The 72,089-nt window shown below is 42.4% G+C and overlaps 1 protein-coding gene across 1 annotated transcript; it reads left to right on the forward strand.

The window, feature by feature from the left end:
• The first annotated feature begins 29,405 nt into the window (after positions 1–29,405).
• GRPR (gastrin releasing peptide receptor) lies at positions 29,406–59,330 on the forward strand. The gene is made up of 3 exons (XM_055338378.1): positions 29,406–29,880; positions 56,483–56,834; positions 58,941–59,330. The coding sequence occupies exons 1-3, from the start codon at positions 29,468–29,470 to the stop codon at positions 59,328–59,330; spliced, it is 1,155 nt and encodes a 384-aa protein (XP_055194353.1). The 5' UTR covers positions 29,406–29,467.
• Positions 59,331–72,089: the final 12,759 nt, after the last annotated feature.

Below are 72,089 nucleotides of genomic sequence, written 5' to 3' on the forward strand. Positions count from 1 at the left end.
AGGCGGGGAGCCCGGGGGGTGGGGGTTGTTGGTCATACCAGCTGAGACTAGGTGCACACACACGGGGACACAATATGGTAGCTGGAGGGAGGTATTTTTAAAGATTTTATTTTTAAGTAATCTCTACACCCAACATAGGGCTTGAACTCGCAACCCCAAGGTCAAGAGTTGCACGCTCTTCCAACTGAGCCAGCCGGGCACCCCTGTTGGGTACTTTTAAATGTTCATATTTATAATGCATTGGTAATTCCAACCTTTACAAATATTTAATCCATGATGAAAAATTTGAGATGTCAACTTAAAAATGGGTGAGAAAGGTAGTTGAGTTTTTAAACTTCTTTTAAGTGACCGGCAGTTAAAATTTGAATACTATAACTTGTGAAAGATAGGGTCCTGACCACTTAGTCACTTTTTAATCCTTGCCCTTTCCACAGTGCCCAGAATATATGGAGTCAAAGTCCTCAGTCTGTGTCTGGCGAATGAAGAGGCAATGCCTTGTGAGAGGCTGTGCACAAAAGTCTCAGGGGCACAGATCATCAGTACCATGCACAGAACTTTCCAACCTTTCAGCCTTGTCTCCTCTGCTCAGAAAATAGCATTCTGCAAGAGTTACCTGATGCCAACAAAGTGAAATATTTTTAATGACGATAATTGCGATCATGGTATTTTACAGCTGAGAAACCCCTGTAGAGACATCAGCTCATTATAATCCTGGATGAGGAGTGTGGCATTTCCTTACTTTTCTTTTTTTTTTAAATTGAGGTATAATTGGCATATAACATTATATTAGTTTCAGATGTATAATATAATGATTCTATATTTGTATATATTGTGAAAGGATCACCATAAGTTTAGTTATTATCCATCACCACACAGTTGCAGTTCCTTTTCTTGTGATGAGAATCTTTTTTTTTTTTTTTTATGATAGTCACACACACACAGAGAGAGAGAGAGGCAGAGACACAGGCAGAGGGAGAAACAGGCTCTATGCACCGGGAGCCCGACGTGGGATTCGATCCTGGATCTCCAGGATCGCGCCCTGGGCCAAAGGCAGGCGCTAAACCGCTGTGCCACCCAGGGATCCCTTGTGATGAGAATCTTAAGATCTATTCTTTTAGCAACTTTCAAATACACAGTAAAATACTGTTAACTATAGTTAATATGACATCGTGGACTTATTGATATTATAACTGCACATTTGTACCTTTTGACTGCCTGTATCCATTTTGCCCACCCAGTATCCCACCCGACTCTGGCAACCATTGATCTGTTCTCTGTATCTATGAGCTTGAGTTTTTTTTTTTTTTGATTCCACATGTTAGTGATATCATATGGTATTTTTCTTTTTCTCTCTTATTTCGCTTAGCGTAAAACCCTCTAGGTCCATCCATGTTGTCGCAAATGGCAAGATTTCATTGTTTTTAATGGCTGGATAATATTCTGCTGTATATACCACATCTTCTTCATCCATTTACCCATCAATGGACAGTGTTAAAAAGAAAACCACGAGCCTAAGATGGCATCACTTAGGCTGAGTCCCCAAACTAGGGTTTAAAACCTAATCAAATTGTGGTTTCAACCTCCCCCCCACAAATGTAATCATAACTGGTCAGTTAGGAATTTTCTGATCAGCGCCCAAGTGTCTGCCCCATGGGCCCTCTCTATCCCCCGAAGGAAGATGAGATCATCTGCATGATAAGACCCCCTTCTCTTGCCCCTAAGGGAAAGCCACCTTGCCTAGAACAATCCTTCTCTTTTACTGACAACTTTCTTAGTAGTGTGCCCTGCCCTCTTTTTAATAAAAACCTTCCATTTTTGTGCAGTTCATCAGAGCTCTCTTCTACTTTGCTAGATGGGATGCTGTCCTATTTATGAATCATCTAATAAAGCTACTTAGACCTTAAAATTTACTCCACTGCATTTTGTTTTTTTGTCAAACACTTAGGTTGTTTCCACGTCTTAGCTGTGGTAAATAATGCTGCAATGAACTTGGAGGTGCAGATCTCTTTTTGAGTTCATGTTTTTGTTTTCTTCGGATAAATATCCGCGAGTGGAATAGCCGGATCATGGTAGTTCTATTTACGTTTCCTTTCTTTGGTTCCTATTGGGCCAAAAGTCCTATAGACTTTTATCAAGTTGATTTCTCTGTCTCCAACAAGCCTCATACTGCTGGAGTGCTCCAATGTCTTGTGTAGAACAGTTGGTGAAGGAAGTCAGGACAGGGGAGGGAAGGAGAGAAAGAGACTTTCCAGTTCAAGTATTCTTTAGTGCCAAGACTGTTATGGGGTATAGCATGGGGTCATCCATTTCTGTCCATACTGGGGACAAGTGGAATTTCTCTGTGGCTCATCCATCCATCCATCCATCCATCCATCCATTTAATAAATATGTATTAATCATCCACTTTGGGCAAGATCTTGGGATAGAGAGGTAAATAATACTCACTAACACTCTGAGAGAAACAGGTCAAAAAACAAATGCAGATCAGAGGGAGGAGCCTGGTTTTGCTGTACAACCTCCCAGCCCTGAGATAAATGCTCTGCCATTTTCATCAGAAGGAGGGAGAATACAGGGTCAGAGCCTTCCCTTTCCTCACCTGCCCAAATGGATCATGAAGGGCCCCAGCATTCTCCAAAGGATATGCTGTCTGAACACATAGGCTAAGGAATGAGATAAAGCTTGGTTGGATTAATGTGAGCGAGACTCCTGGACTTTTTCCATTTGCTTTAAAAGGTCAGCTAGGCTAATGTGGAATACATGTGGGGAAAGATGAGCTTTGGGTTTTGCAAGAGTGAAGGGAAGAGTCAGATAATATCCAAGGTGAATAAAAGGAACTAGGTGTGTCTTATCTTCAAAGAGGCATTATAATTGGGGTCAGCAATCATAAGGGGTGGGTATAGTATGTCTGCCAGCCACACACATCTGTTTGGTGAATGATCTGAAATCTAGTGACATTCAAACTGGGTAGGGCAATTGTACTTCCCAGGTCACGCCTATCATCCTGGTGTAGTTATTAATAGCATTCCCTTTTGCTTTCAAAAGTGTGCTAGGTTAGAAGATAAATTATATGGCCATGGTAGTAACTCAAGAAGAGAAAGTCAAGCCCCATCTGCATTCCCCATGGAAAAGTATGACCAAAATATGACTGTTATTAAAATCTTTCATGTTATCATTTTGCTGGTGTGGGAAGTTGTAAATCTGCTGGAAAGAATACGATTCAACAAACATTGTTTCTGCAGGGCTTGTGTTAAGAGAATAAAAGAGACAGAAAAATGAATAGGACAGAGGCCTCTTTTGGAAGAGTTTATGACCTGATAGAGGTGAAACATAAAAAACAACATGTTTGAGACACTAAAGACTTACATCCCTGAAACGAGAATGCTAGAGCATGAAAGGACCTGGGGCTAATTTTATCACCTTATTTTACAGATGAGGATGTTGTTTGCCCAGGTTCACATAACCCGTGGGTGCTGACACTAGGGGCTTTGCCTGGGACTATCCCTGTTTATGTGTATTGTCCTGGCATACCTACTAATAGCATACCCTCTTGATCTCAAGTTCCCCTACTATAGGGAGCAGGGCCTCCCAACTCAGACCAGTAGTTCTACATTGTGGCACTATGGACATCTGGTGCTGGGTAACTCTTCATCTAGGGGGACGGGGAGCTGAGTCCAGTGCATTGAAGGATGTTTAGTAGCATCCAACTAGAGGCGAATAGCAGCCCTACTCGCAGTTGTGACAGCCAAACTGCTTCTAGACATTGCCAAATGTCCCTTGGGAAGGATAATCACTTTGGTTGAGAATCTCTGCCCTAGACAATGACCCTGAAAATAATTGGCCAGACTGTACCAGGCTGCTACATAACTCCAAAATATAACCAACCAAGAATACTTTCATTTGCTTCCCCCTTTTTTTGAATTCTTAATATGACAATCTCCAGAACACTGTTTAAGGGAAAGATTTCAATGGGAAAATATTTATTTCAAAAAGTTGTCAGGAAGAATTATTGTTTTCCATGTGAATTAATATTTTCTGCGAAGAGAATACCCCCTACAGAAAGGGTATTAAATCTGAAATGTTGTCCACAACTTCATGACAGGTTACAAATTGTATGGATTGCTATTTGACCTGTTGCCCAAGTGGAAAACAGAAAGGAGAGTGGATATTAAAATTATTTCTGCAATGCTTGGAACCTACTTTTTTTTAAGTTCTTATTCAAATTCCAGTTAATTAAGGGGGGAGGGGAGGGAAAAATAAATTCCAGTTAGTTAATAGTGTAAGGTTAGCTTCAGGTGTACAATATAGCGATTCAGCACTTCCACACATCAGCCTGTGCTCATCATGGACAAGTGCCCTCCTTCAACCCCATCACGTACTTCAGCCATCCCCCACCCACCTCCCTTCTGATAACCATTGGGACCTACTTTTAAAGTAATATTTTTGAGTATGTTTTGTTGGTTTTTTTTTTTTTAAACAAAACAGAACAAAACAGGAAGAGACCATGCTGGCCCAAACTGTGAAATTGGTGTTCCTCTCACACACCCCATTTTCAACACTTCCTTCTTTATTCTTTCCAACTTGGCATTACTATATTAAACTGTGCTGTCATGAAAAAGACTTACCTATTCCCAAACAATAATAATTTGTTGATTCAAGCAATATATACTAAGTGGCTCCATGTCAGCCTGCTCCAGTACTGGTGATGCATTGGTGATCCCTGGTCTTTGCTCTTGAGATGCCCGTGATCTAATGGAAACTCATTCACACCCAGGTAGACACCACTGATAACATTTAGTGCACAGTGGATCTCAAACCTGAGTGTACATCAGCATCCCCTACAGGGGTTGTTTCTGATTCAGCACGTCTGGTGTAGGGCCCAGATAAATTCTTCCGTGATGCTGATAATGCTGGTCTGGAGATGACACTTTGAGAACCATTGGTTTCATCTTGAGGATATTTCTGCATCAGGATTGAGGAACATTCAGACAGAGTGGTAACATGGCTTCATTGACTTCATCTCCCTGCAGCTGCCCTATCTTTGCCCCTTTCCTTCCTCTTCTCATTACGCATTTCACTTCATGAACCCAACATCCTCATGCCCCTCTGATGCTCCTCTATCAGACATTGCTCTTAAGAAAGATTTTTATATCAAACATTAGCATGGCATTAAGGTGATATCTTACCTTTTCCAGTGTAATTGGTATTTGGACATATCCCTGCTTGTGGAATAGGACACAACGTCTCTGTCACTTTTTAGGACTGATTTAGGCAAATCTCCTCTATATAAGCATTCTTATTGCACCAGACCTGTCGGTGTAGGTGTTGCACACATATTGATTCTGCCATATGGTGTAACCTATATACAAACATCAAACAAACAAACAACCATCTGTATAATGAAGGTATAAATGTTAAGGAACCTTTAAGCCCTGATCTCTTATGATGATTTAAATAAATCCAGGGTCTAGGTAAACCTTACTGAAGTGTCAAAATTGTCCTTTCTCTTGTTGAGGGGCTAATGTCACCTAGAAGACACCACCACCACTGCTTTCTTCTCGGTTGGCCAAAAAACACAACAGGTATCCACACTCCTATTTACTGGAATTATGAAAATTAATCTAAACATCAAAGTATGTGCAGGATGAAAAATTTTAAATGACACCTTTAACTTGAGGGTTGTTATTAAAGTTAAACCCTCTCACATTCAAAGTGACCACTAGGTATTAAACAACAGGGAGAAATACTTCCTTTTAACAATATTGATGGTTGCTTTCCCTTTACCCCCACATTACTGGGGTTAATCTTTGATGAATAAAGGGAGAGGACCTATGATTACTTCTAGTGTGTGAAGTTGAGAGAAATTTAATATGAACACTCATCCTACCAATGAGTTTGTAACAGGCCATGTGTTTATTCATCTGGGTTAATGTCATGTGCAATTAATGACAGAATAGTCTAATTGATAATTGATCTAGTTAACTTTTTAGCTGAGTGGTTGGACCTGAATTCCAATTAGAGCAGTGAGTGGAAAATAACATATATGTAAGTGTTATAACCACTGAATTTGAGGAATAAGAAGGAAAGATAAGAGCAAATGCTTTTCTCTCTAGGAAAAAAGAGTGTAGGCAGAAACGGTCTTGCTCTTTCCCAATGCCCTTCCTCCATCCTAGGGAGGAGGTGAGCCTTAATGATGAGGAGACAGGAAGGGAAAGAGAAAAACAGTTTCTTTGAGGCCTACAGGTTGTATCTCAGGCCAGATATTTTTATATCACTCTCCATTTCCCTTCATATTTTAAAGAGTCCCGCCCACTCATCCTCTTACCATCTGACCATTTTAGAAGCCTGGTACATAATGATGGCGAAGATTTAGCAGCCTGATGAAAGTAATACTGGGTACAGGTTCCAGACCTACTATTGGTAGCCTTTTCATGCTTTGAAACTGAAAAGTTACCAGATATTTAAATGAGGATGAATTGTCCAATCAGAATGAGTTGAAGTATCCCAGAACAAATAATGGTAATGGTATCAGCTGCTAATTGTAAGACTTCACAGTGTATTCCCTTTTTGGCAAGTACATTTTACCCCTTTAGTTCATCAGAGTATTACATCAAAACACTGTGATAGATGGTGATGCTGAAAGCATAGTGAGTATACCAATTAGGAATGTGTTGGCTGTAACAAAACTCAACTTCTAAATGCCAGGCAAAGTGTGAAGTTCTTTTCTTATTTTATTTATTTGTTCAAGAGAGAGAGCACAAAGGGAGGCGAAGGGCAGAGGGAGAAGCAGACTCCCCACTGAGCAGGGAGTCTGATGCGAGGCTCATCCCAGGACCTTGGGATAACGACCTGAGCGGAAGGCAGATGCTTAACTGACTGAGCCACCCTTTTTTCAAACATAATTATCTTGCAACCCTGAAAAATAGTTATTTAAAAAAAAACCAGAGTAGTTAAGTAACTTGTGTAAGGACACAATATTAAAATAATAGCTTTTCCTAGAATTTTTCAAATCAGTAAAAGATATAGCATTGCTTGAGAATATAAAAACTTCTAAATAAATCCAGAAAACTCAGGATCAATTTCTCTGTGGTCTGATGAAAAGCTCAGATGGGCAAGATCCTAAGTGGAACAGAGGCCCAGGGGCTAGGTTATTGTTTAGTCAGGGGGTAACCATGAGATCTACATTTTGTACTTGTTACAAGTGGATACATGAAGCTAAGGATTGTTTAGAGGTAGGTAGGGGTGGTTGGGTATGGGGATCATGTGTGTCCTTTTGTGGCATATACTATAGATTATCTCAACACCCCCTTCCTATAGCTTCCACATTTGCCTTCTTTGTTTTAAAGGCTATAAAGCTTGAAACCTTTTTTTCTAATGAGAGGGAAGTGAGCATCTACTGAGGTGGTCCTGGGAAAGTTTTACTTCCTGAATATAAGGGGAGACTGCCAGCTGCCATGGTCCTCTGTCCTTTCTCTCTGCTTGGAATGTAGACTTGACATGTAGAGTTGCACCAAACATCTTACAACCATGAAGGCAAAAGCCAATGTAACTTATTTCATCCATGGAGCAGAAAGAACTGGATGTCTGATGATATCATTCACCCAAGATTATCTGCCTTTGAACAGTTTGTCACGAGAAAATAAACTCTTATTTACTTCAGCAACTATAAGTTGAATTTCAGTTATTTACAGTTGAATGGATTCCCAAGTGACACCCCCTCCTTGGTATAAGCCTCACCACCCCCCATAATGTTTTAATATGATAGCCTGATGGACCAAAGGGAAAAAATATTGTACCTGTCAGCAAAGTGATAGAAAGTGAAGCCTTGTAATACATGTAATCAACTGTGTAAATTGTAAAGCATAAGTCATGCTTGCAAATTGTGATGCATAAGTTTGTATTTGTCTACAGTGGTATAAGAAGGATAAATGTATACAAACAGACAAAAAGAAAACCAAAAAACAGCCTGTAGATTAGACTATTGTTCTGCCTATATTCATTCCTTTTGCCCCATTTCCCCAAGGCTTTGGAGGAGTATATTTCCCTTCCCCACTAATGTTGGGCTTGGCCATGAGACTAGCTTTGGCCAATGGGGTATGGGCAGAAGTGACAGCCATAGTCTAGGTCTTAAGAAATATCCTGTGTTACTCTCTTATACTTCTGCCTTAGGCATACAAAGAGCATGCCTTGGGTTAGCTGCTGGTCTAAGGAGGATGAGAGACATGTGAAGCAGAGATGAACTGAACCCATAGCCTGGAGCCATGCCCAGCCAAGATCAGCCAAACTGTAGCTGACCCCGGATGCCTAAGTAAGAAATAAATATTTGTTAATGTACATCACTGGGTTTTTGAGGTGGTTTGTTATGCAGCATTCATATGACAATAGCTAACTGATATTAACTGACAACCTTGAAAGCTTAATCTTACAAAATAAACTATGGTTATTTTCATTTTTTCAAAAAACAAAGATTAGGACTGTAGTGACCAATAACGACATTCTAAGTGGAACCCAACTTATTAAGAAATAAGATAAGATTTACAAAGACATATTTTTATCCATTAAATTAAGCATATATTTGCTTACTCCCATTATTTCAGGAATTAGGCATCTTCCTAAACATGTGTAACCTAGGGATCCCTGGGTGGCGCAGTGGTTTAGCACCTGCCTTTGGCCCAGGGCGTGATCCTGGAGACCCGGGATCGAATCCCATGTCGGGCTCCCAGTGAATGGAGCCTGCTTCTCCCTCTGCCTATGTCTCTGCGCCTCTCTCTCTCTCTCTATGACTATCATAAATAAATTAAAAAATATATATATGTAAAAAAAAAACATGTGTATCCTAAACATAGCCAGTTAAAGTAGGCTTTCTATTCCTTCCTAACAAAACCTTTAGCTTTATTGTTCTGATCTGCTTCTATCCTTCCTCTGTTAGTTATGCTATGATCAATAGTACTCTACTCTTTAAAATTTTGTTTAGACCAAAGAAAGCCACTCTGATTAAAAAACACAAAGATAAACTAGAGAAAGTTTATCTTTGCTTGAAACTAATATGTGTTCTAAATTCTATTAGTTATCTATTGCTAACAAATTACCCCAAAACTTAGAGGCTTAAAATGATAACATACAGTAACAAACAATAAGCAATTTCAGTACATTAGGAATTCAGCGGTGGCTTGCTGAGTGCTTCTGGCTCAGCACATCATGAGGTTACAGTCAAGATGTTGTCCAGGGATGAAGTCATCTGATGGCTTGACGGGGGTTGGAGGATCCACTTCCAAGGTGGCTTTCTCATGGGTCTCCTGCCATGTAAACCTCCCCATAAGGCTGCTGAGTGTCCTCATGGCATGGCATCTAGATTCCCTAGAGCAAGTAATCAATCTAAGAAGGCAAGGTTTCTTATGACCTAGTTAAAAAGATCACACTCTGTCAGTTTAACAATATCCAGTTAGTTACACGGGTCAGTTCTATTTGGTGTGAGACAGGAAACCTAAAGGTATGCATACTAGGAAGCAGGATCATTGTATTTTCAACACAATCTCTCTGTTCCAAGTATCTTCTCAAAATGGATTTATAATTTAAACTAGTGGTTCTTAATCCCACTCCCTGGGGACATTTGACAATGTCTAGAGACATTTTTGGTTGTCCCAAATGGGAGAGGGGAGTGCTACTGGTATCTAGTGAGTAGAAGCCAGGGTTGCTGCTACACATTCTATGATGCACAGGACATTCTCCCCACAACAAAGAATTATTCAGCCCCAAATGTCAACAGTGAGAAGGCAAAGAAACTCTGCATCTAAACTATTATAGTCTACTAAAATTTTAAAGTTTCCCCTTACAGATCCTTCAATATATCATATAAACAGTGCTTTTCATTTTCAGTCAAGTATAGTCAGATTAAGTAAAATTGAGTTATTATAGGGCATGATCAGATTGCAGGTGTACAACCAAAAAAAGGTGCGCAGGAGAAATGAATTTGGCCAAGAAAACACACACATGCCTCCCCAGAAGAGGAGGTGTGTGCCCTTTTGTGTGATACACTTGCTTAATTTGCAAAAGCAGCACCAAATAATTGCTATTTCATTGAGAACGCCCTGCTTACAACTAGAAACAGCCCTCGCTGGTTGACACTGTGAATTGTGAAAAAAAAAATCAATTGGGGATTTTAAAGACAAACAGAAAAAGAATGAGAAAGTGACTTCAATAGAGTTTTATTGACAACTTATAGCTTATAGAGCTTTCTCTGTAACCCCTGACAAGTCTTCTTTGCATCCAAGGTCTATTTGAGTGCTTAAAGGAGGCTAAGATAATAAATCCATAACACAGTAGCTGGTTCTGTCAGAGACTGCTCTTTCTCAGAAGTGCTTAGAAGCCAAGGAGGAGTGATTATCAAGCAGACTGCTAGATCTGGGGACAGCCTCAGGACTCTCTGTGCCTTCTAACAATTAGGGAGATAAAGAAGATCAGCCTGAACTCTAATCTTCCTTGCACAAACCAGAAAGAACTGAATTGGCTTCTGGGCAGTGTTCAGAGCCATTGGGACAAAGAGAAAAGTAAGATTACACTGCATTTCCTGAGTGTCTCTAGGCTAGGACATGAGTAATGGTTCTCCAAAAAAGGAGAAGTATCAATATATCTTTGCATTTGAAAGTTCCACGTGTTGGGGCACCTGGATGGCTCAGTAGTTGAGCATCTGCCTTCGGCCCAGGGCTTGATCCTGGAGACCTGGGGTTGAGTCCCACGTCAGGCTCCCTGCGTGGAGCCTGCTTCTCCCTCTGCCTGTGTCTCTGCCTCTCTCTCCATGTTTCTCATGAATATATAAATAAAATCTTTAAAAAAATAAAGTTCCACTTGTTAATGAAATACGTGCCTATATTCTTAAACTTGTTTTAGAAAATATGACATTAAATATCTATAAAATATAGATTATAGACTATATGTATTTTTTTCTGTTTAATATATATTATATAAATATATAAAATTATTTTTTTTCTTTCACATGGGAAGCCATGGGAGGAATAAAACCATTTCTAGAGAATGGGGAACCTATCATGAGGAGAAGCCATTATCTCATTCCCCAATTTATTTTTTTTTAAAGATTTTGTTTATTTATTCATGATAGAGAGAGAGAGAGAGAGAGAGAGAGAGAGAGAAAGAGGCAGAGACACAGGCAGAGGGAGATGCAGGCTCCATGCAGGGAGCCCGACGTGGGACTCGATCCCAGGACTCCAGAATTGCGCCCTGGGCCAATGGCAGGCGCTAAACCGCTGAGCCACCCAGGGATCCCCTCATTCCCCAATTTAGCATCTGCTTGGACAGCAGGAGGTTGGTGGGGAGGGGGTGGAGAGAGACAGAGATGTTACTTTATATGGAAGCAGGATCTTTGCAGATATGATTGAGCTAAAGATCTTGACAGTATCACTGGAATGAAACCAAGGTGTAGGCTCCCTCAAGAGGCTCTAGGGATGGTCCATTCCTGCTCTTCCAGCTTCTATGGCTGCTGGCTTCCATAGTTTGTGGCTGTATCACTCCAATCTCTGCCTCTATGGCTACATTGCCTTCTTGTCTTTTGTCTGCCAAATTTCCCTCTACCTCCCTCTTATAAGGATACATATGATTGCATTTAATGCCCACCCTGATAATCCTGGATAATCTCTCCATCTCAAGATTCTTAACCACATCTGCAAAAGATCTTATTTCTGTATAAGGTACATTTATAGGTTTCAGAGATTAGGACCTGATATATTTGGGGGGAACATTTTCAGCCTACCATACCCAATATCTTGTTCCACCCTTAGTTCTTCCAGGGTTCAGCTCAGCTCTACACCCTATTTATCTATTTATTGCATACACACACACACACACACACACACACACACACACACACCTCTTTCTCTCTTTTTTTCCTTAATAGAGCTTGATAAACCAAATCTTCAGCAACTTAAAACTTATTATATAAATGATAGAGGGCCCTGGAGGGCTCTGTTTGCATTCTACCTGTAGTAGCAGTGTTGGTGGTTGAGTAGGTTTTTATAGATTCTTCTAATGCAGCAAAGAAAAGGAAGAAAAACAAAGAGAAAAGAGCTTTCTATATAGAAAGAGGTTGAATACTGTTATTTTGCCCTGTGAAGAAATCATATGGTATAGTCAAGAATTTGTTATAAAAAATGAGTACAGGGACACGTGGGTGGCTCAGCAGTTGGGCACCTGCCTTCGGCTCAGGTCTGTAATCTGGGATCCGGGATCAAGTCCCATATCAGGCTCCCTGCACAGAGCCTGCTTCTCCCTCTGCATGTGTCTCTGCCGTTCTCTCTCTGTCTCTCTCTCTCTCTCTCTCTCATGAATAAATAAATAAAATCTTAAAAAAATAAAATATCTCTCTGGAGGGGCATCTGGGTTGCTCAGTCAGTTAAGCATCTGCCTTTGGCTCAGGTCATGGTCCCAGGGTTTTGGGATTGAGCCCCTGCATCAGTTGCCCTGCTCAGTGGGGAGTCTGCTTCTCCCTCTCCCTCTGTCCCTCCACTCTGCTCATGCTCTCTCTCGAATAAATAAATACAATCTTTTTTTAAAAAATTAAAAAAGAAAATATCTCTCTGGAAATGTAAATTATCAAGATGATACAACACTGCACAACTGTATCAAGATGATACAACACTGCACAACAGTTATTTTATATAGATTTTTCTGTTTTCTGTTCACATACATTCATTCATACATTCTCATAATTATTATCTGCAAAGGCATATGACATTGGATGCATGGTACTCTTTTCATTCGATGTCAACCCAAGTTTCTCCAGTCTATGGGTACTAAAGTGGTCATGAGTTCAGATTTCACTGGTTTTGCAAAATCCTTTCTGGTGGCTCAGAAGCCTTCTCTTCTTCCCCTTGAACCCCTCAAGAACATCTGCTACTTAGTGCTATTCATCATTACAGCCAGCCTCTCTGGGACACCCAGGTGCCCCAGAACTGTGAACCTTTGAGCTGCCCAAGTGACACTGTGTTCCCTGCAGCCTTCTTTCACATCCTTAGCAGAACTATAGTACAATGCATCCTGGACTGGCATATTCAGAATTTCTCATGAAAATTGGTTCCTAAGTTTTTCCTGTTATCCCATTTCCCCAGATAGTTCAGACATGAGTATACAGGGCCAGGCCAGGAACTTATATTCAAAAGACCAATTTTGACTCTTCCCTTAGGTACAACTTCCTCTTCCTTCTGCCAAGGGTGTTTATGTGAATCAGTTTATAGATATAAATTCATCAGATGTATCTGAACCACAGTTAAGGCCTAAACTAAGATTGTTTTCATATATTTTGTTTGAAGAATGAACGTACAGATTAGCATAAAAAAATTGTTGCCCATAATGGAATTCAGCAAAGATGTGAGTCAGTCATTTCCATTAGGAAAGGGAAATTAATGATAAATAGCTGATTTTAGTGACTTGCTTTGTAGTTCTCTTATTTTTTTCCCCTTAGAGATTATTACGTGACATTTTTAAATGGCTTCGAAAATGCAATTTATAGAACATTTCTCAGTTTCATGGGGCATAGTTAAGTTGAATTGGAACATGGCAAACCCATTTAATTTTGCTGAGAATGCATTTAGAAACTAGTCTTTTTGCTAAATGCATGTGCATATTCCCAAAGGTCATGTTTTCTCTGTTGAGATAAATTCTCAACATGGCCCTAAAGATGTAGATAAAATGGGGATTTAAATCTCAACTTTCTGTTTCAGTTGAGACATCTGTACCTTGTTTCCCTTTGGCTAGAAAAACAAAATGGAAAGCCCACATTAGCAAATGCTTTCCTCCGTAGGTACCACTTTGCCATGAGAGATCTGGCTTAGCCCTTCTCAAACATTTTAAACCAGAAGACATTTCTGAGACTCATCTGTCTCAATGCTGTACTTTTATGCTGAACTCTCTTGAAAATTAACATCTTCTGTATATATTCACCAACCAAAGAGATAAAGGCAAAAAAATTTTTTTTAATTTTCTAAATATAAAATCATCTTCTATCAAGTATGGTTTTACAAACTGTACATGCCTTCCAGGAATTCTGATTCACCCATGTGGAAAAGCACTACCCTCCCTCAGTCATTTTTTAAGTCCAGCCCCAGACTACTACTTACAAATCTTGGTGTCTTTGCATGCTTACAAGAAAACACCAAATGTCTCAGACCATTATTGTAGACCTTCCATGTTCCCCACCCACCCACCCAATGTACCTTTTAGGTTTAATCTTCTATCACTATCATCTAGCTAGCCCAAAATATTCACCATTCCCAGAGTTATGACTTGCCCTCTCTACCACCTTCTTTATTCAAAATGCACTCTTTTCTGTTTATGGTATCCTACTAGTTCTTCAGGAATCTTGAAAATCAAAAATAAATTCTATCTCTTCCACTGAAGAAATGTGTCTTTCTCTTCTGTCAGATGTGATTCCTCATGCTTGGAATATCTGTAGACTTATTATACAACTCTTGGGAACATTTATCTCCTATTTCCTCTTCCTTTCTTTTCTCCTTATTAAATGGAAAGTTCCCATATGATAAGGACCATTTTTTACATGTGTTTCTATGGATCGCAATGCTACTACCTTGAGTGGATCATTGGAATGGATTGGTGAATGACAGGATGGATTCATGGGTAGATGAATGGCTGGATAATAAACTGATGGATAGGTAAAAGCATCAGTGCATGGATGGAGGATGGGGTGACTAACAGATGTATATATGAACACGTACATGAATGAGTGAGTGGATGTGTGAATAAATGTTACAGCAGTTTGAAAACCCATTTTTCCTCATATTTTAGTCCCTCATAGGCATAAATTACTGAGAGCCTACATCCAATTAACAACCCTTTTACCATTCCATGCCTTATTAGAACTCTAACATCCCTTCTCATCATATCATGAATTAGAACAAAATCTCCTACTCATCAATAGGATCTACTTCTCCCAATTTTTTAAAAAAGATTTATTTATTTATTTATTTATTTATTTATTTATTTATTTATTCATGAGAGATGCAGAGAGAGAGAGGCAGAGACACAGGCAGAGGAAGAAGCAGGCTCCATGCAGGGAGCCCAATATGGGACTCGATCCCAGGTCTCCAGGATCACGCTCTTGGCCACAGGCAGGCACCAAACTGCTGAGCCACCCAGGCGTCCCAACTTCTCCCAATTTTACACTTCAGTTTCCTTATCAAATCATTTGATTTGTCTGTCCAAAAAATTAGTATATTGATTACAACATATAATTTTTATTATATATTTTTTGTATTCTAGTCACATAAAGGCAGCGTGCTTATAGAGGAAAATCAGGTCTTCCCATAAAATGTGGGAATTAGCTAATTTTATACAATTATGTTTGTAATTGTATACACTATAATGGAGTGGATTATGAAGATCAAACACAAAATTTGACGGTGATCTTGGGAAAGGGAACTACTGTTCATTGAATATCATTATGTGCCATTTAATTTTCACAACTACCTTGTGAATTAGAGATTATTATTTCAATTTTCTAAATGATGAAATAGAAATATATAGAAGTTGTGAATCTAGCCCAAGGTTGCACATTTCATATATGGGGAAACAGTATTGAGAGCTGCACAGTTGTTATCCATTTAACACGGCTCAGACCCATGCTTTTGGCTCCTCGCCATGTCGGGGTGCATACATGGACACCCAGCAGTGAGAACTAGGAAGAAAGCTTTAAACAGAGAAAAACTGGCTTAGGTTTGTCCTCCACTCCCCAACCTGCAGACCTTACGAATAACATCAAAGACTGGAATCCAGGAGCCATAACAATTATAGTTGTCTACTTCACATTTCAGAGAGTCAAGGAGTAGAAAGGAAAAGAAACTTAGGAGAGAGGAAAATAAAGGGACTGGAAGACAATAGGGCCCTGGGAAAGCTGCAGAATTAACTTTATCAATGGCAGAAGCAAAGAATCTTTCCCTGTCTCTCTTTCCCCCACTAGGCCTGTTGAGTATATTGATCAGACTTCATTCCATGGCCTCAGCTCAAAAGTTAACGTGGATCTTGAAGGAACTGAACACCTGGAGGTTCTCAGCTAACCATACTCCTTGTAGTGGAACAACACATTTTGTCTGGAAGGAAGATCTGAGAAATGCTTCTCCTTGGATTCCAGGTTCTTCCAATGAAATGCCTCCTAGGAGAATACTATGGATGGGAGATGGAAGAAGAGAAAGAGGTAAGCTCACAGGAGACCTGATTTCTGATTGACCACCACTCAACATTAGTTTACAGTAGCCAGCTCTTAACTTCTCTGGGCCTCAGTTTCCTCAGATAGTAAAGGGGGCGGGGGGAGGGTTCTTTTTGAAATCTAAAAAATATTTGATTCCAGATAGCATGAATTCTTATCTAGAAATCTGATGGAACTAACATGGTATTAGGAGAGTGGACGCTTGCAGATTGCCTGAGTTAGAAATCTGGCTTTAGCGCTAATCTTGGGTAAATTATAAAAATTGCTCTGGATTTTGGTTTCCTGCTCTTTAAAATGGGACTAATAATAGTACATACTTACCTAATGGGGTGAAAATCAAAAGTGAAGGAAGCATTTAGAATAGCACCTGGCACATAGTGAATACTTAGCAAATGCTAGTTGTAACTCCCATCCCCTAACTGCACATGTTCCCATAAACAAATACTCTTGAAAAGACCCAAAGTTTAGAGTGGGAATTTAAGGGGCAAATGCGTCCAGGTTAGGCTCAGCAGCAGCTGCATGTAAAGAAGAACTTTAGCCCTGCTTTTTTAATATCCTCGTTTCTGAAAAAGGGCAGAAAGCATTTTTATTCCAGAGTACAGTTTGTGTTGCTCGGATTGCCTCTGCTCATTCGTCTTCTGATCTGAGTGTTGTCACCTCAATGATTTTTTAATTGAAGGTTTTTAAAAATTGTTAATTGAGTGCTGCTCCTCTGACCATTTGAAGTCACCAAGTCTCAAACAAAATGCTTCAGAAGCCCATAAACATCATCTGTTACAACCTGCTCAGAGTTATTAACTTTCTATTCTTTTATTTTTTGGATGCTTGACAACCAGGCTTTCTTTGCTATAGCCATAATGATGCATCACTTGTGATTCAGCCTCACAGCCTGGGGCAGGGCAGGAGGGGGTCTGGCCAATCTCCTATTAAAAGCAAGGTTCCTCAAGGGGTAGTGGAAAGGGAGGTGGGCGGGGGATGGGGTGACTGGGTGATGGGCACTGAGGAGGGCACTTGATAGGATGAGCACTGGGTGTTATGCTATATGTTGGCAAATTAAACTACAATATAAAAATATACAAAAAATATACAAGAAAAAAAAGAAACGTCAAAAATTGGGAAAAAAAAGCAAGTTTCCTATATTTTCAGGCCTTTGATTAGGGAAAGAGAATGTGCTTCAGAAATTGCTTCCAATGATACAGACCCTGAAGATTGAGACTATTGTCAATCATACCCATCAAACGTGGAGTTCACAAGTGAATGAAAAGGAGTGGATTTTTAGATGATTGGAGTGAGGTCTTTCTAATCCCAGTAGAACAGCTGAGCTGTTTGTTTTGAAAGGTGGTATCCTCACTGTTGGAAAAGGGATGCAGAGGTGGAATTAGGACAGGGAGGAGGATGTGTGAGGGGTAAATAGAAAACAACACATCAGGTCTTGCTCTGATCCTACAAGTAGCCTCTCTGTCATGTGATCAGAAATGGGGAATGTTCATTGTTGTTAAGAGTCAACCAGGGGGTGCCTGGCTGGCTCAGTCAGTAGTAGAGCATGTGACTCTTGATCTCAGGATTGTAAGTTTGAGCCACACGTTGAGTGTAGAGATCACTTAAAAATAAAATCTTAAAAAAAAAAAAAGTTACCCGGAAGTACAGCAGTACCTTCAGAAAAATGGTGCATAATTTGCTTTATGGAAACATAAAGATGTTTCATCTTATCAAAAGAGGGAGAAGACTTGAGGTCCTGTCACCACTGGGAACCAGTGAGCTTCTCTCCACTCTACATCTTAATTACTTTGCTATTAAAGAAATGTAACTGTAGACATGAGACAGGAACTAAGCATCCTGTTTATTTCCCTAGAGGAAAAAAAGAAAAAAAAAAACCCACCCAAAAACAGAAAAACAAAAAATACAGGATGCCATTGCTGAGGAAGAAATAGAAACAACAGATGCTGGACTCTGTGTTTTTTCCCATTTGTTTTTCACCTCCCCAATTATTTATCCCTAGTTTCTACTTACTTGTGTTTCAGCACACTTTTTTCCTCCTTCCTATCTGTCCATTTCACCTCCCAGGAGAACCCCGAAGTCTCTTCTATGCTTTGTCCCCTGAGAGGCACGGAGTCTGATGCTTAAGTACCCAGTTATCAGAACACACTTCCTAGCCATGTAAGTTCAGGCAAATTGCTTCCCCTCCTCATACCTTGTGTCCTCATCTGTAAAAAGGATGTAAATAGTACTATGTCATAGCGTGGGTGTAAGGACTCCATGGGGGCACCCATATAAAGCATCTAAATCACTGTTAGCTCCTCTATTTTTTCTTTAAGACTTTACTTATTTATTCGAGAGAAAGAGAGAGAGAAAGAACAGAGGGAGAATGAGGAGGAGAACCAGACTCCCCACTGAGCAGAGAGCCCAATGCAGGGCTCCCATCCTAGGACCCTGAAATCATGACCTGAGCTGAAGGCAGATGCTTAACTGACTGAGCCATCCAGGCGCCCCAGCTGTGAATGATAAACACCCTGTGCACTGTCCTCACTCCTTCCCTTAAACCGGTATCACTCATTCACTAGCAATTTAGAGGAAAAGGAAGGGAAAACTGGCTAAAAGAAACAGAAAGGTGAATGCTGGTATAGTAGCTTCCAAGTAGGGGGAGATGGGAAATGGAGTGTTAGCTGTCATTGAAGTATGAGAAAGCACTCTAGAATTATTGCATAAGGGTCTAGAATAATCATTTGAGCCCATATAACTCATATAGAAAAACAGGGATATATGCAAAGCCATATCTAGTTTCTCTGACCCCATGATAGAGAGTCCCATTTTAGCATGCCTACTTAGAAAAGAATTTGAACTAAAAATTGATCTCACTCTTTTGGGTTCTGTAGAGACACAAGCAGAACTTAAAATACATTACTATAGGGCAGCCCGGGTGGCTCAGTGGTTTAGCGTTGCCTTCAGCCCAGGGCATGATCCTGGAGACCCGGGATCAAATCCCACATCAGGCTTCCTGCATGGAGCCTGTTTCTCCCTCTGCCTGTGTCTCTGCCTCTTTCTCTCTCTGTGTCTCTCATGAATAAATAAATAAAATCTTTAAAAAAATACATTAATACAGCTATGGGGAAGAATGGGAAAGGATGAGAGAGAGAGAGAGAGTAGTAAAAAAAGCAAATCAGTCCATTTCCCCACTGCATCGAAGAGGCATTTTCCTAGGCTGACCATCTGCTGGCCAATCTGAAGTCAGTGCTATCCCAAATCATATGTGCTCCGTGGCATCTCAGTCTTGGGCCTCCAGATTGATGTAGACCAGAAGAAAGGCATATTCTGAATGGCCAGAATGATCCTGCGACCCTTATGGGAAGCTCCAATGTATGCCACAAGCCAAGGCCTCAAAGATATGTGCGTAGTTACTTGGTTGACATTATTAATCGCGTTAATACTAGATTCTCTTTTAGATATTGTACAAGCTTTTATCAGTGGAGGATTTAAAGCCTATATATATATATATATTTTTTTTTTAAACCTATACAAGGGGATCCCTGGGTGGCTCAGTGGTTTAGCGCCTGCCTTTGGCCCAGGGCCCGATCCTGAAGTCCCGGGATCGAGTTCCACATCGGGTTTCCGGCATGGAGCCTGCTTCTCCCTCCTCCTGTGTCTCTGCCTCTCTTTCTCTCTCTCTCTCTCTCTATGTCTATCATAAATAAATAAATAAATAAATCTTTAAAAAAAAACCTATACAAAACAGACACGTATAACATGAGCTGCCCTATACCCTTCATCTGTCATTATTTTTTTTAAATTTTTTTTGTTTTATTTATTTATGATAGGCACACAGTGAGAGAGAGAGAGAGGCAGAGACACAGGCAGAGGGAGAAGCAGGCTCCATACACCGGGAGCCCGACGTGGGACTCGATCCCGGGTCTCCAGGATCGCGCCCTGGGCCAAAGGCAGGCGCCAAACCGCTGCGCCACCCAGGGATCCCCCATCTGTCATTATTATCTCAGGACTGGTCCTGTTTCATTTTTACCCCAACCCACTTCTCCACTTAATAATTTTGAAGCAAATCCTGGCTATCATATCATTTCATCCTTAAGTATTTTGAGTAAATTTCTCTGAAACAGAGCTTGGCAAACTCTGGCCCATGGATCAACCTCCTATTTTATCATTAAGGTTTAGTGGAATGCAGCCATGCTCATTCATTATTGTCCATTGCCTGCTTTTCCAGAGACCCTATGGGCTGTAAAGCCTAAAATATTTACTATTTGGCCCTTTAGGAAAAAGTTTGATAACCCACCCACACCTCTGCTCTAAAAGATAAGGACTTTAAAAAACATAACTAGAATAGTATTATCACACCTCAAAAATTATCAATAATTTACTACACAGTAACTTGAAATTATTTAGGACTTTATACTTTTTTAAGTGCCTTCATATTTGTTACCTCATTTGAATCTGCAGCAACTCTGAGATGAAGCTGGAAATTTTTAATGTCATTTAAATCCCTTTTATATATGAAGAAAGATGTAAGCATAGAGAATTTAGAAGTGATTTCATCAAAGCTGGGCAGCTAATAAGCAGTTTGGATAAGACTCTGCCTCTGACATATTGTGGTAGGGCCAGGGAAAGTTTGAATTCTGCAGCACGTGAATGATAAGCACCCTGTGCACTTCTCTATTCCATTTCATGAGTATGTGACTTGAAGAACCTGGGGTGGAATATATATTTCAGACACAATTGGAGTTAATTTAAGGTGAGCCTCCTTGAAGGAGTAAAAATAACAGAGTTTTTATGCCGAGTGTGAGTTCCCATGGAACCACTCTGGGTTTGAAGTACTACAGTGGCATCTGGAGAAAAACCTATGGGTAATCCTGTTTCCTAGCATCTTCCTTAGAGAAGAGCATGGTGTAGATTTTACAGACCAAAGAAAAAGGGTGAAATGTGAGGTGTGGAAATTCACTTTGGTTACACGAGCACCCAGAGTCCAGTGGTATATCCCAGCCTTTTCTTTCCCATAAAGCTGGCTGGAAACATAATAAAAAAACAGACTTTCTCATGAGAAACCCGATGGCATTTTTATTGGTTTGCCTGTGAGGTAATATTCCACCTTTGGGAAGAAAATCCAAGAGAGCTTATAATAGTGGGAAATAGTCACAGAAAGTCCAATTGTACTTCAGAAACCATAAGAAATTTCGTTTCCATTTTTACATGACCTGAAACTCTCTATATAATCAAAGGTCATCACCCAGGTAGTGTCTAATTATTTAAAATGAAAGCTTGTTTATGTTTATAAACTAGCTTTCTTGAAGAAATTGAAAATGTTGTCCTAGTTAGGCAATTAGCTCTCCAAGAGTAGGGACCATTGTGGGGCCTAGAACTGGGTCTGGCAAGGTATGACACTTATTATTATTTTATTTATTTATTTATTTTATGACACTTATTATAAGTGGTGTTGAGTGGCTACACAGTGTCAACATCATTACTTTAGGATGAGCACAGTCATACTAATGATCATTAAAAGGAACCTATCCCCCCAAATAATAACTCTACAATGGAGAACCCTGATAGATACCACCTTAACCAAGTGATCAAGGTTATCACCACCACTGATGAATCACATAGCCTCTGGTAGGCCAAGTAATGGCCCCAAATGATATCCAGGTCCTGATCCCTGGATCCTGTGTCTATGTTATATGGCACATCTTATGTGACAAAAGGAACTCTGCAGTTGCAATTGAGATGGGGAAATTATCCTGGATTATCTGCGTGGGCCTAATGTAATCTTAAGAGTCCCCCATAAGAGGGAGGCAGGGAGAGATTTGACTATGGAAGAAGAGAAGGCAATGTGATGACCGAAGCAGAGATTGGAGTACTGTAGTCACCTGCCAAGGAATGCTGGGAGCTTCCAGAAGCTGAAAGAAGCAAAGAACCATTCTCCCTGGAGCCTCCCGAAGGAAGCAGGGCTGCCAACATTGATTTTAGCCCTGTTAAGACTCATTTCAGACCTCTGGCCTTCAGAATTATAAGAGAATACATTTCTGTCATTTTCAGCCACTAAATTCATGGTAATTTATTACAGCAGCAGCTAAGGCATACTCTGAGATAGAAGTGATGAGAAGAGCACCTTGCCTCTGTGGTTTCTCTCCCCTGTCTTATAATGAAAAGACCTCAGACAAACCCAAATGGAAGGATGCTCTACAAAATACCTGACTAGTACTCTTCAAAAGTTTCAAGGTCATGACAAACAGGAAAGTCTGAGAAAGTGTTGCAGATAAGAGGAAACTAAGGAATCATAAGGACTGAATGGAGTGTGGTATCTTGGACTGGATCCTGGAACAGAGAATGACAGTAATAGAAAGACTGGTGCAATCTGAATAAAATCTGTAGTTCAGATAGTCGTATTGTACCCATGCTAATTTCTTAGCTTTGTGGATGCTGACAATAGAGGAAACTGGGGGAAGGGTATATGGGAACTCTTTGTACTATTGTTGCAAATTTCTGTAAACCTAAAGTTATTTCAAAATAAAATGGTTTTTTTAAAAGATTGTATTTATTTATTCATGAGAGACACGGAGGGAGAGAAAGAGAGAGAGGGAGAGAGAGAGAGAGAGAGAGAGAGAGAGAGAGGCAGAGACACAGGCCGAGGGAGAAGCAGGCTCCACGCAGGGAGCCCGACACAAGACTCGATCCTGGGTCTCCAGAATCATGCCCTGAGCCAAAGGCAGGCACTTAACCACTGAGCCACCCAGGGATCCCCAAAATAAAATGTTTAAAAAGGAATCCCTCCCAGTAACATTTATCTTGTCAGATCTGTTATTGGAGGGGGAAATAATACAGGGATGTGTTTTAGGGCTTCCAGGGCAGTACTGATTGGATTCTCCGGATGAAAGGAAGAAACAGCTGGAAAGAGAGGTGACTGAGGGCAGAGGGAGGCTGCCACTCTCCATCGCACGAGGCACGCCACAGGTCATCCTAGAGCATAGGCAAGGGGAGAATGCCCCTGTGTTTTATGGAGGGAGAATTAATGGCAACTAATGTTCACTAAATTAATTTGATTTGCCCAAGCTCACTGAGCAGAGGGGAATGGAATATAAGTTGTCTAATTTCCAGGTATATGGTGTCTGGATAAGAAAGTTCAACCCATTTACAATATTTTAAAAATACATGTTTTATCTAGAAAAAAAGGCTTGGTGTTACTGAACAACAAATGGATTTTAGTCTCCATAACTTTTCTAGATTTGACCATCCTTTTTCTCCCCCTCATACCCTGCCTGACCACTCAAGATTCAATTCAGGTTTCTAACACCTGCCTTTTCTGATATTTCTTTGCTGTCTTATTGTATCTTTTTGGTAGTTTTCTTTTCTCACCTTCTCCATCCATTCTACTTACCAGTACCTGATATTACCTATTGCTCCATAACAAATTAGTATAAAACAGTGGATTAAAATTAAAAACATTCATTAACTCACGATCTCCATGGGTCAAGAATTTGGGTGTAGCTTGACTGTGTGGCTCTGACTCTTGAGTGTCTCTTGAGGTTGCATTCAAGATGTTGGTCAGGGCTGCAGTCATCTGATGGCTCGACTGGGGCTGGAGGATCCACTTCCAAGACTCACATAGCCATAGACAGGAGGCCTCGGTTCCTCACCATCCACAGGGCCACTTGACTGTCCTCATGTATGGTGGCTGACTTCCTTCAGAGCAAGTGATTCAGAAAGAGTGCAAAAAGGAAACCGCAACATCCTTTGTCATCTAATTTTGGGAGCTGTACAGTGTCACAGCTGCCTCGTCCTGTTTGTTAGAAGCCAGTCACTAAGTGTAGCTCACGCTCAGGGGGATGGAAATTAATCTTCACCTCTTAAGGGGAAGAGTACCAAGACCTGGTGGGTATATTTTCAAACCACCATGCCCAGTGTTTTCTTGGCCTTGGCTCTGACTGAGAGTTTGATCTTCTATGCTAGGCTTTCTCTGAGCAGCCACGTTTCCTTCCACAGCTTTGTGTAGCTCAAAGTGAAACCTGACTTTTTTTCAGAAGACTTCCCTGATCTCTCCTCTAAGTTTCCAAGTCCCATGAAAGTCACAGAATGTTAAGAAAAGAGAAGGGAATTTGAAATGCTCCCAACCTTTCAGGATCTGGATATAGTCATCTGTCTCTTTTGTTCTTGCTGCAGCACTAAAATGTGACATCTCTGATTCGTCTCAAGCAAGGGCTGCTGCAGCCTTCAGCAGCTTCTCCGTGGTGCTGCCACCATGTAACATTGAAGTTGTGTTCAGTACCCATTGACTTTCACCACATCGCCTTGTCCTTGAAGCCTGACTGTACTTGATTCCTGGCAAGTCTTTTTCTATACATTTCTATGATGTGGCATTCAGTGTGCTAGTTCTCAGGTAGTGCTCTTAATTATTTACCTCTTTGACTTCAGATTTCAGCTCTCATTTCTGTTGACCTCCTTATTTTCTCTTTGTCAAATAGTGAGCTCAGTATACCTAAAACCAGATTCAGCATTTTTCTCCACAGTGGCTTCTTCCTTGCCCTTGCTCTGTATTCTCTGAGTCCTGAGCCTAAAAAGAAAAATTCACCATCTTGGGCTTCTTAATTGCCTATATTCCCTATGTTTGTAATAAGCTTCTTGCCCCTGTATTGTGGCAAAAAGTGCTTATCTGTCTCTCAGTCTGGGACACTTCCCAGCCATTATCAGGGATGGCAAAAAGCCTCAATTCGTGGTTCTTCATTCAGCTTCAGATTGGTCCAATTACTGGTTCCATTCTGAACTTGAGATTCGTTTCCCATCTGCTCCCACTTCCTGCCCTGGTTTCTTAACCCTTTCTGCCATATATCCCTAACACCTAGATTGTCACTTTTCAGACTATTATAATGTGCACATGAATCTCTGGGGATTTTGTCAAAATACAGATTATGATTCAGGAGGTCTGGGGTGGGGCCTGAGATTCTGTATTTCTAAGGAACTCTTGGTTGATACCCATGCTGCTAGCTCAAGGACCACACTTGGTAGCAAGGGCTCCTAGCAACAGTCTCCTAAATTTGCTTCCTTGCTCACCTTCTCCCTCCACAAAGGGAAAAACACTAGTGCTGTCACATTGCCAGGCTTTCTGAATCTCACACCACCAGCATCATTGGTTGCCACCATCATTGGTCCCCAGCATAGGAGATTGCTCAAATCCCCTGGGGACATCATGAATAACACTGATTCTTGGGTTCCATCCCTGGAGATTCTGACTCAATAGGTCTGGGGTAGGACCTCAGAATCTGTATTTTTAAAAAGCACCCCAGGCAGTTTTGATGATTTTTTTTAAGGACCAGTGTGTTACAGGCTAAAATCCAAACTGAAACCTTAAATATAGTCTCCCCCAGTAGATCCAGTCTCCTTTACTTCTCATTTATTACTCCCCTCCAAGCCTTTGTTCCAAGCAGACTGTCTCTTAAAAAGACCCAGAGTATTCCCTACTCTTTACTCTGGCTCCACCTACAAACCCTACCCACTCTATAATTACTTTATCATATCTGTGTATGTTCATCGTCACTCCACCAAGAATACCAGCTACTGGAAGACAAAGTGCCATGCACACAGGTGGTAGGAAGAGACTTTGTCTCCACTCTCTTTACTTCTGTCAAGTCCAACCATCCTCCCAAGTTCTACCAAGTCATTGCCCTACCCCCATATTCAAGTCTCATGGGAAACCAACTTTTCTGGAAGAATGGAAAATGTGACTCTCTTGACTGAAATAGAAATGACACCCTGCCCTGACACATAAGAAAGGATGCTGAGTCACACTTCAATCCTATCTGGAAACAAGTCTTTGAGGATAGGGGCTTTGTATTATATTTGTTCTATGTCATTTTCATAAGTCAAAAACATCTCCTGTTCACCATTAAATGAAATGCTAAACAAATGTCTGAATATGTTTGATGATCTCCCGGAAGGTGACACATAACGGTAGGGATGGAAAGGGTCATTATAGCTTATTAGCTGAAATGACATCAAAGTTTTCTAATTAGCTTTTTCAAACATCCTTCCTCCAAGAAAATATTAGGTGTTGAACCTCAATATATCTGTACTCCTAAAATATGATTAGAACAGTCTACAGTGGCGTGGAACACATAAGGCTAACACCAGCCATGAAAAATCAGGATCTATCAGCATCAGCTTAATTTACATGGTTAGAAACACTTATGGCTCAGTTGGAATTAAGAAATGAGGCCGACTCAGCACCCAGGGGGGTGTCTAAAGAAAGAAAGGGAAACAACATCCACAAGTCTTCTTTGTTAACCAAAAATGTGTTCCCTGGACCAAACCTAACAAGAGTACCAGATCCATTGTGATGTCCCCCAAACCTGCCCCTAGCTCACTCCCCGACCTCTCTCTTCCGATCCAGGACCTTTCTGGACCTAAAGCTGTCCCCTGCTCACTGCTGTGCTCTTTCTTTTATGCCTCTATTCTAGGCACATACTATTTCCTTTGTTCAAAGGTCCTGCCACACACTCACTCAACCTTTAAGATCAAATGCCACCTCTGGAGAAAAGGTAGTTGCTTCATTCTAGGGAGGGAGTGGGGTCTAAACTGGTGCCACTTTTTTTTTTAAGAAGCCAGAGTTTATTTCTATTTAAACAATACTCAAGGGATTTTTCAGAAGATCAAAAGGGCCAAAGATGGCGGGTTTAATATGATATTATAGCCAGGCAGTTTAGAAATCTTCAGGACAACCCTGGGTGGTTTGATGCCTCACTAACTCTCCTAGTCCACAAGTGGTGAATTCCTCTGAGTTTTGGCATCATTCATATGAGGCAATCCCTCCAATAATGGTGACCAAAAACAATGCTAGAAGCAATCATCATCGTTGAGAGGAAGAAAGGTAAATAGAGAAGAAAGCCACCATAGCAATTTCAAAAAGCAAAATTATTAATCTGGTATAAAACAAACAGAAGTGTTTGCAGAATTTACATGAAAACCCTTCTTGCATTATTCTTTGAAACCAGGTCCTCTGACTATGAGCTAGAGTAGCTGGGATGGTGACGGATCTTGTAATAACATGTTTCTTCGTATTCTTTTTCTCAGGCTCTTGCACAGTGCTGAAAACTGGCCGACGTGATCAATGTATTTCAAGTAAGTGGAGGAGTTGCTGATTTACCTGTATGAGTAGGACCTTTTGCCAGTTGATCGAAGGTCAGTCCCTCTTCTGACTTCATTGGACTTTTCCAAAGTAAAACCGCTAGTAAAACCAAAGTAAAAACACTAATATCTCTCAGCCACAACAGTAATAACAGCTATCGTAAGAGCAGCTAATATTAATTGAGCATTCACTATGTGCCCAGTGCTGTGAAGCCTTAACATGGACAATTTCAGTTAACTTCACAAATTATGCCCATTTTACAGATTAGGAGCTTGAAGTTTAAGACACCAAGTAATTTGCCTACCCAATTTGCCAAGGCAGTACGTGAAGGAGTCAAGACGGAAGCACAGAAGCCATGTACTGCATTATTAAGGTATTACTGCTAGCAACTAATCAACACCACTAGGCTCATGGTTACTGACTCCTTACCCAGTGACACTGAACTCCACTTAGCAGCTCTTCCCACTCCAGGTGTGCAGCATCAGACTCTCTCTTACTGGCTGAGGGGAGCACAAGCCCTCTGGATTTGTGGAAGGGAAGGGCATGGCGGCCATCTCAGTGTTGTCACCTGCCAATGGAAATTATCACAAAGCACTTGGAGTCTTTTTTGGTGGGTTCTGGCCTGGTGACAAGTGCAAGCTACTTTACTCCTTATGGATCTTGAAAAACCAAAGCTTCAGTGGCTGTACCTGTCAGTAACTGACTTCTGGTGATGCCGCTGGAAGAGCAGGCTCCACATAAGTCTTGAAGATAAACCGGTGTCCTATATTTTTAAGTTGTTAGCTAAGGGTCCAAACTCAAAACTTGTAGTACCTCCTCCAGAAAGCCTTTTCTGGCACCCAATCAACTCTAAGTTCATTCTTTCCACTCCCCAATTCCTTGGTATTCTAAGTCCTTTCAGTTCATTGCCCACTTAGGGCTTAAGAGGAAAGTCGCTCTAAAACATGGCAAGCATTCCATAAAAAACTGCAAATAACGGCATCACAATGCCAGTTCGTGTAATTTTTAGAGCCAATGAGAACAATCCCATTTTTCTGAAAAAGACTACTGATCTTTGAGATTTGAGAATGCAGCTGGCTCTCGATTTTATTTCTCCCTGGCAAAGGGAATAATGATGGCCCGGCAAATCTATGGGGAAGAGCGCGTGTGCGTGTTCTGCTTCGGCTTTTCCCAGATGTCAGTTACTGAAGGTTCAAGGCACAAATCCCCCCGCCTGTTTTTCCTCAGTAGCTGCGTTCAAAGAGGCATTGGGAAGGCAGGTGGGACAGCTCACACATGGACATCCCGCATGCATCCGTGTGCATTTAATTCAGACCCAGACCTCATTTGATAGCAACTTTAACGTATTGGAAAAGATGAGAAATTGGGCTGTGAGTTTTATCTGGATTCGTGGGCACAGTATCAGCAAGATTAGCGGTGCCTTTGCCGAGGGCTGGTAATGCCTATTAAATACCTGCCACAGGTGCCGCATGGGAAATGAGAGGCCCAGGGCACCTGTGAGTCTGCGGGGTCGATTCTCATCTGGGGAGAGCAGCGTCCTGGGCAGTGATTGAAGTGTCCAGCAGGGGGCTGGCATTCTCTGTAAGTCGCCCTGGTTCCTCTGCAGAGCCTCGGCTCCGCAGAGCTGCCGTTTGCTGGTTAAGTCGGTGACGTGCATAGCATCCTGCCTATAGGATTTGAGGCTTTCTCAGTGCAGTTTTTTTTCTACCCACTTTAAACCTTCAGGTTCTAACTATCAGGAAAGATAGGAAATGCCGTGTGAAAATAGCCGGCTAAAAGTTCTTAGTAAACTGCAGCCAGGGAGACTCAGACTAGAATGGGGGTAGAAAGAGTTGCTACAGAGTGGGTTTAATTCTAAGCCCTTTCTGGCTGACTTTTTTGTTGTTTTGTTGTTAACTTAGTGAATTTAGCTATGTATCACATTGGTCAGGTGAAGACCAGAGCAGCACCAGCATCAAAATAGCGCCAGACCTCTCTGAATGCCATAGTATTATACGTACTCAGAGTATTTTTGTTAAAGAAGATCAAGAGCCCAGCATAGATTTTTATCCTCATTTTCACCCAACTACAAAATCAAAGTTAAGCAACAGCATCTAAGAGCACTTTTTAGGTGGGAAAGAACCTAGAGGATGGCTCTGAATGATTGTTTGCTTTTGAACTTGGAAGTGGACCACTTTTTGCACTGCAACGTCTCCAATCACAGTGCAGATCTCCCCATGAACGACGACTGGTTCCACCCAGGGATCTTCTATGTCATCCCTGCCATCTACGGGGTCATCATTCTGATAGGCCTCATCGGCAACATCACCCTGATCAAGATCTTCTGTACAGTGAAGGCCATGAGAAACGTGCCGAACCTGTTCATCTCCAGTCTGGCCTTGGGAGATCTGCTCCTCCTGGTAACATGCGCCCCCGTGGACGCCAGCAGGTACCTGGCCGACAGATGGCTATTTGGCAGGATTGGCTGCAAACTGATCCCCTTTATACAGCTCACCTCCGTGGGGGTGTCTGTCTTCACCCTCACGGCTCTCTCGGCGGACAGGTAAGTTCTGGAGGAAAGTCCCATTCTCTCTAGGGTGGTAGTAGACCCCTTGGTAAATGAGCCACCAGCTTGGGTCAGATGGAGCTGTTTGCACCAGAAGTTTTACTCAAACACAGATTCCCTTCCAGGCACGTTTTTCTTCTGGGAATTACTTCTTGAGTTTGACGTATTGGTTTAAGTAAGAAAACAGAGTGGGTGATGGGATGAAAGGGGACAAATGAGAAAAAAAAAATCTCTGAGCATAAGATTGAAGTGTATTTTCTGGAGACAGATCGATTTAGCATTGCTTTTTCCTAACTTCTCCCTCCCTGCAAAATTAATTGACTGGTGAGAAAAAAAATATCACACCTAATAGAGTTTACACCCCAGGCAAATGTTTCTTAGAACCAATTCCAAGTCTTCAGACAACAGAAAAGTCCCACTGAATTTCTTCCTCAAAATATTCTTTCAGAAATAAACAAGACGAGAAAATAAGCAGCATCTCCTTGAAGTTTATTTTTCTCAGGCCATTTAACTTTTCTCACAGCTGATTTTGTATTTGGCTCTGTGTAACCAGAGAGCTGGTTTTTCTAAGTGTCTCTTCAGTGAAATCAAGCATTGCTTGGATTTTTTTTTTTCTTTCCTCGAGAAAGTTCCATTCAAGTTTGATTTTGAATTTTAATATCTTTATTGATGTACTTCCATATACAGTGGCTTTGGGGGTTTTTGGTGGGGGGAGGGAGTCCAGCGTTTTATTCTGGGAAATTCTCGTATTTGTGAACTGCATTTCCTGTGTGAACATGTTGCTTAAAAATTCATTTATTCTGTCTTAAAGATTCATATTCCTTCTTTGAACATTTACCAAGCATCTATTATGTAAGAAAACACTTGCTTGAAGGAGCCAGTCAGAAAATATCTGCAGGTTGTTCACACACACACAATGCTGCCTATATCATATACTTCTGAGCTCTAGAAACTTGATGTAGCAGTGGATAGATTCCAGAAGCATCGTGGAGGATATGGTCAAATTAAGAAAAACTGGAACAATGAACCAGAGACTATAAGTTTGGTTTTTTTTTTTTTAAGATTTTATTTATTTATTCATGAGGGACAGACAGAGAGAGAGAGAGGCAGAGACCCAGGCAGAGGGAGAAGCAGGCCCCATGCAGGGAGCCCGACACGGGACTCGATCCTGGGACTCTAGGATCATGCCCTGGGCCGAAGGCAGGCGCTAAATGGCTGAGCCACCCTGGGATCCCCTATAAGTTTTTATCTTAAAATGCACTATATGTTATGCTGTTAAAGATACATAAGGATTTGACAGTGTACCAGGAAGGGCATTGAAGCAGCTCTTGAAAGTTTATACTCTGAAGAAAATGTCCCACATTTTAATACATATGGTGGTGGATTTTCATTTTATAGAGGAACAAACAGTCCCCAGGTGATCTGGCTTTGTCAAGTAATAGACAAATAAAGATAGTGTTATCAGTATTTGTAGACATGTGTTTATACTTAGCTGCCTGAAGTACACTGTTCATTTTCAAAGATGGAAAAATAATAGCCTGGAGACAAGGTTTGCACATCGTACCGGCCGGCCAGGGTTTCTCTCACCTCCAGCTTGCTCTAACCTGGACATTAGCCCACCAGGTACTAGTGGCCACGGGCGGTTTCCCGTGTTGATCCAGGACAGGCAACTGTGGGGCTGGCACAATGTGGCTCATTACTAATGACCAAAGGCATCTCAGGAAGGAGGCTAGTTTTCCTGATGGGAAGATAAGAGTTTGGATTCCGGGTTGGGGGTGCAGTGGTATAGAGGGTGTTGACCTTCTTCTTGGGGTGGAGGTGGGGGGCGCAGAGAGGAGAGCGAGGGTGTGGAATATAAAGATGCAGCTGCAGGGGACTCCTTCCAGAGTTGCAGAGTAGACCAAATTCCCCAACAGCAGAAAGACTCTTTCAAAAGCCGGGTTACAGCCTTTGGCAGCTCTGGTGTGTTCTCAGCAAGTTTATAGTTACTGTGTGTCCTCCCCTACTATTAGCTCCCATGTAACTAACTTTTTCGCTTTGCTAAGGCTTCAAAGGGCTGATGGATCTCCTGAATCCTAGGTAGTGCATCTAACCAATTTTGACAAGAATAAGTATTGAGCTAATTAAATAATAGAAAACTGTACTTATATCTTTATCTCATTTGTTTTAAAAAGATTTTATGTAGTTATTCATAGACACAGAGAGAGAGAGAGAGAGGCAGAGACACAGGCAGAGGGAGAAGCAGGCCCCGCACAAGGAGCCTGACTTGGGACTCGATCCTGGGTCTCCAGGATCACGCCCTGGGCTGAAGGTGGCGCTAAACTGCTGAGCCACCCCGGCTGCCCTCTTTATCTCATTTGTAAAAAGATTTTTTTTTTTTTAATTTGAGGGAGAGCAAGAGAGCACCAGCAGCAGGAGCAGCAGAAGGAGAAGGAGAAGCAGACTCCCCACTGAGTGGGGAGTCCCCGACGCGGGGCTCAATCCCAAGACCCTGGGATCATGACCTGGGCCAAAGGCAGCCGCTTAACTGACTGAGCCACCCAGGCACCCCTATTTATCTCATTTTAAAAAGCTATTGTTGTCTTATAATAACCTCATGAGTTATAATAACCCTCATGGTAGGGCAAATACCCACACATTCTATCTATATTTTTTTCTCAATAAGGTATGATCTAGGTACAGGAAAGTGAACAAGTGTAGAGCTCAATATATTTTTACTTATATCTTCATAACAACATAACCACCACCCAGATGGAGATAGAGAATAGTTCCAGCACCCCAGGAGTTTCTTTTAGGCCTCGTTCCAGTTAATATCCACTCTCACAGAGAGGCAATCACTGTTCTGAGTTCAATTAACGTAGATTATTTTTGCCAGTTCTTTAATCTCATATTAAGGGAATCACATTTCTTATGCTTATCGTCTGTGAGAGTCATCTATGTTGGTGCACATAGGAAAGGTTTGTTCTTTTTAATTCTTTTTTTTTTAAGATTTTATTTATTTATTTATGAGAGACACACGGAGAGAGGGAGGCAGAGACACAGGCCAAGGGAGAAGCAGGCTCCACACAGGGAGCCCGACGTGGGACTCGATCCCAGGTCTCCAGGATCACACCCTGGGCTGAAGGCGGTGCTAAACCGCTAAGCCACCCGGGCTGCCCTGTTCTTTTTAATTCTTGTGCAGTATTTCAGTGTATGAACATACCCCAGTTTATGTATCCATTCTAATACTGATGGACATTGGGTTGTTTCTAGTTTAGGGTTTCTAATAACCTACTCTGGATATTCTTATTCATGCCTTTTAGGGGAGCATACATGTTTATTTCTCTTGCGTTTAAGCCTGGGAATGGAATCCCTGGATCACAGGGGACATATATTTAGTAAAGATCATCAAAGAGTTTTCTAAAGTGCTAGTCTGTATTTGACAGGTTGGTAAAAGGATGAACCAGAAGACCCTTCAGACTGGATGATCATCACAAACCAATGGGGAGCTCAAAAACTCTACAGCTTCTTAGCCCCTATCCAAAATCTCCTGAATCAGGGTTTCTGAGGTGGGAATGGCATAGTGATAATCATCCATCCCTGCCCTCTGTGGTTCACCAGCGATGCCAGGACTCATCCCCATCTCCCTTCTGCAGTCCTCCTTTCCCCAGGGGGAACTTGAGTCTTTGTTAATATGAAAGAAGTAACGGTTTTCTGGAAAAGTGTATACTGCTGCACTGTGTCAGAGAGAAACTTCAAGGCAGTCCCAGAAACCAGAATTCTGGGTTGCACACGGCTGACCAATTGCAGACTTGCATTCAAGCCCCTTCACACTTGGTCCCTGGAGCCCTCTCCTTTCATGCCTTCTTCCCCTTACGCACGCACTGATGTCCTCGTCCGTGGTGGTCATTCTGACAGGTTCCTGGCTCTGCTTCCTTGCTTATGCTGTGTCCTGCCCACTCTCCAGAACGCTTTCTCCTTTCCAGCATAGAAGACTCTACTCCCCATGTGATGTATGGGCTTGGAATGGGCATTGATGGTCCTCCATTTTAGGCTTTTGCTGCCATTACTGCCCATTTAAGGGAGTTGGATGAAATCACTTAACTCTCTGGCCTTAGTTGAATCATCTATAAAGTAATAGAGTTGAGCTAGATTATTTCTAAAAAAAAATTTTTTTTAGTCTGTCACCTTGCCTATCATTCTGAATATGGTTCAAGCTTCCTCCTTAAAGCCCTAAGTTGGACCATTCTAGCCCCAAGTTCCTAACCCTCCCCTAAACATAAAGCTTATTATCTGAGACATGAATTATCTTTGACTTCTCTCATCTTGCTCTTTTGAAGTATTTCACTCATTTGTCTATTTTTGGCCTCTGGTACATTCATTGTATTAACTTTTCAAGTAGATTATTAAGCATGCTGAGAGCAGAGATTTCTTATATATTCTCATATCCCCCACAGTGCTTCATGTGGTTCCTTGGACCAAATGGGTGGTCAATAAATATTGACTAATTAAAATTATGGTTAATTAATGCATACTTTTCTTTTTTTAATCTTTTTTTAAAGATTTATTTATTTATTGAGAGAGAGAGAGGCTGCATACTTTTCTTCTCATTCTTTTTCTTCTCCTTTTTCAGAATTCATCTGAAAGCATACTCTAAAATGTTTCATACAGTCACCAGCTTCTTATCTCTTCCTTTCTGTCAAACTCTCACTGTTTGAGTAAATAAGAGAAAAACCTTTCTTTCTGAATCTGTAAATAGATTCAGGGGATGAATAGATGGGTGGATGGATGGATAGATGAAATGATAGATAGGTGAGTGGATGGGCAGATGGACAGTGTTCTACTTTTTACATACTGGTCTTTCCTACTAGATGCCCATTTTTGTACCAGGTGCCTCCGTATTATGTAAATGGAGTTTAAGACTAGAATTGGGGGATCCCTGGGTGGCTCAGGGGTTTAGCGCCTGCCTTCGGCTTAGGGCGTGGTCCTGGAGTCCCGGGATCGAGTCCCACGTCAGGCTCCCTGCATGGAGCCTGCTTCTCCCTCTGCCTGTGTCTCTGCCTCTCTCTCTCTCTCTCTCTCTCTCTCTCTCTCTCTCTGTGTCTCTCATGAATAAATAAATAAAATCTAAAAAAAAAAAAAAGACTGGAATTGGGCCCTTCACAGAAGAAGGGTTAAGGAGAGTTTTTTTTTTTTTTTTTCCCAGTAAATGTGAAGTTTAAAGCTAGGTGTAATGTTGACAGCATATAATGCCCAGGTTATATTGTACCTGCTTCAGTATCATTATTCAGTGCTATTTCTGCTAGAATGGAGCTGGCATCATGAATCCTAAAGGCAGACATATACAGGAGTTCCACTGTAATTGTGATCCTTCATTGACTCCATGGAAAAGACTATTCGTACGTTTTCCCCTCCCTTGTGATTTGGAATGTGTAAAAAAACAGGAAAGAGTTGCATTTATGCAAACTTCTTGAAGTATAGACTGTTTGAATTCACTGCAAGGAATTTATAAGATAATGTAGTTTTGGCCTTTCCTGACATCTCAAGCTGCATGGTCCACCATCTTAGCACTAACCAAATAAAACTAAAAATTCAGCTCCCTAGTCACACCAGCCACATGTCAAAGGCTCAGTAGGCACATGACTCTACTGGACAGTGAATGTACAGAACATTTCCATCATTGCAGAGAGTTCTATTAGACAGAAGAGAGTTTGCTCTCTGTCTTGGGGTCCAAATCTCTTTTCCAAGATCCACGTTAATTGATCTCATTGAGGGTATCAGAAATTCCTCACATAGGCAAATATCAAATGCCTCCTAGCTGCGTGGGCTGTTCCTGTCTATCAAATATCTTCTCGTAGAAGATTCCCAAAAATGAAGAGGGAAGAAACCAGGCAGCCCAGTACAATCACCAGCCACAGGTTTGAGGAATTTGGGCGCCCCACTGATGGAGGTTTTGAGACCTGAAAAATACATGTGTGGTTCACTTTCCAGGTCTGCATTATGAACTCCTCTCTGATCCTTCCATTCTCTTTTGCCAGGCCCTCTTCCATCTGCCATTCTATCATTCTATCTTCCTATTCCAAGGCTTGCCAGAACAAACACTGTTTAGCTAAACTCTTTTTTATCTTTTGAGAGAGAGAGAGAGAGAGAGAGAGCACAAGTATGCGATTGGAGTGGGGGACAGGAAGGGGCAGAGGGAGAGGGAGAGAGAATCTTAAGCAGGCTCCACACTCAGTGCAGAGCCCAACAACTCAGGGCTCGATCCCACAACCCTGAGATCATGACCTGAGCAGAAATCAAAGATCAGATGCTTAACCGAATGAGCCACCCAGGCGCCCCTCTAGCTAAACTCTTCTCATTGCTTCCACATGTGCCTTCTGACTTCTCCCCTCTCTGACTTCATTTCCCTCTCCTTAATAGCTGGGTTCTATTCCCTCCATCTATCCAAATTCTATGAATCCTTCAAGGCACAGTCCAGGTCCCTTCTCCTCTATGAAGCATTCCCTGATCTTTTGCTTTCGCTGATTTTTCCCTTTCTCAAGATGTTTTTGCCTGTATTGTCTATGAAATACCAAATCTGTCCCGCATCATATTACTGGGTCCTTTGTACAATATACTTTCTACTTCCTTAATCATATGGGAAGCTCCATGGGGTCTGTGCCTTCTACGACACCAGGCTCACCTAATGAGAGGACAGTAACCACAGATTGGTTGATGTTTGAACAGTGACAAGTACAAGTCATCTTAAAGTCCAAACCCTTCTTTGACAGAGATCAACGATGGAATTTGGCCTTGTCAATTCAGAGTACAGTCAGACCATAATCCTGCTTTCCTCATTCTAAGTCCTAGTTCCTTCAGGGGAACTGGAAACATTTCTTCAGAAACCATCAAGATACAGAGTCTGATTCCATTTCCCTTCCCTGGAAAGTGGAAGCTACTGATCCTAAACCCTGCTGTTCTGAGGTAGGATAACCTGAGTAACTCCAAGGTGGTGCCCTTCTAAGGGGATCACCCCAGTGATTCCCAAGGCTCCTCTAATGTTCTAGAGGCCCAGCTTCATTGATTCCAAGGAGACTGGCCCTTCACATGAGAGAAGACAATTTAATTTCTTATAAATCATCTTTTCCAGAAAGTCCCTCTGTTGGAGGAGTTTACATGAGCCACCAATTCATAACTTCTCTATAGTATGATTTTTCTGAAGCACACTGCCTCTCTAGAAGGAAGCTCAACTCGTGTTTCCCCATGGTGATGGATCTGCCACGGCTGTTGGCAGACTCTGGAGTGCCCAGGGGGCAATGGAAGTGGGGTTTCCCAGCAAGGCTCTTTCAACCAAAGTGCTGTGGAGAGAAGGTCAGAAAAGCATTTTAACCTTGTCTCTCACATACTATCTTTTAAAGTGTTAGACTTTTGTGTGATTAATTATAATTTCTGACAATATGCACGAGGCAAAAAAAAAAAAAGCACAAACTTGATCATGAAATATACTGCATAGCCTGAAAGGGCTTCTTGGTGAGGTTTTTTGAACTGTGCTTGCCAATAATATCCTTTGAAAATAGACTAAATTAGCAGTTTTGCACTTGTAAATCCTCCTGGTGTGTACAGTTTGCATGAATTCTCTCAATTAAAACACATGTTTTGCAGAATAAAAGAAAAAAATTTCTCCATTCCTCTCTTTCTACCTCCCAGTAATGGAACAAGGGATTTTGTTTCTTACAGTCATCTTTGAAATTCTGTTGATTAGTATCTGATATTTGCTGCTACTTGAAATGATCTGATTTGCTGAGAAAACTCTTAAGAAGCTGCAGTTCATTTTACACATTAAATATCACTTTCTATAGGGGCGCCTGGGTGGCTCAGTCGGTTAAGCGTCTGACTCTTGATTTAGGTTCAGGTCATGATCTCAGGGTCGTGAGATTGAGCCCCATGTTGGGCTCTTGGCTGGGTGTGGAGCCTGCTTAAGATTCTCTCTCTCCCTCTGCCCCTGCCCTAAAAATAAATATCACTTTCTATAGGGGGTCTTTATTGGCTATTCAGTCTAAAGGAATGACCCACACTATTCCATCATCCAGTTTCTTTTTTCAGGTTGATTGAGGTATAACTCACATATAGTAAACTTCTGGGTGTACATTTCTCTGAACTGTGTCAAACTTATGCAGTATGTAACCACCACTATAGTCTAGATGTAGAACATTTCTATCACCCCCAGATACTATCATGTCCTTGTATAGTCTGTCCCCTTCCTCCACCCTCAACTCCTAGAAACCACTGATCTTTTCCAAAATTTCATATGAATGACACTATGCAGTATATAGTTGTTTAAGTCTGGCTTCTTTCAACTCATGTTGTATCTATCAGGAACCCATTCCTTTTTTTTTTTTTTTTTTTTTTGCTGAGTAGTATTCCACTGCATGGATAGACCAGTTTGTTTATCCCTTCTTCAGTCAGTGGGCATTAGGGTTGTTTTGGGGTTTGGGTGATTTGAATAAAGTTGTCATAAACATTCACATAGGGTTTTGTATGAAGGTATGTCTTCATTCCTCTTTGGTAAATATCACCCAGTATTATTTTCTTGAGAATTATTTTGTTCATCTATTTGCTTATTATCTGTCTTCAACCACTAAAAATACAACCCTCCCAAAATGGGAGGCTATCTTATTCATTAGCATATTCTCTGAGACTAAAACCATCCCTAACCTGTAGAAGAAGCTTGATAAGTGTTTGTTGAATACATGAATGGATGGAAACATGAAAGAAGGAGTAAAAAAATGAGTAAATTCTGGTAGATCCTACTAAGAGAGCCTGGAGCTGGATTATGGTTTGTGAATCATGTTCATCTCCTTTGATGGTTAACAGAATGATTGCAGTAGTCATCCCAACTGTAGATGACAAGACCTTATCCAGGTTTTATGGGAACTAATTGGAGAATGCTTTTTAATGAAAAAACAAGTAAAATTATGAATGCAAAGTTAGGTAGAGACATGAATGTTTTGAAAGATTAAGAAATATATTAAATTTAGAAATCACAACTTAAATAAGTTGATAAATTCTACAAACATCACAAAGTCCAGAAAAATAACATAGTAACTATTAATTAACTGTCTGACACATGTCCATCACACTTGTTTTCTTAAATATTTTGGCTTCATCCTCGATTGTCTCCTCTTAAAATGACTATGGTTTGGTGATAGTCACTATAGAAAATAGTGAAATTAGAAAGCCTTGTCAGATTTGTGGCATGGCTGATTAAAATTGGCTTATTATTAAGGAAAGGTTAGAAAAATTTCGGGATCCCTGGGTGGCTCAGCAGTGTAGTGCCTGCCTTCGGCCCAGGGCGCGATCCTGGAGTCCTGGAATCAAGTCCCACATTGGGCTCCCTGCATGGACCCTGCTTCTCCCTCTGCCTGTGTCTCTGCCTTGCTCTCTCTCTCTCTCTGTCTCTCTGTGTGTGTCTCATAAATTAATAAATAAAATATTTTTTTAAAGATTTTAAAAAATTTCTTTCAGCTCCATAATGCATTACTGGTTATTTTTTTTTTATTTATTTATGATAGTCACACACACACACACACAGAGAGAGAGAGAGAGAGAGGCAGAGACACAGGCAGAGGGAGAAGCAGGCTCCATGCACCAGGAACCCGATGTGGGATTCGATCCCGGGTCTCCAGGATCACGCCCTAGGCCAAAGGCAGGCACCAAACCGCTGCGCCACCCAGGGATCCCTGCATTACTGGTTATATCATATATGTTTAGGATTATTGTAAAATGTTTAAGGTTATTTGAGAAAGCCACTATCAATTTTTTTTCCTATATGAGCTATACAATTTCACAATTTTTGAAGCTTTATGCCTTGAGTGAACTTAAGTACTCATTAAATTGATGACGTCCACTAACCTGCGCCATGGATGTCTTTGCATTATGAGTTTTAAGCTTTCCTTATCAATGTTGGTGTTTTGTGAGTATGCATAACATGAGTCATTTTATACAAATGTCTTTGCTCTTTATAATCTGGCTACAGGTTTCTGTTCTATAAACACAGACACTCTGATAAACTTGACTTTGCTGATATATTTGGATTTAAATCTATCACATTATTATTTGGTCATTATTGGTTTCACCTGTCTCCTTATCCTTTCTCCCATCCTTCTTGCCTTCCTTTTTTTTTTTTTAAAGATTTTATTTATTTATTTATTCATGAGAGACATGCAGAGAGAGGCAGAGACATAGGCAGAGGGAGAAGCAGACTCCCCGTGGGGAACCCAATGCGGGATGCAATCCCAGTACCCCAGGATCATGATCTGAGCCGAATGCAGACACTCAACCACTGAGCCACCCAGGTGCCCCTATTCTTGCCTTCTTTTAATTAGTGAATGTTTTAATAATTCTAAACCTCCCCATGAGTTTAATTATATGAGCTCCTCTGAGTATTCTTTTAAGGGCTACCCTAGAGTTTACAACATGTATCCTTGACTTATTAGAATTTCCTATAAATTAGTACTTTCCCATCTCCCAGACAATTCAAGGATTGCAATGCAAGGACACTTTTATTTTATTTTAATTACTTTATTTTAACTCTTTCCTGCCTTTTCGGGGAGGGGGGGCTACTGTTATTTTACATTTTAATTCTCTGTATTTTAAAACTCACAACTCATTATGTTTCTTGTTTTTACATACTTTACATTCACTCACATATTTACCTTTAGATTTAAATTTATTCCTGTATTTACCTTTTATGTTGTTCTCTATTTCTTCCTGCAACTCTGACTTCATTTTGCTTCTGCCCAAAGAATGCCCTTCACTATTTCATTTAGTGTAAATCTAGTGGGGATACATTTTCTGGTTTTGAGTGTATGAAAATGCCTTCATTTGATTGAATTTGGGGAGGATATTTTCACTGCGTATAGAATTCTAAGCCAGCAGTTCTGATCTTTCACACTTTGAAGTTGCCATTTATTGTACTCTGACTTACACTACGATGACAGATGTCAGTTTTGTTGTTGCCTCTCTAAAATTATTGAGTTGTCTCTGACTGATTTTAAGATTTTTTCTTTATCTTTGGTTTTCAGCAGCATTACTATTATGCACTTGGCTGTGGTTTTCTTTGTATTTTTCCTGCTTGAGATTCATAGCTTTTCTTAAATCTGTGGTTGTAAATTTTAACCGGTCTTGTCAAGTTCTCAACCACTGCAACTTCAAATATTGCTTCTGTCCAAGTCTTTTTTCCCTCTCCTTTCTTATACTGTCCACATATCAACAGAATACTACAGATTAACTTAAGCTTTTTGAGTTTTCTTCCTCCTTTGCTTGTTTTTGCTTTTATTGAGGCAGAAAATTTCGTCCTTGGGTCACGCCTCTGTTACTAGGAACCATTTTAAACACAATCTCATTTCACCAAGACCCATAAATTCCCTGCTCCTTTTGTTGTGTTTTCCATCCTTTTTTCTCACTGAACTACACTCAGGCCATTTTCAGCTCACTAATCCTCTCTTCAGCTGTGTCTAGTCTTTCCATCTGGTTCCATCTTGTCATACAATTTCTTGAATTAGTCCCAATATATTTTAAAATCCCTCTCTGATAATCTAACATGCGGAACCTCTATAAGCTGGTTTCTATTATAGATTTTCTTCTCTTGTTTTTTGGCCATTTTATTTTGCCCCCTGGTGTATGAGGCAATTTTGTTTGACTACCTGATTTTATATGAAGAATTGTAAATAATTTGAGGCTCTAAAAAAAAAATAATAATAATAATTTGAGGCTCTGAGTGTTACCATCTTCCAGAAAAGATTAGCTCTTGCTTCTTACAGATAATTAGCAGGGGGTAGTATATCTGACCCAATCAGGATCTGAGCAGATTGGAGACTGGGCTTTGGTCGTTTTGAGAAATAGTTCACTCCCCCTACTAGGGTGTCTCCCTTTGGGAATCTGAACTGAAAGCCTGGGATGTTTGCCTGGCCTCCTCTCCTTGGTGGGCCTTAAACTCTATTTATTGTCCTCCTTCCTCCTAAAACTTCTAGAAGCTCTGCTCAGCTTTATTTCTCTGTTGCTGCTTGAAACTTAGCAAATGCCTTAAGGGAAAATGGTACTGAATAACACTGTCGTCTCTTTCACTTCCCTTCTCTCCAGGATTTTGGCCCCTCAAATCCTTACTGCCTTGGTATTTCTCTGATGTTTTCAAAGAGATTTTCTAACTTTTCATTTTAGGAGAGTTACTAAGCAACTAGCTGGTTTGCCATTATCAGAAGTGGAAAATCCCATCCCACCTCTCTTAAAGACACGGTCTGCTGCCCTAGAAGCTATCCATATCCCAGTTCCTCTAAAGAAGAGTACAGAACTCCCTAGTTAGACCCGGGGTATCAGCATTCATAGCCTCACATTATCTCAGGAGTTTTGATTCAGAGAAGTAAGCTCTGGCTAACTTCAAAGTGAGTAAGTCAGGAGTCTCAGCTGAGGCCTGCTGCAGTGGACACTGCCAAATATTGCAGGTACATCAAAGCCTCTGGGATCTTTCAACTAAGCCAGGACTCTTAGCCCCAATAAGCAAGAGCTAGAACCAGCATTTAGTTATGCAGTGATTGATAACAGCTAAAATTTTGTGGGAAGGAAAGAGCCAAAATGTTCCTGATGTACATTTCTTCAAACTTCACTTCTTTATTACTTTTTTCTTTTTTTTGTATTGTACTCAGACCAATTGGCCAGTGGGAATAGCTACAGGTAACATAGGAAAGAAGCAGGAAGAAAATGCGAAGTGCAGCACATAAAGAAATTTATTTCCAGTGTGAGAAGAACTTATTGTAACAATAATAATATGTCCATGTGACTCACTTATTTCTTTATGTTGTCTACATATAAATAGAATGACTACAGGTCAACCTCAAGCTTTTCAAGTTTTCTTTTTTTCCCTTTGGTGCTGTTTTTTGTTTGTTTTGTTTTGTTATCGGCAGTTTCATACCAGGGTCAGGCCTCTGTTATGAGAGATATGTTAAACATAATTAAAAAACAATACAAAATTATGTAAAAACAATCCACAGTGGTTTCTCCATGAAAGCATACCGGAAATGCTTATTTCTTTTTAAATAAATAGCAATCAAAACAGATTTTTAAGAACTTCAGTATTTTCTTTTCCTCTTCCACTTTTTTTTTTTTAAGATTTATTTGTTGGAGAGAGAGAGAGAGCACGTGCATGTGCGCATGTGCTTGAGCAGGCAGGGTGCAGAGGGAGAGAGAGAGGAGCAGTCTTCTTGCTGAGCACAGAGCCCATGAGACTCGATCCCACAACCCTGAGATCATGACCTGAGCCAAAATTAAGAGTCGGGTGCTCAACTGACTGAACCACCCAGGCATCCCTTCCCTTCCACTTTAAATGATTGGAAACACCACAGAAGAACAGAAAAATCAGAATTTGGCATCTTTTCTTTCCTAGGTTGTCAGCAGAGTTGAAATTGAAGGTTAAAATGATGGTTTGAGGAAAACATGTACTACAGGATGAAGATAAGTATAGTAAATATTTAGTTCCAAGCATTCTTTACTGGTGCTTTAAAGACCTGAGACTCTGAAGAGCTACAGTTAAATATAGCTAACTTGGGAATCCAGAGACCCAGGTTCCAGTCTTCTCATCTAACCGACCATGAGACCTCTGTGGGCACTAGTTTCCTCTTCTGTAATGTACAGGAAATGGGACTTGATGACTCTTAAGTTCTCTATTCCGTAATTATATAGAAAGCAGGTTTGTCGTAAACCATGTTCTCATACGTCTGTACCATGGTAAGCACTTCATATACTGACCCAGCACCGTCTGTTCTAAGAATGTCTCACAAAGGGCACCCTAGTGTGTATCTTTCTCTTGTTGTATCGGAGCTTTCCGGGGGCAGAGCTTGCTTCTCTGAGCAGATTTTTAAATCCTTAGTGGTCAGGGACTTTTATATCCATAGTGCAAAGCAGAGCTTGAGATGCTGAATTAGTACCTACCTGTGCTAATAAATTGACTAAGCATCCTGAACAATGGGTGTTTAACACTGGAAGACCCACGCTAAAGGTCAGTGGCCTATTGTCTTCATTATCACAAATTAAGAAGCCTGACAGGCAGAGCGCTGTGTGACATGGAAGACAGATTGTCTCCTCCAATAAAGAAGGAACCAGCGATTTGGGTATGGACAGGCAGAGAGCAGCAGAAATGCTGGCCGTGTTCACACATTCAGTGCACACAGGCCAGGGGCCAGGAAACCTTTTTTCTCAAGGGCCATATAATAAATATTTTCAGCATTGTGGGCCATAAAGTGTCTCCTTTGCAACTACTCAACTCTGCCGTTATAGCACGAAAGCAGCCACAGATATTATGTAAGAAAGTGGGGGCAGGCCCGGGTGGCTCAGCCGTTTAGTGCCAACTTCGGCCTGGGGCCTGATCCTGGAGACCCGGGATCGAGTCCCGCGTCGGGCTCCCTGCATGGAGCCTGCTTCTCCCTCTGCCTGTGTCCCTGCCTCTCTCTCTGTGTGTCTCTCATGAATAAATAAATAAAATCTTAAAAAAAAAAAAAAAGAAAATGGGCATAGCTGTATTGCAGTAAAGCCTTATTTATTGACCCTGAAATTTGAATTTCATGTACTTTTCACATGTCACAAAATGTGATTCATCTTTTGATTACTTTTTTCCCGACCATTTAAAATGTAAACAAACTCTTTTTTGCTTGTGGGCCACATGAAAACAGGCAGAGGGACAGCTTTGGCCAGTAGATCCTTAGTCTGCCGTCCCTGATGTAGAAGTGTGTGCACGCTTGCTGACGCAGTCACTTAGCAGCGAGTGTTAGTATTTTTTTTTTTTTCTGAGTACAGTTGACCCACAATGTTACATTAGTTTCAGGTGTCCAGCCTCGTGATTGGACACGCTTAGACATTATGCGGCGTTCATCACAAGTGCAGCTACATCTGTCCCGTTGCATCACTATCGTAATATCAGAGGAGAACCTAGGGGAATCCACGACCCCTGTCCAGTTAGCCAGGACAGACTTCCTGGGGGATAGAATAAAAACAATGCAACACGAATCAGACAGCTGTGTGGTGCTTTAAAGTATGAGGCCCTGGGACGCCTGGGTGGCTCAGCGGTTGAGCATCTGCCTTGGGCTCAGGGCATGATCCTAGAGTCCCAGGATCAAGTCCCACGTCGGGCTCCCTGCATGGAGCCTGCTTCTCCCTCTGCCTGTGTCTCTGCCTCTCTCTCTAGGTCTCTCATGAATAAATAAATAAAATCTTTAAAAAATAAAATAAAAGTATGAGGCCCTGTCGTCCTGCGCATTTGCTTTCGAATTAAAAACTGAGTCAGACCCCAACATCTTTAAGATATGTGTCTTTTTCCAGTGTGCCCTGGATCCTCTGTGATGCTAACAATTGTTTAAATGAAGAAAAGGAAAGAGTTTTAGCTCAAGGCTCACCCGGATTCCAGTTTGCATGGGTGGCGGGCTTGGGGGCAGAAGCTTCCCAAGCAGAAGCTTCCCGTTGCTCATGGGGAATGATGTGACCACACACTGAGCTTCTCACTGCCTCCTCCAAAGGGTTTCACCAGCACCCACAGTACTGCCTCCTCTAAGTTCTTCTCAGGGAAGCAAGGCCCTTTAAAATAGCAAAAAGGTGGAATTGTGCTCCCAGAGAATCATTTCCTCAGTACCTTCAGGGATTTGTGTGGGCCTGAAATGATTAGAGAAATAGGAAGTGTTTGGGCCATGGGAGATGTCTTGGGAAAAGGCTGTTAGCACTTTTATACTAAAATTTTTAACTGAAAAAAAGTCATTCAAATGCACTATCTAGACCATTTTCCATGATGATAGCTTTGCTGATTCAAAGCAAACTTTTTCAATGGTTCTTAATTAAGATGCCCCCAAGGTTGCCTGGTGACAAACTTCCAAACTTTTCTTTCCTCGCGCTCTCTCTCTCCCCCCTCCTCTTTCCTTCCTGAGTTTATTGTGATAAAATATACAGAACATAAAATTTCCTGTTTTGATCATTTTTGAAGTGCTCAGTTCTATGGCATTAAGTACATTCACATTGTTGTGCAACCATCACCACCATCCACCTCCAGAAGTTTTCTCATCTTCCCAAACTGAAACTCCCTACCTATTAAACAGTAACTGTCCTTTCTTTCATTGTATCGTTTTCTCTTTCTTTTATTGTTAATGCCTAGAGGTCACATTTAGTGGAGCGCTATTCATAGTGAGGACAAATTTAAAAGCACTGAATTTGAATACGTGTCTGAGTTTGAGCCCTGGTTCTTCCCATCGTCAACTGTGTGAGTCTACAGGTCTCAGTTTTCTGATTTATAAAATGGGGATAAGGGTATTTACTTTTTTTAAAGGTTTTATTTATTCATGAGAAACAGAGAAAGAGAGAGGCAGAAACACAGGCAGGGGGAGAAGCAGGCTCCATGCAGAGAGCCCGACGCAGGACTCCATCCCAGGTCTCCAGGATCAGGCCCTGGACCCAAGGCAGGCGCTAAACCACTGAGCCACCTAGGCTGCCCTAGGTGGTATTTACTTTTAATATATCATAGGACTATTACAATTTTTGTAATGATGAAATGAGATAATGTATTAACTTCTTTATGAAATGTTAGAATTCCTAGTCACAAGAGTGAGTGTACCAGGGCTCCTGGGTGGTTCAGTTGGTTAAGTGTCTGCCTTCAGCTCAGGTCATGATCCCAGGGTCCTGGGATTGAGTCCTAGGTCGGGCTCCCTGCTCGGCAGAGAGCCTGCTTCTCCCTCTCCCTCTGCCCCTCCCCTCCCACCTTGTGCTCTCTGTCTTGCCTGCTCTCTCTCTCTTGCAAGTAAATAAATAAAATCTTAAAAAAAGAGAGAGAGAATGAGTGTACCCTGAGCATGATTGTTATTTATGTTCATAAGGGAGCCAAGAGGATGTTGTTGAAATCTCACCCAGGTGTTCAGTGGACAGTCATTTCTTTTCATGAAATGCAATCGCTTTTTATTTAAATCGTGCTTCCTAGTTTTCAGAGTACTTTTGAGACTCCTCACTTAGCTCCTCCTTATAGCAAGTAAGAGTGATACCATGAGTTCCCTTTCACAGATGAAGAAAACGGAGATCTGAAGGTCTCACGGTTTAAGATCTGGACTCAGGGCCAATGTTGAAACCCAAGCTCCGCCACGCCCTCCTGCCGTGTGCTTCCTGGGATCTCCTCTCAAACAAACTACTTGCACCTAAATCCTTGTCTCCGAGTCTGTTGGGTGGTGAATGACAATTTATAAAGACAATTTATTACCCCAAGTCTATTTTATCTTCCGCCCTAAAGCATGGGTGATTTTTCTCTGTCTTTGTGATTTTTCTTCATTCTCTATCTTCTGTGTTACTCAGTAGAGTAAATGCAGGCCATGTCCAACTACGACTTGCAAGTGGGATTTATAAATGTTCTTCAAACTTTTTGGCTCATAAATTGCTAAAAAAGCCTAACAAGTTATAAATACATGTTCTTCCCTCCATAACATCTTTGAGGAATGGCCTATGAACAACTTGTACCAGGATGTGTGCACACCTACTGAAATTTAACTGGGTTTCTGCTCTCCTTTGTCATTTTAAACATACCCACTGGGAACTGTAATATTTCCTCCTGGTTATACCCCTTCTGACAAATTCCCTTATCGGATTAGCTCTGAGCTTTGGAATTAGGTCATCCTGCTGAAACCCATTTGGGGCCCAAAGGTCAGTGTTTGCCCAACTCCTTCTGCCAGGGCACCATAAGATGTCCAACAATTGCTTGCATCTCTCTTTCCATCTTATGCCCGGCTTCTGCATCCCTCATAGCCCAGAAATAGCACCTGCACTTCTGAACCTTCTCCCGTGCCAGACTCTAGATCTTCCCTGATGCCATTTTCAACTTGGCTCCCATGTCTCATTTGGACGGCCTCTTTTGGCCCTGACGCCTCTGAATTTATGAAAGAGCTCAGACCTTACTCTAGGCCCAGGCCACAGGGAACTTCAGGGTGTGTATACAGCAGTAAAAAAGGCAGGAGATTCAGTATAACAGACTCAAAGAAGTGAATTTTGTGTCTGCCTAGAAACATAGTGTTTTCACGATGGGTGGAGCAGGTGGGAAACAGACATTCTAATACTTTTTTTGCTTTTCTCCCTTAATTTCAATGCCAGCCAAAGGGGGGCAGAATTTGCCACCCCAAAATGTGCCACTTTGGCATAAGGATGATTTTAGGCTGGTTATTTCTTAAGAAACAGCAGAGACAGGACAAGTTCTGAAAATCCTAACCAAAGATACCCTTTTGTAAGAGCCATTTACAAGGGAAATTTCCATCTGTAAGGACTGCAAAGTGGGGTTCATGCCCTCCCGAAGAGGTGCAACTGGTCTAACAGGTAAGGGAGGAAAATATAAAAATTTCTATTTATATTGATTTTTATCTAAAAATAAAGATGAATTAAACGTTAGTAATATGCAGTGTCCAAATTGAGGCTCAGTCTCTCCCTGAGTCCACAGCAGAGGATCCCTCATCATGTTCAAGGAGACTCAACAATGGCACCTCATTCTTCCCTCCACTTTCCAGGTTTTGGAGAGGTTCTGCAGAACGCTGTGTTTTGGTATGATCTAGTTTTAACTAAACTAATGTCCCCAAGTGGACAAGTGGCTTGAAAATATTCCTACAAAACAGAGCTAAACAAAACCCCACAGATTGTAAATGATACTAAAATTGCAAGCCCAAGGGAACAATGTGACTATAACAAAGTTCCCTCATTCCTGGTATAGGCACTAATCAGATATGACACATTCAATCATGTTAGAATTATAAGAAAGTTTTTCTGATGACAAACAGGTTTACAGTTAATAAAAGAGAATAAACTATAGAACATACTATTTTATTTTATTCTTTTTATAAGTAGGCTCCACACTCAGCATGGAGCCCAGTGCAGGCTTGAACTCACAACCCTGCGATCAAGACCTGAGCTGGGCCACCCAGGTGCCCCTAACACATTATTTTATGTTATTTTACTGTTAGTTTATCTCTTTCTTTAGTTTATCTTTTTAAAATTCTATATTTTAGCATGTTTTCTCCCTTGTTTATGAACTTCTATATAATACCCACCCACATTCAACAATTCATTTCCTAGACTTTGTTCTTGCTCTCTCTCTCTGTGTGTGTGTGTGTGTGTGTATAGATACACATTTGTTTTATTTTGTTCAACTCTGCAAAGTAAGGTGCAAATATCTTAACCTTTCACTCCTATTTCAGTGTGTATTCCCTAAGAACATGGACATTCTTCTGCACAACCCCAGTATCATTAGCACACTTAATGAAATTCACAATAATTCCTTAATACCATCTGATATGTAGTCACATTTCCCCCATTTTCCAAAAAAAAAAAAAAAATAGTTCATTACTTAAAAAAAAAATCCAGGATAAAATTAAGGCCTATGCATTAGATTTGGTTCTTTTTTTTCCAGTTTTATTGAGTTATAAGTGATACATAACATTGTATAAGTTTAAGATGCATAACATAATGATTTGTTATATGTACATATTGTGAAAAGGATTACTTGTTACATCTCTTTTATCTCCTTTAAGGTGTAACAGTAGCTCTCCTATATTCTTCTTAAAAAATGATGTTGACTGTTTTGATGAATCTAAGCCAGTTATCTCATAGAATATTCCAGGATTGGATTTGTCTGATTGTTTCCTCATATATAGATTCAGGTTAAAATTTTTGGGCAAGACGACTGCATAGGCAATGTTGTGTTCTTCCCACTGCATTTTATCAGGAGGCACATAAATGATTTCAGATGGTCCCAGTATTGGTGTTGCTAAATTTAATCAGGGCCAAATTATGAGTTTCATGGGCCCTTGGCACTTTTACCTTTATGGGACCCTTTCTCCATTAAAAAAAATTAAGAATTATATTTTATAGTTCTATCAGCATAGAGATAAATATAATCCAAGATGGATTATATTCATTTTTTTTCTTCTCATTTTAAAAGAAACTGAAACCCTTTCCTAAACCCCTAAAAGTATCATGGGCCATAGACCTTGTGCCTACTCTAACTAGTGGAGAATTTCACCCTGGGTTTGACCATCTGGTTAAAGGGGTGACTTCTGGATCTCCCCAACATAAAGGTACATTTTTCCTCTTTGCAATTAGATAGTAGTCTATGGGGAGACTCTTTGAGACTATATGAATATCCTGTTCCCCTAAAACCTCTCCCTCGGTGGTTTTATCATTCTTGCCAGAATCATTTCTTACATTGAAGACTGCAGTTATTATCTCCTGTGGAGGGTTGAGAATACTGAAGTGCAGAGTCCCTTAGATTTATGTCCAAGACCATAAATCTAATGGGTAGAATCACCATTAGGAACCAGATCTCTGCTCCCAAGTCCACATTAAAGCCCAGAGAAAACCAGAGTATATCAAGAAGGAGTGAAAAAGAGCATTGGAGTTATTCGGCCTGGAGAGAACAGAAAAGAGTAACTGTAATCTGTTACACACTTAAAGATAACGGATTCGTACCAAGGACCACCAAGTTCTCCACTGGCAGAGTAATAGCTCAAAGGGAGGTAAGATCCCATTTCTCGGGATTACAGTCATTTTACAAATCAGCTAATAATCCCCTCATGTTTCTTCAGAAAAGTTCCTGGTGTTATTTTCAGAGGAAAATCAAGCTGATGTTTAAGAGCCTCGTCAAAACTGATTAGGTGTTAGGATTCTCATTTAAATGCCAACAATGTGCCAATTACCTAGAGACCGTTTCATTCCTTTCACTTTCTCTTCACCTCAGCCCACTCCAGGTAGTGTGCATCAGGAGCTTTTAAAATACTGTGGTTCAACAGTTCCTACAGACTTCAGTAGGTAATTATGGACAAATGAGGGCCGAAATGCCGGATCCTTAAAAACAAACTGCCCATATTTGAATAAAAGACATACTTTTCTGTGGGCAAAGTTTTCCAACCCTGAGAGTGGGAGTCTGCTATTTCTATTTGCCAAAAAACTCTTTGAGACATTAATCTTATTACACAGAATGTTTCTGACCTTTCCAATGTTTGCATAAGAAAAATGAAGCACAGATGTTTTCAGGAGTGGGAGGCAATTGTCTTGAGCCCCATAGTATCAGAGGAGTGAATTTGTCAGTCTATGGAAGGATGATTCTTACTAAATATGTAAAAGAAAATTTACTCTCATTTTTGAGAAGTTGGGAGTAAGAGACACACCTGCACGCCACATATTATTAATTAATTAGCAAGTACGCACTGAGCCTCTACTTTGAAGTAAGTGACATGCAGAACAAGAGACTTGGAGCAGTTTCAGTGATACAGAAAGAAGAGAAGAGGAACAGATGTAAGCTTCTAACCTCAGGACATTTATTAGGAAATCAGGTAGAAAAGACATACCCATGGGAAGCTAGCAGACAATTCAAGATGGTGCACAGTAGACATTAAATGAAAAGCATCGATAATCCTGTCATAAAATTAGACAGGTTAGGAGAAAGAACAGGAATCACGGAAGCCTAGATTGGGCAGCAAATGCTTCATCAAGATGATACTTATCAACTAGAATTTGGAAGGACGGGATTCAGATGAATGGAGACTCTGGGACTGGGCAGAAAGGAAGGAGGAAGGCAGGAAAGTAATGGAGAATTTAGGAACAGACCACAGACTCTTTGTCCCTTGGGTACAATTAAAGTCGATCGCTCATTCTTTCAGAGGGCAGCAAGTAGGAGATGATGTATGCAGAATGATGCTGGAAATAAATCTGATGATAACTTTAAATGTCCATCTCGTCTAACTATTCTAGATAAGGCTCTTTTGTTGACAAAGAACAGAAGCCACTCAAACTCAAGTGAAAAGGGAAAGGGAGAACTGTGAGATTGTAACAGGAGACCTCTTGTACATTCAAAAGCAGTTCGTGGGCCAAGAACCAAGGACCCTCTGTTTCACTCAAGGCCACATCATCTCATCCTCTTTTTTTTTTTTTTTTTTTTTTTTTGAGAGGGAGAAAGGGGAGAGGGGCAGAGAGAGAGCCTCAGGCAGACTCCATGCTGAGCATGGAGCCCGATGCAGCGTTTGATCTCACGGGGTCGATCTCATGACCCTTCGATCATGACCTGAGCCGAAATCAAGAGTCAGACGCTTAATCAACTGAGCCACTCAGGCGCCCCATCAGCTTACTCTTGTATGTGTGCCTCATTCTTTCTCTTTCTCTCAATCCACCTACTCTGCTTATTCATCTTGTACGAGGTTCAAATATGCCCAATCCCTTCTTTGACATCAAAATCTTATTTCCAGCATCTGTTATCAACTAACTACATCCTGTCATTTTTTTCAGTTTAAATGCGTAAGCTCTTTAGTTGCTGGCCAGGCAGTTCACTGGCTGGTCTCAGATCAGGTATCCACCCCAGTCCAACTAGCCATCACTCCTAAACAAGAACCCCCAGTGGCAACCCCCTGCATTGGGAGCTCCAGGGAGAGCTGTCTAAACCAGAAGAAGAAATAGACTGACATGTTCCATGCTCTATAGAACCACTAGACTTCCAGGAAACATTTGGTGTGTTCCAGACATATTTAGGAAACTTCTGGTCTGTTTCTCTCTCTCTCCCTTTTTTTTTTTTAAGATTTTATTTATTCATGAGACACACAGAGACAGAGGCAGAGACACAGGCAGAGGGAGAGGCAGGCTCCCTGCAGGGAGCTGATATAGGACTCGATCCTAGGACCCTGGGATCACGACTTGAGCCAAAGGCAGATGCTCAACCACTGAGCCACCCAAGTGCTCCTATTTCTCTGCTTCTAAGAAGGATTTACCCAGAGTTGTTTTCTGAAAGAGCTATGATATCCTGAAAGGAGTTGGTCCTCAATTGCATGCTAATTGCCCCCACCTCTGAAATTGAATTTCAGTTTGTCACCTGTAGAATGAGGATAATCGCACCTATCTGTTGTCTGGAACATAAATTAGATAATGTAGATGTAATTCTCTGCTTGGCACAAAGCAAGAGCTTAGTAAATGGGATTTCTTTAATTACCTTGATTTTGTATGAATATTCCATAACAGAAAATTGTTTGCAGTGCATTTTCACTTATTTTTTAATTGCACAAGTGATATATGAATGTATCTGAATATTTAAAAGCAATTCCCGGACACTATATTATTTCACTGTAAATATACTCATGATAAATATTTTAGGGCATGTTTTTAATAAATAGAGTCTTTTTAAAAAGACAGACCCACAATACCAAATCATACCCAGTATATTAAAAATAATTCCTTAATATCACGAGTTCTAAATATGTATTTGATTTTCCTCAATAGTCTCAAAAATATCTTTTTATGGTTGTTTGGTTTGAATCAAAATCCAAAAGGAGCCTACACATTACACTTAGTATGTCACACATCTCAGTAGGTCTATAACCATTCTCCTTTTTTTTTTTTTTTAATATCTTTTCTCCTTTTTTATGCCATATATTTGTTGGGAAAAAATAGAGTCATTCCTGTAGAATTTTCCAATTCAGGATTTGACTGAATCTTCCTGGCATCATTTAGCAGATTCTTTTATCCCCACATTTCCTGAAAACTGGTACATAGATCTAGAAGCTTATTTAGATTAAAATTATTTTTCTGGCAAGACTATAAAAGTAATGTTTTCATACTATCTTTTATATTTCAAAAGTCGTGAATTTGAAATAGCAGCTCAGCAGTTCCCATGGTATTTTGCACTTAGGAGTACAAGATTCCCAAGAGACAAGGAGGTAAGCCATTCACTCTGGTTCCTGCCTCATGCAGAAGTGAGTCACTCATGCAGGAGTGAATCACCTTCACTTGGAGTGTTAATGGTCCTTATGACTGTTCTCTGCCAGAAAACGCAGATAAAAGTCATAATTACTACTTTATCTGTAATTGATTTATCAGAGATAGCTTTGGCTATCAGAGATACATCTTTGGCCGTATATGTTCACATACCTTTAATTAAAGATATAAATTCCTCGCCTACATTCGAAACTAGAAATGAAAATGTTTGAGATGAACTAGTGCGTAGAGAAAGTGCCAGAAGAAAATAACACTGCCTTCGAAATTTTTATGTTTTTCAGTAATTGTTTAAAATGAACTAATATAGTTTATGGATGGAAAAGCAAACTGAGGTACACTGAAGCCGGACTATAGCATTGTGCTGGAGTGCTGGGAATGTCCATTAAATAAGAGCCCTCCTTTCTCTACCTGAGCTGGGAACAGCTAGATAAAGAAATCTAGAACAATAAAAAATGATTTCTTCTATGCCTGGTAAAGCTATTTGGAAAATGTGACTTCGGTCCATAGCAATAATGAACTTGCAAACACCTGATCTCCTCTATTACATGTGCTAGTCCCCAGTCAGGGACAATTAGACAACCATAGGTTTCTCTGAGCCCAGTGCACACGCTGGGTTCTTTTTCTCAAACTCGCCTCTTAATAACTCACACTCTTTCCCTGGAGGGAGGCAGAAAGTGAGTGAGGAATCGGGGTGCAGCTAAGAGTGGTAATTCAGTGGAAGTTAATCAACATGGAAGCAAGTGGGAATAAGTGTTCTCCCATCACTGAAGTCCATCGTATAAAAGAGTATCAATGGTGGAGCCAGTTTTAACACAGCATTTCAGCGATGAACACCCTCACATTTAGTTGGTCCCAACTCACATCAACTTCCACACTATCGCAGCTCACATTCAACCGAACAAATATTTGTCCAGTGTGTGCAGATCACAGTGCTGGCAGATGCCAAGATGGAAGACACTCTTTGTCTACCAGAGGCCCATCCTCTAGTGGGTTCTCAGACAAGTACACACACAAAACAGGTGTGCACCCCACTGCACTAGGTGTTGTACGGGGAGTTGTGGCAGACATTGGGATGCTCTGCTCAGACCTCCCTTGAAGAAAAGATTCACTATCCAGCTGCAGGGACTGTGGTGAGCTGATAGCCTCCAGCTGTAGGTTCCTTCAGGGTCCACTTCAGCTTTTGAGCTACGGTCATGATCTTCTTGGACAGTTCCTGCAGCTGGTGATAGAAGGGCCTGGCCATTTCCACCCAGGACAGGACTCCTCTGCTGGTCAATCTTTGTTACCAAGCTCCCCATTAGGCTGGTAGAGGGTGACTAGCTGTCCCTGTTTGCTGGGACTGAGCTATTTCCTAGGATAGAGGACCTTCAGTGCTAAAGTTGGGGAATCTCCAGACAAATTAGGATGGTTGGTCACTTTCACTGGTGTAGAACCTTGTCAGGTCTGCATCATCGTGTGACAGCTCCCCTCCATCCATTCTTGCTTCCTTCCCTTTTGCCTTTCACAGGTATTACTCCCCAATAGACTTCTTGTCCTCCTGGTTTCATCTCAGTGTCTGCTTCCTAGAGCACTCAGCCCAACACAGGGGCGCATAATGCTCAGAATCCAGGAGGGACCCAAATACTACAAGAGAAGCTGAAGCTGAAGGAGAGAAGGAAGGCAGGGGAAAACTAATTTGACAATCACAGGCATGCTCCTGGTATAATTTTCTCAGTGGGCTATTTGTTCTGCACCCTTTGGAAAAGAGAAGAGGCAAATGTAAATACTCAATGACTTCAGGTTCCCTAAACTGCATTTGAATACTCAAATTGAAGGCTTTGCCAAAAACAAACAAACAGGGCAGCCAGGGTGGCTCAGCAGTTTAGCGCCGCCTTCAGCCCAGGGCCTGATCCTGGAGACCCGGGATCGAGTCCTGCATCGGGCTCCCTGCATGGAGCCTGCTTCTCCCTCTGCCGGTGTCTCTGCCTCTCTCTCTCTCTCTCTGTCTCTCATGAATGGATAAATAAAATCTTTTTAAAAAGCTAACCTTCTTGCCCCTCTTGTCCCTGTGTCCTTTTTTAAAAAAGATTTTTATTTATTTCTTTTAGAGAGAGATAGAGTACGAGTCGGGGGAGGGGCAGAGAGAGAGAGAGAGAGAGAGAGAGAGAAAATCTCAAGCAGACCTTGTGCTGAGCACAGAGCCTGACATGGGGCTTGATACCATGACCTTGAGATCATGATCTGCTGAAACCAAGGATCTGATGCTTAACCCACTGAGCCACACAGGCACCACCCACCCACCCACCATGTCCATCTTTAAACATGCTTGTTATTAGCTTCTATGACTTAAGAAGAAAAATGAAAGGCACTTTAGCTTTTCTGAGAAGTATCCTTACAATTAAGAGAGATTGTGGGTGAAGAACCAGGAGCACGTGACATCCTTCAGAGCCAGGACTAGGATAAGGAGGGCAAGGTACTCACGTATAACTTTTTTTAAAAAAGATTTTATTTATTTATTCATGAGAGACATAGAGAGGCAGAGACACAGGCAGAGGGAGAAGCAGGCTCCATGCACCGGGAGCCCGACGTGGGACTCGATCCCGGGACTCTGGGATCACACCCTGAGCCAAAGGTAGACGCTCAACCACTGAGTCACCCAGGCGTCCCTCAGGTATAAGATTTAGGGAGGCACTCGCTGTCATGGTTGTGTGAGTAGAGTCCGCACTTGCATGAACCTGGGAGTGAGCACCTCCTCAAATATTGTACCCAGGTGCCTGGCTTGCCTCACCCTAGTCCCTGCCCTGGTATCCATAATATTAGGCAATTTACGCACAACATTCGCTTTTTCCTGACCCAGGTACAAAGCCATCGTCCGGCCAATGGATATCCAGGCCTCTCATGCTCTGATGAAGATCTGCCTCAAAGCTGCATTGATCTGGGTTATCTCCATGCTTCTGGCCATCCCGGAGGCTGTGTTTTCTGATCTACATCCCTTCCATGAGGAAAGCACCAACCAGACCTTCATCAGCTGTGCCCCATACCCACACTCTAACGAGCTGCACCCCAAAATCCACTCCATGGCTTCCTTCCTGGTCTTCTACATCATCCCACTGTCGATTATCTCTGTCTACTACTACTTCATTGCTAGAAATCTGATCCAGAGTGCTTACAATCTGCCTGTGGAAGGGAATATACATGTCAAGAAGCAGGTGGGTGCTTAGAATTGATTCGTTTCCTCTTTAGGGATTTGATCCCTTTTGCACCCCACTGACAGGTATAGTATTTAGGTGGTCATGTCACCTGATTCTGCAATTAAAGGAGGTGGGTGATCTGCAGGCAGATGGGAAATGGAAACTTCTAGCCACAGAAGCCCAAGAATTCAGGTATCCTTTATAATCTTGTTCTCTTACTAAAGACCTAAGCTAGGGAGGTGTTGAGAATCTGGAAGATTTGAAGTACGGTTTTGGGTTTTTTTTTTGTTTTGTTTTGTTTTGTTTTGTTTTTTTAGATATATCTGAACAAGCATTGTAAACAGAATAAAATGTTGAGACTCAATGGGATGTGACTTCTTTTAACTCCAGTCACATTGTTTGGAGAGGAGGAGGACTACCACATGAGGACAAAGTGGAGGGAGCAAGAAAATGAGGCTGGTTGAGGAAACAGAAAAGTTCGATTAAGATAGGCTTACATTGATTTGAGTTCAAATCCAGACTTCATGACTAATTCGTTTACTCTTTCTGAGCCTCAGTTCCCGTACCCATGATATAGGGTGATCGCCCCCTATATTGTAAGGCTGTTGTAAGGTTAAAAGCCAGAGCACATACGTGACCTAGAGTGCCCATTATGCAGAATGCCCTCCAAATGCATTAGACTCCCTTCCCCATCCCCTATAACCCTGCAAAATTTCTTTTTTTTTAAAAGATTTTATTTTATTTATTTATTCATGAGAGACAGAGAGAGAGGCAGAGACACAGGCAGAGGGAGAAGCAGGCCCCACGCAGGGAGCCCGACATGGAACCCGATCCTGGGTCTCCAGGATCACACCCCGGGCTGCAGGCGGCGCTAAACCGCTGCGCCACCGGGGCTGCCCCCCTGCATAATTTCAAACTTGAAATATGAATAGCAGAAACCAGGGGCTGCAACTTTCTCAATTTTGTCAGTTCTTGCTTTCTAGCCTAAATGTAGATCCTGTGGTATTTATGATGGAAAAAGCAGAAAGATGCCCCATCCGTTTAAATGTACAGCCGATTCAGTGGGTGGCTTCACCCTTTAAAGTTGGTTGGTAAAAAAAAAAAAAAAAAAAAAAAAAAGTTGGTTGGTTTTTTTCTTCTTTCCTCAATTATGAGGAGAGAGGGGCAGTTCTCAGTGAAACGGTCTCTGTATTTGAAAGACCGCTCAATAGTGAACATCCATTGTACCTAAAATTCTTTTTTTATAAAGATTTTATTTATTATTTTTGCATGAGAGACACACAGAGAGAGAGAGAGAGAGAGAGAGAGAGAGAGAGAGAGAGGCAGAGACACAGGCCGAGGGAGAAGCAGGCTCCATGCAAGGAGCCCGACGTGGGACTCGATCCCGGGTCTCCAGGATCAGGCCCTGGGCTGAAGGTGATGCCAAACTGCTGAGCCACCCGGGCTGCCCCCTAAAATTCTTTAATGAGAAAGATATCTCCCTTTGCAGTAGTAGCAGAGGGTGATGGAAGTGGAAGGAGATCCTCAGCCCACTGTGTCTAAGAAGTTTCCTGCATGCATAGTTTAGCCCAGAAAGAACTTGAGATTAAAAAAATAGTAATAGGAAGTTATTTTGGTTTGGCCAATGAGAAAGAACAAAGCTGGCTGGGTTTTTTTGAGCAACAGAGGAAATAAGAAATTATTAACTGTGGAGCCAAGAAAGACATGGAGTCATACGGCTGATAAACTGCACCAGTGCTCTCCTGAGGAAAAAGAGGTCACTTACCAAAATTTCATTGTGCAATCCATTCAAGCATGTAATCAACTTTGTTTAAAGATCTGTTCTCAGTGGCACGTTCTAACTATATTCCACTTCATGGATTTCTACTTCCTGACTTTTCCATTTCTGTGTTTCTGACTTTCCCCCCTTTTTTCCATCTGTTTCGGTTGTTCTCTCATTTTATTTGATTTTCTCTTGTCCTCCTTCTCCCATTGAACTCTTTTTCTGTGGCTTTGTGAGCTCATCTATTCCCCCCAATTCTTTCTCCCTGTTTTCTTTTTCTCTGTCTGAATCGTTGTCTCTCTGCATTCATCCTACACTGTCCCTTGGTCCCTCTGTCTCTGTGTGTGTGACTCTCTCCTTAGATTGAATCCCGGAAACGCCTTGCCAAGACGGTGCTGGTGTTCGTGGGCCTCTTTGCCTTCTGCTGGCTCCCCAACCACATCATCTACCTGTACCGCTCCTACCACTACTCCGAGGTGGACACCTCCATGCTCCACTTCATCACCAGCATCTGTGCCCGCCTCCTGGCCTTCACCAACTCCTGCGTGAACCCATTTGCCCTCTACCTGCTGAGCAAGAGTTTCAGGAAACAATTCAACACCCAGCTCCTCTGTTGTCGGCCTGGCCTGATGACCCGCTCTCACAGCACCGGCAGAAGCACGACCTGCATGACCTCCTTCAAGAGTACCAACCCCTCTGTGGCCACCTTCAGCCTCATCAATGGAAACATCTGTCATGAAGGGTATGTCTAGGGGGACCTTGACCCTGTCGCCCTAGGGGGTCCCTGGTTTTACTTTCTGGCTAGTAAAGAACCCTCACATCTGTTGTATACCCTCCAACGACCCCTTGGAAGGCTATGAGTGTGTAGGCAGGTTGCAGAGAAGCCCAAATGGATTGCTCTTATGTTTGAAAGGCCCATCAAGGCTTACGTTTTCCATTTCAACTTGTGAATGCTTCTTCTGATGTAGAGCCAATTTCCCCCTTTTTAGAAAAGGGAACAAATAAGAAATTATCATTTTAAGCACCAAGCGCTGATATACAAGGATGGCCAATTAAGTCACAGAAACTATATGAACAACCAGATTTATAAAGCAGAAAAATCATACATTAGATGTCCACTTTGTGAAAGACTCTACCTTGTTATTTCTTTAAGCAGAAACTAGCACTTTAAAAATATGATCTGAGTCATTTTTTAGGAATACTTATAATCACAAACCAAGAAACTGGTTTTTACACTCAAAACACGAAAGCCAACCCTATGACAAAGTCCCATGTATGAGGGACCATTCTCAAACTGATAACACCGGAAGTCAGTCTAAAACAAATCCTTGAGTCTTGATTGTTTTTAAAAGACGTTACTGGGGACACAGGAGAAACACTCAACACGTCATTTTAAGGCAAAAACACGACCAAACACATAGACACATATACCAAGATCCATGCGAGCCTGTGGATTGATTAGCTCACACTCTGACCTCTAACTCGGCGGAGATCCTTTTTGGTGTTACCCCATTTCAGCCATCCATGGTACAGTTAGCTCTACCACAGAAGAGAAATTCTTTTGGGAAGAACTGATTGTGTTCTCAATTCATCACTTATAAGTACATAAAGTATAGTATTTATTTTTGGTATACAGGTTTTCAGCCAAGTGTATTTACTTAGATTTGGCTGTTCTTGTCTGCTACGTTAAAGCAGTAATTTCATATGAAAAAAAACAAACAAACAAAAACCAGATCACATCTGAGTGGAAACAGAAACATGTTTACATTTAACATATGTTTACCTAAAGTCTGTGGGAGGAAATGAATAAAATTTCAGTAATATGTATTTCTGTTTGAATATGTAGAAGTAATTTACAGAGGGCTTAGCTTCAGGAACTGACTGTAAAACAGCTACAGATACATTAAGTTTCTGAAGAGGAGGATTTATGAGATAGCCAAGTGCAGAAAAATACTGGACTGAAATCTTTTTATTTTTCTCAATAAAGGAATTTGACTTCTCTTACTTTAGAAACCCTGAATCAAGTTTTTCTTGACTCTAGGATAGGCCAATTCTGAGAGACTGCAAACATGTTAAGCCACTTTCGGATAAATCCAAATTCTGCAAACGTGCCCTAATGTGTATCCCTTACATCCAAAGACGGTTTTAGTTCTGGTTTTCTCTGTCCAAGTGAGAAGGAACTGTCAGCTCTCTTTTTTCCACGTGGCCTTTCATCTCTTGATACAAGGAAGGGCTCTCTGTCTACAGAGCTTTAGAAGTTAGGATGAAGACGGTTGTAAAGATGCGTGTTTACAGTTGTATTAGCTGGAGTGAGACCTCTTCGCTTCTCCCTGCTGCATGCACTTCTGTACCGTGCCCAACTGCTTTCCTGGGAGTCCACGATGACATGGGACAGTCTGAAAAGCAAGACAGGTAGTGAAGCTGAAAGAACCAAGATTTTTAACTGGAAATCCCAACTCTGTCTCTAGCTGTGAGCTTAGCTATCAACTTCCCTTCTCTAGACTCATTTTTTTTTTTTCATCTCTAGAATGAGAGGACAGGACTAGGGTCCCTCTACTGCTAAATTCCTCTGAGCCTTGTCATTGTTTCTAGTTCTGTCTCTAAAGCGTTTATACAGCCCACCTGCTCACAGCTGTCCCACTTCTGCTACCTTTGTAACAACTCCTCTTGGGAAATCCTCCAACGGACAGTCTACAGTCACGGTCACAGTAGTGGAATGGAAGAAGAGGGACGATTCTATCACTTCCAGGGGCTCACTGGAATAATCCACATGAATAATGCCCCATTAGCTTATTATGTTTTGGAATTAAAGCTGAAAGACACATAAGAAAACATATTGCTCAATCTCCTCTTTATACAAAGGGTACTTTTCCGTGCTCACCTCCAACCTCCCTGCACCTGTTACCTCGAACTCCTACTCCACAGTTTTACCCTTGGATTTCTTCAAGACTCTTGAGTGTAAGTGACTTCATATCTAGTTAGGGGCTACAGTGTCTAGCATTCTGGGTACTTAGTGTGACTTGTTCAAGCACCTCTGATCTACCTGCTTTCAAAGACATTTGGGCAGTGGGACTCATCTTAATGACTCCTTCAGGTAACATCGCGGCGTAGACTGTGTCAGTCTCCTCCGTAGCTTCTGGACAAACAGTGAGGGGATCGAAGCCTAGGTCTAGCTGTGTGTCCTGAGGCAAATCTTAGCACCTCTTTGTGACTCCTAAATGAAAGGATTGGAGAAGGCCACTGCCAGCCAGTGACCCAGGACTGGTAAAACTGTTCTGTGAATCAACTGATGGATGGGTTTAAACCTTCTTATTGGGATGGACTTAGCTTGGCCTTTCTCTAGGGAAGTCAACTTCTTATTCCACCTCAGGAACCTAAAATTACGGTGAGAGACACCCCATGCCCCATGTGAGATCACCTCCCTGTTAGGGCAGAGCGTGGCAGGGGCTGGAGCTAAGACATTTCACGCCTGGCTTCCAAAGATAATCACGTTTAGCGCTTATGTCTTTGGCAAGGAAAAAAAAAATCAATTTTTGCTGTGGAAAACCATCTGTGTTTATTCAATTGACAGACACTACCTTTCAATCTATCTTAAATTGAGCCTCCCTGAGGCAGGCAGCTCAACAGTGATAGATTAAGCAATAAACCAGGCAGTCTTCCCACCAACGGCTGCTGCTGGCAGGGAAGGCGCAGCTGCTGTTAGGAGCGATCTTCCACAGCAAGATGAACCTCCCTGCTTGGCGCAGATGAGGCCCCTCCTTGTTGGTGATTTGATGAGTCCCCATAAATGTGGATAGCTAAACCCTGTTCTTCTGGCTGCCTCACTCCGCCACCGAACCTGGCCTTCTGCCTCATTAACAAGCCCCAGATTTCCCTCTTTGCCACACAAACAATTTGGTTTCATCTTGAAGGACGGAGAACCCGTACGTAAATAAACCATTTAGAGGCTGCTTCAGATGAACCGAACTCAGCCTGTTAGGAAAATGCACACGGGACCGAAATAAAGGAACTTGTCCATAGGACACAGGCACACCGAGGTTACTAAGTCTTGGTTTATGCCAAAAGTCGAGGTGGTTATTGGTTTCGGAGTCTGTTCATGTCCCAGATGTCTTCTACTAAGAGAGATTAGCTTTGTTTGGGGACTACAAGTTGAATGACACCCTCAATCTGTGGACTAAACGGGAGCTAAGTCACTTTCCCAAAAGCCAGATAGAAATGATCGCCCTGGGACCCTGACCATATGAGAGTTGAATGAAGAGTACTCACTTCTGTGGTGGTGAGATGGGAAACAGGCAAACGTTCTTGCCATTTCTGCCCTTCACATCCAGGTCCCAGAGGAGCTGTTGTTGGAGAGTGGCTCAGAACTAACCCTGGGTTGCTGGGAGGAATGGAGCACATTTTGCACATTTGTCTAACGTTTGGCTGAATTTTCACAAAATGGATTAACAGCTGAAAACAAAGAAAATATTCACCCTCCTGGGGCCAGGCTGTGTCAGCTATCCAAAGAAACGAAGCTCTCACAAGCTCTAGTTTATTCTGTATGTGACGGTCATTCCTCTCGGCCCCCACCTTGGCAGCCCCCTACCCCCTCAACACAAACACAGTAAGTTTAATATCAAGCAATCTCTTACCGGGACTTTGGCCTTCAAAGACACCCTTTTTTTAGGGAGGGCCAAGCCTGAACTCCAGCTGAATATATCCAGCACAATCAACAAATCACACACTGAAAACAGACTTTTCTTTTGTGAAATCACGTTAGAAATGCACTCAGTGGAATTTATCTAATTTTGTAAAAGTTTAAGAGCCCCTGGGTTAAAATATTCCATGTCCACGATTAATTCCAAAAACAATTTCCATTACCTAGTCTTCATGGTCTATAAAGCACTTTTATATCATTGTCTCATCTAATCCAAGCCTTCCCTGCTGGCCAAAGAGCTGCTTAACATCCTTTACTATGGACATTTGTAAATGACGTTTACTAGTGACCATCTACGATTAGATTAAGAGACCCAGGGAACCGTGAGGCTGAAGCACGAAACTACAGATGCTGAACCATATTTGACCTACAAAAGGGTGATTTCATATGGTCCAACGTAATCTGATTTCATTTATATTCATGGCCGTTCCGTGATATTGAAGAACGGTGTGGTCATCACTTTCCCAGTTTATAGGATGGTCTGTGCCTACCAAGTGAGTCTGTTTAACTCGGCCCAAGGCAGGGAACCAAGTCGTTGTTGGCTTCCCCAGAGAGGCCTATTAGTGGGAACAGTAATCCATGTCACACTGAAGTGGAAGTCTACGAGAAGAAGGGCGGGATCCTTGGGAGCAGAAACACAAGCTACAGAACACACCATATCTGTGGGAAACCTCAGTGCAGTTCTGCGGCTCTAGAAGTGTTGGGAAGGAAGGGGCCCGACTTCACCAAGCACCAGTGACGTGCCAAATGCAGTGCTGAGCACATTTCCCTTCTTCCTCACGAGCACCTTGAAAAGTTCAGTTGGTGAGGCTGAGGCTCAGGGAGGTCACTTCACCCAAGGTCACATGGCGCAGCCGAGTGTGGCCCCGGATCTCTTAAGACCCCATCCATTCCACTGCTCAGCATTGCTTCCCAAACCCTGCGCATGTGAGGAATTAGGTTCACGGTAACTGACAGTCCCATGCCCTACTGTGGCTTCTGCCCTAAGGCACGAGCTCCCAAGGAGGTTGAGGGACATGGATGATGTTCCTAAGCACATAAGTGAAGGACTCGCTGCAGCAGAGGCCGAAATATAGCACAGAGTAGGTGGGCAAGGAAGTGCCTTAGTTCAGCTGCCCCCAGAGACACACTTCAGTTGCAACTGGAAGCCCTGGGAAGAATTTCCCACCCAGTTCTGGGACTAACCGAGGAGAAAAGAACCCCTGGCAAACAGCCATATACAGAGGACCCAAGCGAGAACAGTCAATCCGGGCGGCCTTCTTTGAATTAGGATTAGCCTCGCCCCCAAATAGGAAGATATGATAGCAGGTGGTTTTCCAGAAGCCTGGAGACCCAGGTCACATGAATAGCCTTTATCAGAAAAATACGTCCTGGACTAAGTTCTGAGCACAGGTGTGGACTCCGGTATCTGAGTGCCTAGCCCTAGGTGCCCTGCTTCAAGCTCCCATACCATCGTCTCTCTGCTCGTTCTGAGCTCACATTCTAGAAGATATTTCCCTTTCTTTCTCCTAATTCAAAATTCATTCCCAGAACCATATAATGACATGGAAGGACTCACATAATGTTATGGTTTTTTAAAAGGATCGTTTTAATGGACAGTAAAACTTCACACATTCAACACCTCATTAATTCCCAGACAAGCTTGAAAATTTTGGTATACCTCGGGATTTCAGTGTTCAAAGTACAGTACATAATTTAGGACTGTTGTGAATCCGATTTTTTTCATCACTTTGCTTCAGTTTTAGCCAGTGCTATTGATATATCAATAATGTATGACATTAAGAAAATGAAACGGATTTAAAAAAATGTTTTCCTCTGTAATCTGGAGTTAACAGACTCAAACACAGCCAGCCCTTCTTGCATCCAAGTCAGCAGAATTTGGGGTAATAAAATTGGTTGAAAAGGTCTGAGTTGTAAAAATACTTGGCACAAACTCCTTTATGTCATTTTCTGTTTTGTTTTAAATATTAGACTCATATTTTGTAAATTATAATTGTACTTGTTACTATTAACTGTAAATATTTATTGCATCAGAAATGTGCTCTGTGTTAAAATAAGTCAGAACAAGTTCCAGGTGTGGTACTTAATATAAATAATGTCATGCCTTGGCTTTGCCTAGACTCCTTAGACTAATGAATTATTTATAAGAAATTCACAATATTAATATGAATGATTCAGGGTTTTTTTAAATGTGCAAACTTAACTGTGTGACCGTGTGAAATTCTATCTATGAAGTGTGCTCATTGGTTGTATTCTTGTTTTTCAAGATGTTTCTAATGCTTCTGTCACATTGTACATGGTCTGTGTGACATTAAGTCAAATCTGTGTAGCTGAATATTTAAGTCATAGGAGATAAGAAATGTGTTTTATTTCTTAATATAATAAGGCATAATTTATTAAATGGACAGATGCATGTATTCAATGTTCAATCAAAATAAAGCTGTCGCATGGATGTAGTTGGTGGCCATCTGTTTCAGGGCTCTTCTTCTGCTCCAGAACCATCTATATTAGAATCACCCAGGCTGCTTGTTGCAAAATGCCAATTCTCCCAATTCCCAATTCACTGGGAACATCTAGGGGTTTGGCCTAAAAATCGGCACTTTAAAACAAGCTCCCCATGTGATTCCTCAGAACACAAGAGGTTGGTCTCATACTTTTAAAATATATATTTAGCTTTTGAATAAGTAAGCTTTCCTCATGATTCAAAATTGAAAGCATAAAAAAGGTATTCAGTGAAAAGTCACGAGGCTACCTCACAGTTCCCAGCAGCCATCACCACTCCCTCCCATGAGTGACCACTGTGGCTACGCTCCTATATGCGAACGCTACCGGATGCTTCTTACGCTCTCGCAAATAAATACAAATATGTGTTTTCCTGCAGCCCACCACCATTTTACAGAAGTGGTAACATATTATACGCATTGTTCTGCCCCTTGCTTGCTTCACTACATACCGTTCCTTGGAGATCTTTCCGTGTCATCATATAAAATTCTCCCATTCTTTCTTATATCTGTACAGTATCTCCTACTTTATTTATTCAGTTCCCCGTTGATGAACATTTAGGTTGTTTCTGGTATTTTGCTATAATGAATTGTGTTGCACTGATTAACATCCATAATCTCCTGCATGAGCAAGCGTTGCTATAGGAAAACGTCTTAAATGTGGAGTTGGCGGAAATCAAGATCATATACTTTTATCATTTGACGGTCGTTCCAAATTGCTCTCTTTAAGGCTTAAGTACCAAAGTTTGAGAACCTCTGCTTTCTGGAATAATAGCCATCAGAGGGCAGGAAAGCACTCAAGAAATAACACAACTGGGGGCACCTGGGTGGCTCAGCAGTTGAGCGTCTGCCTTCGGTTCAGGACGTGATCCTGGAGTTCTGGAATCGTGTCCCGCATCCGGCTCCCGCATGGAGCCTGCTTCTCCTCCCTCTGCCTGTGTCTCTGCCTCTCTCTGTGTCTCTCATGAATAAATAAATAAAATCTTAAAAAAAAAAAAAAGAACACAACTGGCTGCAAAGGGGGGCTGTCAAAGGTCCCTGCACTCAAGGTGAGAAGAGGTAACCAGGCATGCCTATCAAATACGGTGAACAAATTCCTTGAGGGGCACACTGATAGCCATGCCAAGGAAGCCCCAGAGTGCAGGGGTGTATATAACCACCACCATGGGGTCATCTTGGGAGAAGGCTTTCTGGATGTATAACCCACCGTTAAACTGTAAATGGTGCCTGAAAGTGTCAGTGTTTTAAACAGCTAAAAGTGGTGATTCATGATTGTGCCTGCAGTAGACCTTGCAGCTCTAGCGTTCCTGGATAAGATGGAAGATAAGCAGACTAAAATCTCTGAGACACGCAGGGTATAAAAATCCAATTGACATTTAAGGTTGGTCCATGGTACTTGCTGAGAGCTCTACCCAAAGCCCAGATGAATTTTCTTATCAGAAACTCTAAACTCTTTGTAAGCGCGCTGCCTACCATGTCAGAAAAGAAGCTTCATTGATGCACAGATTGTAATATTGAGAACTTAATATTCTCTTTAAAGTCTTGGATTTCTGAAGTTAGAAAATACCCCCAGAGAATGCCCAGACACAATCTCACATCTCACAAATGAGGAAGTCAAGTAAAGTGTCATGATTTGGGTTTCCATATGGTCATCAGACTTTAGAAAAATGAAAACAATTGGCGTGGAGATGACATGGGCGAGGAGAGGTTCATCAGGCTCTTCTGCTAGAGGGAAGGTAAATCTATTCGGAGCTACCTGGTAATACATCAGGCAGAGAACCTTCCTGTTCACTGAGCTCAACACTGATAAACTTTGGCTTCTAATACGAGAGATATCGGGTAACATCTTACCAAGAAAATGACACAAAAGCAGGCCTCTGGTCCTTTGAATGTGGACTGAACTGTGTTCAATGTTATAAATGAATCCTTAAGAACACATCCCCGCCCTGCTTCCTAGAGCTGGGAGCAGGGAAGTCAAGGATTTGGCTCCAGGTCACTTGTTAACTATGACATCTACCCAGTATGTTTCCCAGTGTCCCTTCCCACCTTCCATGACAGCCCAGAGCTTCTTAGAGCCTCTCCGAGGGACTAGACTAGCTCTGACTCACCAGCGTGCAGTTTGCTAGAACGGTCTATGTGCATGGGTCCACTCTCGAGGAGGTTTCCAGGATATTGCTACTTAAAGTACCGACTGTCGACCAGCAATATGGACATCACCTGGTTAAAAGTGCAGGCTCTTGGAACACCTGGGTGTCAGTGGGTTAAGTGTCAGGTTCGATTTCAGCTCAGGTCATGATCTCAGGCTTGTAAGATCAAGCTCCCTGTCGGGCTCTGGGCTCAGCACAGAGTCTGCTTGAGATTGTCTCTCTCCATCTGCCCCTGCTCCCCTGTGAGCATTCTCTCTCTTAAATAAATAAATAAATAAATAAATAAATAAATAAATAAATAAAATCTTAAAAAAAAAAAATGCAAGCTGTTGGTCCCTGCCCCAGAACTCTTGCATTAGAATTTTAACAGATCCCCAAGTGAATCCTATGCATATTAAATTTGTGACCACTGGGACGCCTGGGTGACTCAGCGGTTGGGCATCTGCCGTTGGCTCAGGGCGTGATCCCAGGATCCGAGATCAAGTCCCTCATCAGGATCCTTACACAGAGCCTGCTTCTGTCTCTGCCTCTCTCTCTTTCTGTGTGTCTCTCATGAATAAATAAATAAAATCTTTTTAAAAAATAAATAAATAAATCTGTGACCACTGACAGAGAACATCATTTACTGTGAAGAAATCCAGAGTGGGCTTGATACTTTTGCTATGCCAGCTGGTGGTGTCCACACATTTCCCCCAACCTTCTGGCTTGAAAGTCTTGGAACCTCTATCCTCAGGTGGCCAACGTTTACCACCTTAGTCATTTAGACCTAAACTCTGTGCATACCAAGTGGCCAAATCCCTGCTCTCCAGGGACTGGGAGTATCTGAGTTCAGGACATGAGCTTTGCAGGCCTCAAGTCATCTTAGAACTCACCACACAGGGGATCCCCAGGTAGCTCAGCGGTTTAGCGCTGCCTTCAGCCCAGGGCGTGATCCTGGAGACCTGGGATCGAGTCCCGTGTCGGGCTCCCTGCATGGAGCCTGCTGTCCCACCGAGGAGCCCCCTCATTTCTGCCTGCAGGCCTCAGGAGGAGGAAGACCTTGATCTCGTGGGACTGGGCCCCAGTCCTGCAGAGTGAGGAGCCCCCAGAGCAGGAGCCCAGGTGAGGACCTGGAGATAGGCCAGGAGAGTACCACATCCCCAGCGGCCTGTTCGCAGTTGCCGGGAGCCGAGCGCTCAGCCCGGGAGCTCGTCCTTTCTGCCTGAGCTGCCAGTCGGGGAGGCCCTGGTGGAAAGGGAGCAGGGCCGGTTATGCAGGGGGACGAGTCTGGGCCCTAAGTGGAGTTCAAGTGAGGACCCTGAGTACTAAAGAAAGGATCTGTCCCCAAAAGAGGAGGCTGCCCGGAGCCCCGCGCCTGCTGCCAGGCCTGGGCGTCTGTAGCAATGCCACGTCCATGTGGTACGGCTTGCCTTTCTCGGGACTCAGAGAGGCTACGAGATCCGTGGACTCAAGTGGGTAGGGGAGGAGTCCCAGGCTCGGACTGACAGCACTGGGTTGCCATAGAACCACCCCTGCTGGGGATCCCAGGTGGCTCAGCGGTTTAGCACCTGCCTATGGCCTAGGGTGTGATCCTGGAGACCCGGGATCGAGTCCCACGTCGGGCTCCCTGCATGGAGCCTGCTTCTCCCTCTGCCTGTGTCTCTGCCTCTGTCTCTCTGTCATGAATAAATAAGTAAAATATTAAAAAAAAAAAAAGAACCACCCCTGCTGACAGCCCTCAGAAACCCCTAGCGGCCTTGGCCGGATGTCACTTACTCTGACTTCTGCCTTGAAAGTTCTGGAAGAGGGAAGCCTGGGTGGCCCAGTGGTTTAGCACCTGCCTTCAGCCCAGGGTCTGATCCTGGAGTCCCGGGATCGAGTCCCGCATTGGGCTCCCTGCAGGGAGCCTGCTTCTTCCTCTGCCTGTGTCTTTCATGAATAAATAAATAAAATCTTTAAAAAAGAAGAAAGAAAGAAAGAAGAAAGAAAGAAAGAAGAAAGAAAGAAAGAAAGAAGAAGAAGAAGAAGAAAGAAAGAAAGAAAGAAAAGAAAGAAAGAAAGAAAGAAAGAAAGAAAGAAAGAAAGAAAGAAAGAAGAAAAAGTTCTGGAAGGCGAGGAACTTCATCTATCAATCACAACCTTCGGTTAGTGGAAACAGAGATTTCAGGACTGCTCAGGGATGCAGGTAAGGGCGCTGAAGGTGGACTGAAGCAACTACCCAGCACCAAGGAAGCCCCCCGGGGCCCGACCCTTGCATCAGCGCTGGGAGCCCCGGCACAGTCATTCAGCTTGTCTGCGAAGCACACCACGGGGGTGGGGAGGCGCCAGGTCCAGGTGGGGTGGCCACAGCTTTGCTGCAGGAAAAATCATGGGCCCTAACTGGAGTCCCGGTGAGATCCTCGGGGCTAACGAAAGGATCCCTCTCTGGGGGCCAACCAGGCCTAGGAGCAGCAGGCAGGGACAGCCAGACGCCTCGGGCCCGGCTTCCTGTCTAGCGACTGAAGAAGATGAAGACTGGGGTGGGCGGCGATGGACCCAGATCAGTAGAGGGAAGAGTCCCGGGCTTTGATGTGTATCAGTGGGGTCCCAAACCATCCTGCCCCCGCTGTCGGCCCTCGGTCGCCCCAGGCAGCCTCGGATACCCAGAAGCTCACCCTCACTTCCACCTTAGGGAACTCGAAAGGGGAAGACCTTGGTCTAAAGGGCACAAACTTTAGTAAGCGGAGGGTGGAGTTCCAGGACCGGTCAGGTGACGGTGCTGAATAGGATGGACTCAGCCACCCCGTGCCCTTGCCCCCCAGCTCTGGGAAGTTCTGACCTGCTTGAAATGCTCCAGGGAGCCGAGGGCCTTGCCTAAGGAAGTGGCCTCACTTCTGTAATGGGAAGAGACCCAACACCCAGGTAGGAGTCCAGGATGAGGACCCTGAGTGCTAATGAGAGGACTTCTCCCCCAAAAGAGGGGGCAGGCCAGAATGCCACCCATGCTCTCAGCTCCAGGAGGCTGGAGGCAGCTGTACCCAGACGTGGTGTCTCCGAACTTCTCCTCTAGTGACACAGGGATGCAGAGGACCTTGGTCTGAGCCTGGTTCACTGGGTTCAGTAGAATGAGGAGTCAGAAGTCTGCCCCTGAGCGAAGGTCAGAACTCTGGGTGAAGATGAGCTACTGACCCGTGGAGAGCTGTGGAATCCCATGCAGTCCCCACCCTGTTCTCAGGTTTTGTAGGTCCCAAGTAGCCTTGGCAGGAAGTGGCTCACCCCGAACTTCCAACTCTAAGGTCCCATTTAAGCAAACACCTTGGTGTAAAAGGCATAGGCTCAGGTGCACTGAAAGTGGAGTCCCAGGACTGGTGAGGTGTCAAGGTGAGGCCACCGAGGGAGGAAATGGGGACCAGTCAACCCCCAAAGGAGACAGTCGCACCAAGCCTCTCCCGTGGGAGGCCCAGGACAGAGCTGACACATTCGGGTGCCCCTGACTTCGCCCTGCAGAGTTTCCGTAAACGAAGGCCTTAGTTTAAGGACTGGGCGCCCTAGTTCAGCAGAGAGAGGAGCCCCAGGCCCTGGCGGGAGTGCAAGGGAAAACCCAGTGTGAGCAATGAGGGAAACCGCTGGAGAACAGAGGAGGCCTGGGCACGGTCCTCCCTGTGGGGTCAGCCTTGAAAGCCCTGGGCAGAGCTGTCACGGTGAAACGACTCGTTTCTTAGGGGGCAGGGGAGCTGGATCAGAGCCGGCGGCGAAGTGAGGGGCTCGGTCCCAGCCAGGCCTGGCAGGCCGCAGCCCAAGGCACACAGTGACCCTGCGCAGGTCCTCGGGGTCGGGGGAGTCCTGCAGCAGTGACCTGTCCCCACGGGGGGGACCGGCCCCCTCTTACACGGGGCCTACGCTCCTGAGCTCAAGGCATGAGCTGCCCCACCACGTTGGCGCTTGGATCTGGTCTTCGGCCTGGACCTGAAGGGAGCTGACCCCAGCACTCACCCGCACGCCCCTGCTCACAAGGTGGGCCCCCCACCCAAGGGCGTCAGAGTGAGGCGTGGGCTCTCCCAGGAACGCGCTCCCGATGCCCCTCTCGGCTGGGATCGTCGTCAATGGCCACCGTGCCCCTGAGGAGATGTGGGAATCCCTGAATGTGCTGGGGGTCTAGGCCCGGCGGAGGCACCAATCTCTGGGGAGCCCAGGAAGCTCGCCACCAAA

Source organism: Nyctereutes procyonoides, unplaced genomic scaffold, assembly GCF_905146905.1.
Source record: "Nyctereutes procyonoides isolate TBG_1078 unplaced genomic scaffold, NYPRO_anot_genome, whole genome shotgun sequence".
Taxonomy (NCBI): domain Eukaryota; kingdom Metazoa; phylum Chordata; class Mammalia; order Carnivora; family Canidae; genus Nyctereutes; species Nyctereutes procyonoides.

What these genes read in the sequence shown, in the direction of transcription:
- GRPR (XM_055338378.1), top strand. Translation starts at nt 29,468, where the DNA reads ATGGCTCTGAATGATTGTTTGCTTTTGAACTTGGAAGTGGACCACTTT. An exon ending in ACGGCTCTCTCGGCGGACAG is followed by an intron (nt 29,881 to 56,482) that starts GTAAGTTCTGGA and finishes TTCCTGACCCAG; the next exon opens with GTACAAAGCCATCGTCCGGC. An exon ending in ATATACATGTCAAGAAGCAG is followed by an intron (nt 56,835 to 58,940) that starts GTGGGTGCTTAG and finishes CTCTCTCCTTAG; the next exon opens with ATTGAATCCCGGAAACGCCT.